Raw genomic sequence first — 72,089 nt, 5'->3', positions numbered from 1 at the left:
CGGGGGCTGCCACTGGACACACCATCCCCTCTACCACAGGGACACCAGAACCCACCTGGTTCAAACCCACCTGCTCTTTCTTTACAGATTTCTTTTACAAAATTTCTTTACAGATTAGAAGCACTTGCCAGTTTCCGTTAGTTGTGATTCTAATCGTCTGTTTTACATTATTTGTAGCAACACAGTGAGTTGAAGCCAACACAGGCTGGGGGGTCCCCGCAGTAGCCTCTGACAGCACCCCACATGCCTTCCAGATGGGGTCTCACAGCCTGTGTTTACGGGGCACCACCACGTGCCCAGCCCTGGGCTCAGAGCAGCCCCTCAACCGGCTCCAGCTGCCCCATTTTCCCAAGGAAGAAGCTGAGGCCAGAGAGGTGGAGAGGCGGCCAGGGAATGGTGGCATCGGCACGTGAAGGGGACCACGGTCCGTCAAGGGTCTCAAATAGACCATGGGCCGGGTGACCACGCAGGAGGCCTTGCCATTGCTGGGATTGTTTTGTAGATGGGGAAGGCAGGATGGTACCTCTGGGAAGACGCTGTGAGAGTCAGCCTGAGCTGGAGAGGTCGGGACCCTCCTGCGCTGCTGGTGGGAACCACAACGGGGCACCTGCTGGGGAAACCGGCCAGCAGCTCCTCAGAAGGTTACACCTAGGGGCGCCTGGGTGGCTCAGTCGTTAAGTGTTTGCCTCTGGCTCAGGTCATGATCCCAGGGTCCTGGGATCGAGTCCCGCATCGGGCTCCCTGCTCCGCGGGAAGCCTGCTTCTCCCTCTCCCACTCCCCCTGCTTGTGTTCCCTCTCTTGCTGTGTCTCTCTCTGTCAGATAAATTTAAAAAAAGAAGAAGAAGGTTAAACCTAGAGTTGCCACGAGATCCAGCAACCCCACCTCTGGGCTTGTACCCAAAAGGTTAAAAACAGGCACCTAAGCAGAGTCTTGTACACACATGTCCCTGGCCACACTATTCACAAGAGCCAAAGCTGCAGACAGCCTGAGTGTCCATCACCAGGTGACCAGAGAGACAGAGCATGGCCCCTCCACACGGCAGGACGTCGCTCAGCCGTGAAAGGGGGTGCGGCCACGCGCACGACGAGCAGCCCCTGGGCCAGGCCAGGTGGAGAGAAAGCAGCAAGCACACAGGATTGCATAGTGTAGCATTCTACGGACAGGCAGTGTCCGGAGTAGGCACATCATGAATGAGCCAGACAGCAGACGAGTGGTCGCCGGGCTGGTGTGAGGGTAACGGGGAGTGCCGACGGCCGGGTCGAGTATCTTTGGGGATGATGAAGATGTTCGGGAACTAGATAAGAGGTGGTGCTTGCCCAGCGTAGTGAATGTGCTCAATGCCATGGGTTTGTACCCTTTCCATGGCTCATTTTACATGTGCTGATTTCTCCTGCCTGCAAAGAATGTCAAGCCTGTGCAAGCAGAAGAGGAGACAACCAGGGCCCTGGGATTGCAGATCTTCCACGCGATACGCAGCTGGAGGGCTCAGCACTGCCCGCCAGACACACCGCGGTCCCCTCGTCCCTTCTTCTCAAGGCCCCGTGGCATTAGGGCGCGGGGATCCGTGGTGACAGGCAGCTTGGTCAGGCGCAGGGGCGCAGGCCAGGAAGCCACCACCGGCCTCACGAAAGGCCAACCCGCTGAAGCCAAGCGTCCAGCCCCCACCCCCCACCGCAGGCTCTATGGGTGCTGCAGGCTTACTCTCCAGGCTCCAGAAGGTTCTCAGCTGGGACCATTTGGTCTTTAAAAGGGGCAGGCTCCTTATCTCACGCTTCCTTCAGGCACAGGGGAGAGTTCGCAAGCCATTTTCCCCAACAACAATCTCAGGAGAAGGCTCTGAGCCCCTTCCTCCAGCTCCGGTTCCCGGTAGGCCTCTCCAGCAAATTCCCTGCAGGCAGGCAAGATTGATAGCTGCCCAGAGAGGTGGCCCCCGCCCCCACGCCTGAGCTCTGCAGCGGGAACTGGATGCTTTCACAGAGAGCTTCTCCATTTCCATAACACCCAGAGGGTGCTCTCCCTGTGTTCCAGCTACTGAGTTTAGAGCTCCCTTTGGAGACGGATTCAGGATGAAAGTGTTAGGAAGTGAAGTCGGGTATATCAGAACCCCATCCTTGCTCCTTAAATTAGCAAAACAAAACTAAACTAAAAAAAGTGAAAGGTCTTAATGCCCAGTGTTGACAAAGGCGTAGCAGGCGTTTGTGTGCACAGCCGATGGATGGCGAATGGATTTACAGCCTTTCCACGCAGCCATTTGTCAGCGTGTACACAGGAACTTAGAAGTGTGCACACCCTCTGAGCTGTAACTCCTCCAGCGGGAGCTTGCTGAAGGAAATACGCAGGCAGGCCCACACGATTTACGCCCAAGGATTCACATCCACATCCTTGTGCATGAAGGTGCATCTCCAGGAGCCGCCGACACGTGGGTCAGGAGGGGACTGGCTGGTGTTCCAGCAAGGCGCTGGCCTCACATCCGCACTGCGTCCTGCCTGGCTTTTCTGTTCACTGGCAGAAGCATCTTCCTCATCATCTGCTACAGGATTCGATTCTTCTAATTTAAAATTTACATGTTCCCAAATAATATTTAAAGAAATGGAAATATTTCATGATAAAATGGTAATGAGATGGACTCCTGGGTGGCTCAGTGGGTTAAGCATCTGCCTCCAGCTCAGGTCATGATCCCAGGGTCCTGGGATCGAGTCCCGCATCGGGCTCCCTGCTCTGCAGGGAGCCTGCTTCTCCCTCGGCCTGCTGCTCCCTCTGCTTGTGCTCTCACGCTCTCTCTCTCAAGTAAATAAATAAAATATCTTTTAAAAATGGTAATGAGAAAAACAAGATCTAAAATTATATAATAATTCTAACTATGTTTTATATAGAGAGATAAAATATAACTAAGTGCATAAACAGCTAATCCCCAATTGGCAGGGTTATGGATAATCAATAAATTATTTCTTAAATGTTTCTATTTCTTAATAAGCTTTCCATAAGAATGTTTTGTTTTATAATACACATAAGATACTTATTTTACAATAGGAAGAAACACACTGGTTTTCAAATCCCTGCCTGTTGTGAACTATAGAGGCATCTTGGATTATGGCACGTCGCATTGTTGCGGCTACAAGATCCCCGTGGAGCTTCGACATGGGGTGGGGGGGGCAGGTGTGGTTTGTGCCGAGCCCTGGGGGGGCCTCCCTCGTGAGGTGGAGGAAATGCCCACCATCCATGAATCTCAGCAGGGCTCCGGGGCAGAACAGTGGAGGGTGTTAAGCTGTTTATTATTCCAAGTGAGCAGAATTAGCAGACTTCACGCAGGTACTTGAGACACACATGCCACCCTCCACAACGACCGCCTCCTTCAAGTGAGCAAACCTCTGATTAGCGATGCTCTCACTGTTGAAGGATCACAGGCCCTGTCCAGGGCCTGACAAACCCCAGAGGACCCGGAGGACAGCAGCAAGACTTCCAGCATGGTCGGGGACACAGACTGGGGGGAAGGAGGAGTTTCCTGGGTGTGGGAGGACACACAGCTCAACCTCCCGAGCCGAGACCCCACCGACACCGCGGGCCAGACACACGACACATCTTACATGGCCTGGTCTCACCACACCCCGCTGGTCCAGAGCGTTCAGCCCATTTTACAGATTTTTATTAAGGGAGCTCAGAAAGTTTATCTGGCTCTCTGAGAAAACATCGTTCATGCACCCATCCATTAAAAAATATGTACTAAAGCCGCATGTGACAGGCACTCTTCTCGACACGGGGAAAGCAATAGCCAAGCAATCGACAAACCTCTGACCTCACGGAACTTGCATCTCTTGGGGGGTGGTGTAAACATCAGGTACACAAACGTCGGGTCGCGTTGAGTAAAAGGGAGGGTGAGGGGTACCGCATGGAGGGGACAGGGTCTAAGCAGACACCTAGCCCTCCTGGGAGCCCTGCTGCCATTTGGCTTTGCACAACTCCGTGGGTGTGTGATGTAATATCCTGGTTGTGACATCATGCTGCAGCTATGCAGGATATCACCATCGGAGGAAACCAGGCAGAAGGTACAGGGATCTTCCCAAATTATTCCTTACCAGTGCGTGTGCATCTACAGTGATCTCCAGATAAAACGTTTCTTAAGAAGCAAAAAATTATCAACCCCCCCAAATAATAATAATAATAATATCTCCCATTTATCAGGTGTATGGAGAGACTGCAGAGGCTGATCACCCTTCCGCCAGAACCCCTGGGTTCAAATGTCAGCTCCACTCTGTGCCTTAGTATTTGCATCGGAAAAATGCATCCAAGGTGGTCCCTACCTCCTTCTGTTGGTGCCCCGCTTGTGCTGTTTGTTTCTTATTGTTATGACTCTGTGGAAGGTTCTGGAAGGCTCTGGGCTGGCCTTTCAGGAGCATGGGTCATCGCCTTACATAATCCCCCCACGGCCATACTTCAGAGGCAGGACTAGACCCATTTGACAACCTGGGGGGGCGGGACCGGCGGGGCTCGGAGCGCGAGGGGGAGGCTCCTGGGCCCACAGAGAGGGGGCCCAGCTCCTGGGCTCAGAAGCTGTGGGAGTTTGGCTGGGGCTGGGGGGCCTGGCTCTGCAGAAACCACAGCCCCCCACCACCACCCAGAGCAGCACTGCGGCACCCTGTCCTCTGAGCACTGCTGCGATTTTGAGATGCCCACAACTTGGTGGAGTGAGGGGCGGCGAGCCGCTCACGCTCGCAGAGAGGCTGGAGCTGGGTCAGAGTGGCGGAGGGTCTGAGGCACCAGCCAGCGCTCCTGTTTGCTTCCCAAGCCTGCCCCAATTTCTGTCTCCAGCCCCAAGGTTTGTCTCGGCAAAGAGAGGTTTGGTATTTCCAGAAAGGGTTCCTCTCTTCCTGAGAACAAACAGACCCCAGCTCGTCACCAACCCAACGGGAGAAGAGATGGAGGAGGAAAGTGGCCAGGCGCTCCTGCCTCTGGACGGTGGGGGCTCCAGGTGGGCAACACATCTGTGGGACCACCCGCGCTGAGCCCCCCTTTGGGGGGCAGCAAACGGAGGCCCTCAGAAGCAGGAGCGCCCCACGGAGAGCAGCAGAGCTGGCTGGGCTGCTGTTTTGACACCGTCTAAGAGGTTGTCCAGGGAAACAGTGACATCTTCCAGCTCTCCAGTACCAGCCTCTCTTGCCAGGACAGCCGACGGGGGGAGTCGAGCCCCCCGGGGTCCCACCCCAGCTCTGGCACATACTCTGTGTGCTGCCAGGAAGTCACCCACACCTCACTTACCCCATCTGCAAAATGGGCACAAAAGGAACCCCTGCCCCCCGGGGTTGTTGCCAGAGCGACATGAATGAGGCCATGTGAAGCTCTCCAAGCAGTGCCTGGGTTTCTAGAGGCTCTCTATATGTTGGCTCTCCTTGACGCGTCTTGCATTTTACAAAGAAGCAAGGGGGCCAATGGGACGTCAGAATTACTTAGGACAGGTAACTGACACGCAGGCTCCCATTCATCAAGATTTGCATTTTTTTTCCGGAAAATTTTAAGATTTTATGGTTTTTGTTTTGTCTTATGCTACATTTACCAAGGAAGAGAAAAGGCCACATGGGGACATGAGGGAGCTCTGTGAAAGTCCCGTCCCGGGCTCAGAATCTCCTTGTTTTCCCAGTGTGGACGGTGAGGGCCCGGCAGGGAGTGGGGTACGCACGTTAGCGAGGGGAGCCCTCACTTTCCTGCAGACCCGCCCAACAAGGGGGCAGAGCAGAAGCAAGCATCTGGGAAATGATCCCCCTGCTGCGCGTGTCTCTGCTTCACCCAAACACACAGCCCGCGGTGCTCCAGGGATCCTTCTGGGTGCTGCAGCCCCTGAGCCCCACCCGCACAGGGTGTCTCCGGAGTGCAAATTACAGAAGCCTCACATGAGAAGTCTGCATCGGAAGTTTAGGGCCAGGGCAGTTGGTCCTGGGAGCTGGTAATAAGTACTAACGTCTCCCTAGTCTCCGGCATGGCACCAGGCATCTGTACTGTCAAAGCTTTCTAGGGGACCCTAAGGGACAGTCACCAGGCAGGGGGTTAGGAGGCTTAGGGCAGGAGCAGCAGGGGACACACTCGGGCCAGCTGATGGAGACGCCAAATGGTGAAGGGGGGGGTGATGCAGGGTCCGTCCTGCCCCTCCCCCAGCCTCTCCTCTGGGCTCCAGCCCGGCTGCTGGCAGGGCCCCCCTTCTCCTCACCATTCATCCCTAGCCCTAATGCGTTCTTCTCCCCTCCTGCCCAGCCCACCTGTCACCCCTCCCCTCAGTTCTCTGACCCGTGTCCCAGGAAGGACCCACACCCCCAGTCTTCTAGACCCTGCCTCTCCAGGCCTTCAGGGTTCCTTCACTGATGCTCAAGAGGTGTAGGGCTGCGGCAGCCATGCTGGCAAGGAAAGCTAGGCCTCCTAGTCGCTCTCATTGACCAACCGGAGCACCACGTGAGGCTTTTCTAAAGCAGCATTGCTCCAACTCTGGCCTCCGTCCCCTGGGCCACGGCCCGTCCACCCGGAGTTCAGACCACACTCTGAGCACCTCCCCGCCAACACATTTCCAGCTGTCCTGTCCCCTCTGGCCTGACAAGGGCCCAGAAAGCTCAGCATAGGCGTTGCTGTTGGGGGCTGCCTGCCTTCCTGCTGTGAGGCTCCATGGCCATCGCCAGGGCCACCGCATGCACGGGGGTCAGCAGTGTCTTCTAAGAAGGGGGCAATGACAGCTGTCCGGGAACGAAGGACAGCACCCAGGGCCACCACTCTGCACCCTGTCTCAGCGGCGCTTTCGCTCCCATACTGTGGCCCAAGGTGGCTGCCCAAGAAGGAATCAGGCCTTGCGTTTGAGCTGAAAAGCAACTGCTCGTCTGTCTACATTGTGGAAGGGAATAAAATTGCCCGAGCAAGGGCCCTGGGAGAGATTAGGTTTTACGAAGGGAATCTGCAGGGTCTTGCGTTGCCCGAGAGGACTTGTAACTACATTTCAGGCAGATAAATCAGACGGGCTGTGGGTGGTGGGTCCCGTGTCCGATCTGTGGGTCAAGTCAGTTGGCAATGAAAACAATTAAGTGAGTAAAAAGATCACTTTCAGGGTGAGGGAAGAAAGACGTGATAACTCACCCACCCAAGCGCACACGTACACTGTGGCACGGGAGGGACTCGACCAGCTCTCCTAGCTCTGGCTCCGAGCTGGTTCCCGGACGCCCGTTCCCATGGGCCAGGAAAGGTTAATGAGCCAGAGGGTGGTCGCTGAGACGTGCAAAGAATCTCCGCGCTGGGACAAGCCTCCGCACGTCACCAGCCCCCTCACTGTTTACAGCAGGAGAAAATGTGGCCCAGAAATAAAGATGCACCCGTGGCCCCACAGACAATGGGAACAGATGCCCCATCTCCCCCTCCCAACCCTCTGCAGAGACCCCAGGCCCGGGTCCGATTTGGCGTGCACACGCAGATGTGCAGCAACAGGGACGCATACATCTCTAATGAGCGAGCAAATGTGGGGACGGGGTGGGATTTTGTATCCAATGATTTTTTTTTTCATTTGAATGTAGACATCTGGCATCCTATAAATAAAATAGAAAATGTAAATATTGTAAAACCCATTAGAGAAGTGGTTTTAGGTTTGGTGAGAGCAGGGGTCAGCTGCTGCCCTACTGCACCATGCTGGGAAACCATCACCCCCCACCCGCGGGCCTCCTCGGCTTACCGCCCATCACCCTTGTCACCCAGCCGGCCAGGCTGCGCTCCGCCTGACGAATAAACGTGACAACATGGGCCAGTTGTCTCCTGCTGCTTATGTTGCGTTAACAGCATTCAAGAGCTACCTAAAAACTTCCCTGCTTTCATTTTATTCCATGGGGGGAAAGGCTTTCTGAAGGAGCAGAACATCTCTGTGGTAAGAGCGCAGATCCCACGCACACCAGTTAAGCCTCGAGATGTGCCCCCAGCCAGAGCTCCAGGACCACGTTTAAAACGCTCCTCAAAAGACATTTTCTGTTTGAGACATATTAAACAAGCTTTATTTAATAATGCTCGATTTGACTTATCCCGTTTAAATATTTGCTCCGATCAGCAACCATTTGATCCCGGCCTCGTTCCTGGCTGCAGACTAATTTCTCCGGGTTATTTTTCTTTGGTGCAAGGTTGATCCCAGAGGCAGAGAAACTGCTCTCGGGTTCCCTCCTTTTCTCTACTCCGCACTGTGGGGAAAAAGGAATAGAGTCATAAAAATCCTGAACTGGAGGCCACTTTTAGAAAGTTTATATTGCTTGTCCTCCCTTCTGTCTGGTGAAAGGCAGAAAACGTCATTTAAAAGACTCTCCTAATCAGATAATTATAAGGAGAAATTTCTCCTTTTTAAGGACAGCATCAGAATATAAAAAAGTTCCCAAGGACGTGATCTTTTTGAGGCGCATTCTGCCATCTGCCTTCCCCCATTCAGGGATTTTTGTAACAACTGCTTACACCAAATGCATGGTCACCCAGTAGGCGTGGAAGATTCTAGGACAGCACGGAGAGGGAGTCATTTAATATCTTAATTCACTATGTTTTCAAGGAGGGAATGACACTTTGATTTCTACCAACTTTGGGGACACTCCATATAGATCTTTTGGTTATTGTTACTGCTTATTGTGAAGATTTTACTATCAATGCTTAAAAAAATAAAGCCTTTTCTTTTCTTTTCTTTTTTCTTTTTAGGTTTTCTCTTTGCACAGCGCCTTCAAAAACAGCCACCTTGAAGCCAGCGGCCCCGGTCGCCTCTCTAGGTCTCACGAAGCCATTCATAATGACACAGGCCTCTGACAGCTACTCGGGATACCAGCCCAGGGTAAGCGGGACAGCGCTGAGGGCAGTCCGTTATCTGAGTGGCCTCGTCGAAGGGGCTCTGCTCCCAGCCGGGGAGGGGTCTTTCTCCGTGAGAGGGGTGTTTATGATGGCGGGCCAGTGCCTGGTTTATGGGCCCCGGTCGGGTGGGAGGGTGCTGCCCCGCCAGCCTGCAGCCTGCGCCGGCCTGAAGTGTTTACCGCTGTGGTGATTTACACCGTCCAGGTGTTCATTTGGGAAACATCTCGGCTCCGAGCTGACACGGTGATTGCCCGGGATTTGCAGACTTAGGCATTTTTTTCTGTTCCCAACGGTCCAGCACCCAGAGAGATGGTTAAAAAAAAAAAAAAAAAGTACTGGCCCAAAGTGGTTCGTGTGCTGTGATTTTCACAATGCCCCGCGTCCTGCCCCATGCAGAAAATCACCGGCACCAAGTCTGCCCTTCATCAGACCAACCCCTTCGGTCGGCTCGGCTCGCCCTTTAGGCTTTCAGAAGCTGCACGGATGCCGTGCCAGGCTTCCCCTCTGCTCCGTTAGCACCCTGGTGCTTTCCAAAGGGCCCCCAAAGCAGGGCTTTCCTTGGGCGTGACTCGGGGTCCTCAGGTATGGCAGACACGTCCTGGAGAGGGAGTCTGGGGTTGACGGGGATTTGTTCTCCGGGGACCAGCCTCTGCTGGGGCGCTGACACTTGGACGGACCCACTCGACAGAAGCTTCTCACACACCAGGACCACTTGCCTTTATTCTCGCTCACATTCTTCAGTGCAGGTGGTATTGTTGCTGTTTGTCACTGGTTTGTGCTGGGAGTTCCTAACACCTATCCTGGGGCAGCCTTGTGTCCTCTGAACACTGAATTAAAACATGCCCCAAGAAATCAAAATGGCTTTTTCATTTGCCAAAAAACACATATTTTAAATTGTGTTTAATCATATCTGTCCCATCCCCATTTGAAGGAGCTTGGACATTTATTACATACCCATTTTTACACTTATACTGATCTTTTCTCTAGCCACTTTTGATAACTCTGATGACAAAGAAACAACTATACTTTTGCCTCATAGACTATTCTATCATCTATCTATCTATCTATATATCGGGGTGAGGGTAGGTGAGGATATACTGGTTAGGAAATTGAGAATGATTCTTTATGTTTTAGTTTTTGCAAATACCTTTTTTACCCATCCAGAGACTATTGGGCTGCTTTTAAGAGTTCATTTCAATTTAGCTATTTCTCTCTCTTTGACAAAATGTCTCCAAAAACCATCGTTTGCCTCCTCTCACAATCTGCAGACATAAAGCACTTGGTCAAACACAGGCGGGTAAAGAGTAAGGACCATCAGACCCAGGTTTAGCAAATGATAAAACTCCTTCCGAGTCCTACGTTTAAAACAGTCTTTTCGGCCAGTGCTTTGAATACTAACAAATTCACTAAAAAAGCATTCAAACCTCCCCTGTTTGTGCTCTTTTCTCCCGGCTTATGAATACATAAACCTCCCACCATAGAAAAATATCACTGACTTGCCACACTTAAACAGGGACACGTTTTCACCAGCAATGCGACCGTTTGAAATTATCAGCCCCGGGGCAAGAAAAAAATTCCAGCAATAAAACAAAAACCTTAATTTCTAAACATCAGGCTGAAGTCCTTTCAAGTGATCATGGACTCTCGGGGAAAATCGTTTTTCTCTGTTCCTGTTCACAGCCTAATATCAAGAAGCACCATGGAAAATATGCTGCTGATTCGAAGAAAAAGATCTGACACTTAAAAGGACTACTTTTGCCTTTTCTATAGATTTCCTGACTGTGTGCATTTGTAAACCTCTATTCTGAATCTGAGTAGGAAACCTCCACAGACACATGAAAATACATGTGACCACGGTCTATTTTAAAGAATGGCCTGAGAGTGTTTAATTTTCAAACGCCTGACACAACACCAACGCCTCTCTGAGCACAATTTCACTAAACTCCCGGATTCATTTATTTTAACCTCTGCTGGAACTGCCCCAGAAAAGCAGGTGACTATTGAAAGATTTTGTTTTTCATTCTAAATAACAAGAGGGATAAAATGAATGTCGTTCTATGGAGTCTGAACATTAAAATGTAAGAGGGAGTTCGCCAGGATCTGGTAAATGGCTAAACAGATTAGTAGCCTTACTTTTTAACATATAAACATCTGAAACCCGTTTCCTGTTTAAGAAGAAGAAGGAAAAAAAAAAGTCTAGGTGGATGACCTCGGGCACTTTTTTTGATTAACAAATGTGAATTGTACATCATGGTGGAAAAAAAAATGGCGCACACTTGGTGGTCTTTCTACAGTCTGTATATGGGGGAGAGAGAAAAAAATACAAAAATAAACGTTACCTTCTCACTTCCAGGGTGGGCAATGCCATTTCTAGAGCGGCGTCCAGGGCTCTGGCAAATGTTAAGGCTGTCACCGCGGACAGAATCCCCACGGTCTGTGTGCCTCGATAGAGTCCGAAGAAAAACATTCCCTGCATTCCTGCTGGCTGGCCCTATCTCCAGGCCCCGGGCTCGGCCCTATAGACCCGTGTCACCCCGTCAAGCAGCGTAGGACACAGCTAATCTAAACCCACGCCTTCCCCAGTCGGCCCGGCAGCCGGGCGAAAACCGGGGCCAGTGTGCTGCCTATACCCAACACGCAAAGTCGATTCTCTACTTTCAGGATGAAGCACCAGCTGCAGTTTGTTCAGCCGGGAAGGGCTTAGAGGTTCTGGCACATTCTGACAAGATAGATTTTATAGGGTTTGTGCTAAAATTTGATATTGGAAGTTGGGATTCCAATTCCATGTCTCAAATGATAACAATAACAGCTGGGACCTTTAAGAAATGTGTGTATTCCTTCCATTTAAGAATTACATAATAAAAGCTATTTATGTCAAACACCTTATAAGGGAAAGATTTAGCCCTGATGTCAATATAACATATAATACTTTGTATATTCAGATAGGAAAAAAAAATCCATATCAGCGCCAAGTATTATTCTTGGTTTGGACTATCGGATATGTGGGGACTTTAAAAATTTAAAGTAAGCATCTCCTTGCTTTAACTTACAAAATCACCACGTGGCACTTTTTTGGGGGGGGTGGTGGATATTATTTCTATTTTTAAAAAAACCAAGTGCTGATGAATCATGATTTGTTTTTTCACGTCCTTCTGGTGAAAAGACACAAAAGAAGTGCACGACTTGATGTTGTTTGATGTGATTTTTACGATCTGCACGCATGCCATGCGAGCGCTCACCGGCCCCCCATGCGCTGATGCTTCCCTTGTTGCCTGAGAGCGGCCACGGCTTTGGGGAGTCCCTGAGGCCAGAACTTGTGCAGTTCTGATGAGCGAACAGGTCAGCCCCTCAGGAGGAAAATGTCTCTGGGTGAAGGAGCCAGACGTGGCAGCTCGAGGCAGCCTCCGCCGGTGAACCTCAGGGGGGCTCAGGATGGCCTCCCGCTTCCCAGCAACAGCGACCACTGCCGCAACCGCTCCCACTGCCAAACCAGCAGGACTGCTGCAGATGCCGGCCGCTCGGCAATGACCACGTGGCCCTGCCAGGCGGCTTGTTAGGAAGAGCCCAGCTTCCTCCTTATCTTGTCTGGGCTCAGACAAAGAGCAGAACCTAATCGAGAGGAGAAGAGAACCCCAATTAGCAAAGCCCAGAGACTCCCCCCCTCACCCCGCACCCACTTGTGGGGATTCAGCTCCGCCCTCGCTCCTCTCTGGCTTATCGGGCCGTGTGACCGGGTTAATGAGAAGAGCCCAGCTGGGTGGTGGCAGGAACGGTCATCTGGACAGAGGCCACAGGGACAAACGCAAATCACGGCTCCTCGGGCCCTGCTGGAACCCGCGGACACCGACTGAAACCCGGCAAAACACACGCTCCGTTTCTCCCGTTCTCAGGTCCCAACCTGAATGGAAGCGCTCCAGAGCAAACACGACTTCGAAAAGTGATTCTCTTGAAGCCTCTCTCTTCCCTTCCCTTCCCTTCCCTTCCCTTCCCTTCCCTTCCCTTCCCTTCCCTTCCCTCCCTCCCTGTCAGAAAGTTGCTGCAAGCTCGGGGAAGGCAGCTTCCTTTCTGCCTCCTTCCCAGCCAGCCCCTCTCCGTGCCCTCCCTGGTCTTCCCGCGAACAGCAGTGCAGAAGCCGGCGGGCACGCGCAGCTGGCTGCTGGCCGACCGTCCAGAGAACCAGGCGCCGGGCAGGGCCTGGGCAGGGCGTCCCGGCACGGCGGGCATGCTCGAGTACGGACGTGCCCGTGAAGAGGTTTCGGGAAACGCGCTCTCTTGCAATAGCAGCTTTGTCCAGACCATCTCCCCTGTCCCCAGTGACACCCACGTTAACGATCATCACCTCCAACACAAGGAAACAGCGGGAAAGGGAGAGGCGGCCACAGTCACAGGAGAGGCTGCTCGGTCCCCAGTGATATCCACGCGGCTAACTGCTGGCCTCATGGAGGCGACGCTGGACGCGCCTTGCATTGCTGCAGACGCTCACAGGAAAGGCTCATCCGACCCCCACGACCACCCAGGAGGCAGATTCTCATTGCCTTCATTTTGTGGAGGCAGAGAGAGGTCAGCCTCTGAAGACCAGATGGGGAGACAGTGGCAAAGTCACAGGGTCAGGAGCCAAAGCCGTGCCGTCTTCCAGCAGAGCTGGGATGCAGCCTCGGTGCTGTGCTATCAGGGATAAAGCCCAGGTCACACCGCCCGGGGTTGAGCCCTAGCCCATCTGCCGGGCACATCACTTGATCCTCTTGAGCCTCCGAATGCTCACCTGCAAAGTGGAGTGGTAATGGTCCCACCTCACAGAGTCGTTGCGGAATGCATAAGATAGGGCAGGAAAAGTGCACCTCATGTCCACAGGGCTCAGCCCTGCGAACAAGTTGCCCCTCCACTCATGGAGGGGGTCACAGACCGCAAGGCTGGCTTCAGGAATCCACCTGGGAATTGGGCCATGGTCTCAAACATGGGATAGCAAAGCTGTTGGGGGTGTAGAGTGTGGTCCCCCATGTCACGGGATAGCAAAGCTGTTGGGGGTGTAGAGTGTGGTCCCCCATGTCTGCCCCTGAAAGCCCCGACTGGCGGCGGATGGCTTTAGTGCCCACAGGGAGCGTGGGCACAGCACCCCAGGCCCCAGCCCTCACCAGGAGGGACCATGCGGAAGCCCCAGGCCTGGCCTTTGTGGTCACATGACATGTCATCACAAGATGGCCCAGGAGCCCAGGCAGGCTCGCCACCCACCCACCAGCCTTTCGGCCACCCTGGCCACCTTCTGGTTTCTGTTGCATCTGTTTGGACGGCAAACCCCCGTGGGAGCTCTCCTTCTCCACTCTCTTCAAAGTCCACCAGCCCTCACCCTTCAAACAATGTGTGGATCGTTGCACAGAGAGCCGCAGGAACAATAAACAGCCCCGCGTCCTGAAGCCTGTCTGCTCTGGCCTCAGGGGCCTTCCCACCTGCAGAGGCTGGGCAGCATGGTGGTTGGGGGCTCGGGCGTCAGGCAGACCAGGTTCCAGTCCCACTCCTGCCCCGTATGAGCTGTCTTTGCTCACGCAAGTAGCTTGCCCCCTGTGGATCCCAGTTTCCCTGGCCAGAAAAGGGGAGCAGAGATGGGCAAAGAGCTGTTTGGTGCTAAGTATCAATTATTGTATTGCTCCTTAAGTCAGACTATAAAAGGAAAACACCTGAATGTGTGGAGAGCAGGAACCCATTCTTAAAAAGCAGGATGCTGCCCCATCACCGGAAGTGGTCTGGCGTGGCAGTGCCCGAGGGGAGCTCTGCCTCAGGAAACCTGGTTTTGTTGCCATGTACCTGCTATGTGACCCTGGGCACACTGCTTCTCATGTCTGGATCCGTTTCCCCCTCTGTGCATGGCGATCCTCATGTTTTCTCCCTGCCTTCTCCCTCCAACTACCAAGTAAAACCTCCCAACAGTGAAACACGACTTCAACAAAAGCATGCTGTTCTCAGCCACACTGGACACTTAGAGTCCCACACCCGTGGCTAAAATGATGCTGATGTTTTGCAAATATAAAAAACCTGAAAGTGGTGGGATCTTGGGTGATTCTTCTCTCTAACGCATCTCTTTTTTTTTTTCATTTTTTTTAAGTTAAGTTTTTAATTTTACTTCCAGTATAGTTAACATGTGGTGTGATATTCGTGTCAGGTGTACAACATAGTGATTCAGCACCTCCATCCATCACCCGCTGCTCCTCATGACACGTGTGCACCTTCATCCCCATATCCCATTTCCCCCCAGCCCCCCACCACCTCCCCTCTGGTGACCAGCAGTGTGTTCTTCAGAGCTAAGGGTCTGCTTTTTGGTTTCTTTCTTTTTTTCTTTGTCCCTTTGTTTTGTTTCTTAAAATCCACATATGAGTGAGATCATATGGTATTTGTCTTTCTCTGACTGACTTATTTTGCTTAGCATATTACACTCAGGCTCCATCCACATCGTTGCAAATGGCAAGCTCTCGTTCTTTTTTCTGGCTGAGTAATATTCCATTGTGTGTATATAATACCATCTCTTCTTTATCAATTCATCTGTCAATGGACACTTGGGCTACTTGTAGATAATGTTGCTGTAAACACAGGGGTGCATGTATCCTTTTGAATTAGTGTTCTTATATTTTTTGATAAATACCCAGTAGCAAGATTGCTGGATCATAGGGTAGTCCTGTTTTTAATTTTCTGAGGAGCCTCTGTACTGTTTTCCAGAGTGACTGCACCAGTTCGCATTCCCGCCAACAGTGCTCAAGGGTTCTCCTTTCTCCGCATCCTTGCCAACACCTGCCATTTTCTGTGTTGTTGATTTTAGCCATTCTGACAGGTGTGAGGTGATACCTCACTGTGGTTTTGATTTGTATTTCCCTGATGATGAGTGATGTTGAGCATCTTTTCATGTGCCTGTTAGCCGTCTGGATGTCTTCTTTGGAGAAATATCTGGTCATATCTTCTGCCCACCCACCCCCCGCCATGGGGGCAGGTGGGGAGGGGCAGAGGGAGAGAGAGAGAGAGAGAGAGAGAATCTCAAGCAGACTCTGCAGTGAGCACTGGGCATGCAGCCTGACATGGGGGCTCAGTCCCACAACCCTGAGATCATGACCTGAGCTGAAATCAAGAGTCGGACCCGTAACCATTTGAGCCACCTGGGCACCCCTCTTCTGCCCATTTTAATTGGATTATTTGTTTTGGGGGTGTTGAGTTGTATCAGTTCTTTATAGATTTTGGATATTAGCCCTTTTATCAGATTTGTCATTTGCAAATATGTTCTCCCGTTCCATAGGTTGCCTTTTAGTTCTGTTGATTGTTTCCTTCACTGTGCAGAAGCTTTTTATTTTGATGTGTTCCATAACATATCTTTGTTTAAAGTCTTGTATCATCTCTTCCTAACCCCTTCTATGAATTTCTCCTGATAGGCACGGAGTGATGATGACAGGTGTAGCCACACGCTCCCGCACAGCCCTGCAGCCCGACATGTACCTCACCCCGTGTAGACAGCGTTCTAATGGGGGGCCACATCCCTCCCTGTTGTGGGTGTTTGCATGATTTCATGTTTGTGTTATGTGTTTGTCTCTGTAACAGGAATATTTTACCCAGAAAGCTCTCTACCATATTTCAGTTTATTTGGGGGTGGGGTGGGATGGGTAGATTTCCAGTAGTTATAAAACAGAGTGAAAGGCAACCAGCCTTTGATGATCTTTGATACATTTTAATGGCACTAAGGAGCCCCCCAGGGGAACATGAAGCACCTCTGCCCAAGTTGCCACCCCATAGGTCAAAGCTTGGTGGAAATGGCCCCACAGTCTTTGCCTTTGAATTAAAAGAACCTGCATGAACTCAGACTTTTACTGAGAGGCAGACATGGTGAGAAAGACATTTTTTTTTTTTTAATTGTCACAAATTCTGTGGGGGAGAATAATTTTATAGATGAGATTAGTATTAAGAGAATTATTTACAGAGACTGTGGAGAAACCATTTCTGCCGATTAAGGACATATCTAAATGAAATAGAGAAAAGTGAAAAACCTAAATCGCCATGCCAATATAAGAACAGACAGTCCCTGAAAGGTATCTTCTCTTAAAACCCACATCCATAAATGGAGGGAGGTGGGTGGAGCCAAACCACAGGAAATCAGGGCTGCAAGGCCCTTCTATGCAATATGCACACTATTCCCTGGGGCCTGGCTAAAGTGCAGGTTCAGGTTCAGCAGGTCTGGGTGGGGCTGAGATTGTCCATCTTTAACCAGCACCCGGGGATGCCTGAAGTCACTGGTGATTCAGGAATCACTCAGTGGCCATTGATTTTACCTACTTGGTGGGAGTGGCTTCCCAAGCACCTTGATCTGGAGCAAGAGTTCTCAACTTGGACTAGACTTTAGAATCACCAGGGGAGATTTTTAAAAACTCCAGTGCCTAGGCTGCCACCCCAGACTAATTAAACCAGAACCCTCATGCGTGGGGCCCTGGCTTGAGGATGTTTTCAAAGCTCCCAGGCTGTCTGATGTGCAGCTGATGTAGGTACTTCCTTCATCTGGGCTGGGTAGGAGAACGAGGAAGACTGATCCCCACTGTTTGGGGTCCTGGAAGTTCACAGGAAGGGTGCAGGCCATGGTGGATTGCCCAAAGTGGAGCATTAAGGAATTTGATGTTCTTCTGAACACACTGAGGGTAGAAGTCAGAACAAAGGCCATCCCCAGGGCAAATTATAGGCTGAGAAGGGGCAGGGCTAATGGGGGAACCCCAGGTACTGGGGATATTATATATCTCTACTGAGATGAACACATTTGTAAAACTCACCAAGCTATAAGTGTAAGATTTCTGCACTCTGTATACTTTCTGGATATAAGTTAAACTTGAAGAAAAAACGTTAAAAGCCAAGGAAGATAAACATATATAACAAGTGAGATGGCTGAAAAAGCATAGAAGCCCAGAAACAGAAAGAACCTCAGAAGATTAGCAAGAAAATGACAAGCCAATAGAAGGGAAAACGGGGAACTGTATGACCAAAAAATTGGAAAAATCAGAGGATCAGTTAACAAAAGATGAACCAATGAAGCAAATCACATTAAATATGCTTACTATAAAATATAATCACAACCGTCAGCTCTTTGCTGGATTTCCTTATATTTTTATCATGGTTTAGTACTGCTTTTATGTTGAATTTCATACAAGCGTAGGGGCAGCCTCATAATCTTTTCAGGGCTTATCTCATTCGGCCCTGGGCTGGATTAAATGTTGACATTGACCAGCTGATATCTGAGGACCCGGAGGGAATATTTCTTCTGATGACACAAACTCTCAGAGGTTTTAAGCAAGGAGAACCCATGAAGTAGCCAGGGATGGATTAAGCCGAAGCCCTAAACAAGGCTGACCAAGATAGAACTAAAAATAAAATCAAAACTAAACTGTAAAATCAAAATTACATCAAAGGTTTTCTTCCTCTCTTTGATGTATTGAAAATCAAATCCTTTTTTAAAAAAAAACTATTTTTTTTTTTTTTTTTGGAGGAGGGAATCCAGGGAGGGGCATGTTTTTCCAGGTGAGCTAAGCACAGGTGGTGACAGCGAAGCCGGTTTGAGGCGTGAAGGCGTCGCGCACTGCTTACCTCTACAGCGCCAGACCCTCCACAACGTGTGCCTGCCACGAAAGGGCTTGGAGGGAAGGTGGATGTTGGGTGCAGGACGGTAGGTCTCTAGGAACTCTCCCTGGAGAAGCAGGTGCAGCTCCAGGGGCCTGGCAGCCCAGAGAGCAGAAGGCAAAGAACCCACCGTGGCTCAGAGAAGGGCATCTTATGGCCCAGGGACACCTAGAAGGCCCCCCTGACCCTGCCTCTCCTCCCTGAATGTTGCCCCTGGGAACAAGTCTCATTCATTCGCCAAGAGATGTGATTTATGAAATGCCTTCCCCAGGAGGATGCAAAGGCAGGGACAGAAGTTTGTACCAAGGTGCAGGTGATTACCTGCAGGCCCCTTCCCAAAGCCGGAGCGGAAGCCGAGCTTTGGGACCCAGGAGCTCTGAGGCAGGGGAGGGGCGAGAAGGAGGCCCCTCCAGAGCAGGAACTGTGGGCCCCAAGCCAAATCACTGCCCACTTTGAATCTGTAGCCCTTAAAGCGAGCACAGAGTAAACTCTAGGTCAACCTTGCTGTCATTATTATCATAGAAGATGTCAGTGAAGTTGTGCATCCTTACACGTCTGGAGTCCCTTTTAGCTGGGTGCTGAGGGAGTGTCGGCCGATTCTGCCTGTCTCCGAAGGCCGTTGCAGCCAAAGCGGAGACACAAACAGTCAACACAGGTCCTGTGGAGGGTGAGCCCAGACCTGAGGAGAGACTGTGAAGGGGGAGGCAGCCCCTCATCCAGACAGTATGTACTCTCGAGCTGCCCGGGACTCCGAATGGCTGTCCCCTTAGCCAGGCCCCTTCCCCTCCCCCGTGCCCCCTCCCCTGGGGTGCTGCCGCGGCTGAGCCTGTGCACTCCACGTATACCCTCCAGGACTGGGGACATAACCACAGGTGCGTCTGGGGACCCACTGGACATACCTGAGCTGAAACCCCACTATTCCCCTGACCTCCCGGGACTGGTGGGCCCTCGTGACGTCATGGCCTCCCGGAATGTCAGTTCAGGGCCAGTGTCCAGGGATCTGCCAGAAGACCCGATGGCTTTCTTTCCCCAGTGCAGTCGCCTTGGTCAACAGCTGTGCTGTCCCCTGTCCACCCTGCCGCTCTGAGCCACTCTCATTCAGCAGCCAAGGTGACCTTTCACTCCCCAAGGTCAGCGTGTCATCCTTTTGCTTAAAAGGATGAAGAGATGGAAATGTCCTCTGCTCTTTCAAACCTGGACACTTTGAGCATAAGTGGGACAAGAGGCACCATGGGGGACGGACACAGTGGAGCGTGTGGCCACCCATCCCCATTGGAGTGCAGCCAGAACCATGTGCGTGACTGACAGCACTCCCGTTGTTGGGTCTTGGCCCCACCGCGGTCTGGTCTCCGTGGCCCCACAGGGTCGCGTCCTGTCTGCATGGCCCCACCGCGGTCTCATCTGGTCTCCGTGGCCCCACAGGGTCGCGTCCTGTCTGCATGGCCCCACCGCGGTCTCGCCCTATCTCCGTGGCCCCACAGGGTCGCGTCCTGTCTGCATGGCCCCACCGCGGTCTCGCCCTATCTCCGTGGCCCAGCCAAGCAGGCCTGCCTCAGTTCACCCTGTCTCTGAGCCACTGCACATGCTGGTCCCTCCTCACCTGCCTTCCCTTCTTGTCTGGCTGCCTCTGAATACTGAGCCCGAGAGTAGCTCGGGCCTCTCTACAGGGCTGTCCCCTTCCTGTCGCCCTTACCACACTTTGGTCAGTCGTTTCTGCCGGATGGTGAGGACAGGGCCACCCATAGCTTGTCCCCGCTGGAGCCCGCCATGGGCACCCAGCAGACGACCATAGATACTTGCTGAATGAGTGAAAGAAGCCAGCTGCATCCTACAGAAGAGGAATAGTAGCTACCGGTCCACCGGGAGTCTCGGCGAGCCGACGCAGCTCAAGGCTTTCCCGAGCTGACATTTCCTGATTTGAAAGACAGCCATCCAGTGGAGAAAAATGAAAAGTCTAGAACCAGGTGCACAGCTCAGAAGTTTTCCCAGATGTGAGCAGCCCCAGATTCCTTCCACACACAGTCCCACGGCCTCCACGAAAGGGGGGAGTGTGGAGAAGGAAAGACTGAGTCTGGGGCCAGGTCTCCGTGGGCAAAGCACAGAAGTGGGAATCAGCAAAAAGCACCTGGAGGAACAGCTGGGCCACCATAGCTCGTCTACATGGTGCCTTTGGGAGAATGATCAGGCTGACAGCACCCTTGGGGCAGACCAGGCCGGACTCAGGATGAGTGTGGAGGGTGGGACAGCCAGCCCCACTGATCCCCTTGGCCAAGGGCAGAGGCGCGCGGAGCAGACCGCACAGCTGCTCACGTCGGCCGTGGAAGGTGCAACAGAAAGCATCCGGCCCAGTGGAGCCCTTGCTCTGAGTCAGGGGTTGGCACGGAGCCCCCTTCTCCCCTTTCCTACCCTGAGCCCCAGTTTCTGGAACCCAACCACAGTGGTCCCCTGCGGAACGGCAGGCTTTGGGGCCACTGCTCTAACACTGGGAACAGTGGCTGCGCCTCACAGCCCTATGTCATACCAATGCTATTTCCTTTTATTATAAATAGGAATTTCACTCAAAGGGGTACAGCCTAATACCCCCTCGGCTGCTTTGTACTTTAATCAGAGCTTTCCTGCTGAAAATGTTTATCTTCCAGCAAAGAGGTGCTAATTTTATCTTGCAAAAGTGGATATCTGCTTACGTCCCTTCTACCTTGGAGAAAGATAACCAAAAGCGCATTATGTCATCTAAATACAGCATCCTTGGAGATCAAAAGGCATAATGTATACATCTGCCAAAGTTGATGGAGCGGCCATTGGTGGGCTCTTCCGGCCCGGTTGTATGCGCTTCATTGATAGGCACCCTGTGCATTTCTATGAAAGAAACTCCCAAGCGCTCTGTTTGTGCCAGTTGATTTCGGTGATATTGGGAGGTTTTGAAATGAGCATCCAAAATAGATGTGCCCTTCTCACCCTGTGTGTAAGCCCTCGCCACAGGAAATGGCACAGGTTCAAGTTTTCGTAATGGAAGCACCGTGGGACTAGATAAGGCGTATGTCCCTGACAGTGACATTTCAATGTTTAAAATACAGTCAGAATGATCCATAGCCAAATACCACCTGAGCGTATTTGTCTCTTGACGCGAGTCCTGCCTCTGGTTCTAGTTCAGTGTCCCTCACTTTCTTGGATCCCATTTTATTGTGAGCATGCACATGCCAACACACACACACACACACACACACACACACACACACACACACACACACGCTTGGAAATAAATGTCCACAAAAGTAGACGTACTCTTACGGTAGGCTTGGGACCCTGATGTTTTTTTTATCCCAGTCTCGCTGGACATCTTGTCCTTTGCTTCTCAAAGTGTGGTCCCTGGACCACCAGCATCAGCAGCAGCATCACCATGAAACAAGGGCCCTCCCGGGGCTGCACAGTGACAGTCTGTAGCATCGTCGAGAAGGACGAGCTCCTGGTCTGTGAGCTCCTGGTCTGTGAGCTCCCGGTCTGTGCGCACAGATTGTCAAGAAGCACTGGTCCTGTCTGTTTCCATTTTGAAGCTTTGTATCTTTCTGTAATTTGCTTGCTACTCTCTAAATGGGCTAACCACTCATCTGTGATCCATGAGCCAGGGTTTGCCTAACCTACTTGGGGACCTAGAGCCAGGATTCTTAGGGCTTCAGGTGGCCCTGTTGGGAGAAGAAATTGCTGTCTACCTACAACTCTGCCCTTGGGAGATGCCCCAGATAGGTCTTCAATATGCTCAGAAAGATGAAGGCATATGGTTACCACTTGACATAATGGTGCTGCATGATAACCAGCCACAAAACCTCAGTGTCCTAAGGACGGTAAATGTATGTTGCTCATGTATCTGGGGTGAGCTGGGGGTCAGCTCTGCGGATCTCGGCTGGGTTTGCTCACATTTCTGGGATTGGTGGGCTGTGGCTGATCTGGGCTGGCCATAGCCAGGACAAATGGGAGGTCAACTCAGCAGCATCGTTTCTGACGTCTAGCAGGCCCTCTCAGGCATGTCGTCATGGCATGGCAAAGGCGCAGGAGCACACATCCCCGAGCAGGAGCCCGTATGGAGCGCCTACCTTCCTCATGCTGGCTAATGCCCCACTGGCCAAAGCAAGTCATGTGGATGAGGCTCCAGGGGTGGAGCATGCCGCCCAGCCCACCGTGGGAGAGCCCTTCCTAGTCGCATCCAAAGGCATGGGCATAGGGAGGCGTGAACAACTGGGACCACAGTCTACCGCCTTAGGCATGTGACCCTCTTGGAGACTCACTTGGCCCCCCCATGGTTGGAAGACCGTTCTCTACCTCATAGGACTGGTGAGAGGCTGGAGCAGACCGTGTAATGCCTGCACGAAGGACGTGCTCCAAAAATGGCAGCCCTTACTTTAAGGATAGTAGCAACCCATGATGATGATGGCAGGTCTCGTATTCCAGCCCCAGGGGCCTGACTCTCCCTATTCTTCGTCTCCACAGAGAACAGATAAATCTATATTCTATATTTGGGGGTGGAGGGAGTTGGGGGGTGTGTCTGCGTGTGTGTGTAGCCAGATTACCCAGCTCTTGCTTTGGTGAAGCTCGTAATGAGGTTGAGGCTCGAGCAAACCCTGATTGCATTATGCAGACACATTTTCCCAATAATAACCACATTCAGAGCTCTTGCCCAACACCCAGCTATGATACTGCAGCCGCCCTGGAAAGATCTCAACTCTCCTACACCTCCCACAAAGATTAAAATGCAGCCATTATTTTAAGAGCCCGGTAGACATTTCCATTAGCCTGAGGGTAACATGAATACACATTTTTCTGCTTTGGGACAGATTTTTTGAAATCAGTCTTACTGAGGCAAAATTTATTTACAATAAAATGCATCCATTTCAAATTCTGACGAATGTATACACAATGCAACCATAACCCCAATGAAGATATAGTTTATTTCGTTCATTTATAGCACCACAGAAATTCCCATTGCCCCCCCAATCAATCCTCCTACTCCAGGCAGCCACTCATCTGATGTCTACAGCTATAGGTTAGTTCAGCCTGTTCTAGAATTTCATTTAAATGGAATTGTGCCATATGTACTCTTCTGTGTCTCACTTCCTCCACACATAGTAATATTTTGAGCTTCATCAGTATTGTTTCATGTATCAGAAACTTGCTCGTTTTAATTGCTGAGCATTGCTCAGCATATGGATTTATCACAATCTGTCCATTAACCTGTTGACGGACTTTAGGGTTTTATGCAGCTTTGGACCCTGTCGGTTAAAACTGCTCTGATCATTTGCATGCTAACCCTTTTGTGAGCATGTGTTTTAATTTCTCTCACTTTATTAGAAATTGCCAGGCTGCCTTTCCAAGTGGCTGTCCATTTTATACACCCACCAACAATATGTGAGAGTTCCAGTTGTTCCTTATCCTCACCAACACTTGGTAGTGTTAGTCTTTTTAATTTTAGCCATTCTGGTGAGCATGTAATGTTGCCACACTACAGTTTTAAGTGGTATTTTTCCTAAAAACTAAGGAATGTTGAGCATTTTGTGAGTCCATTAGACATTCTCCTTCTTTGTGAAGGGTCTTGGTCATTTGTAAAATTGGGTTGATTGTAGAGTTCTTATGTATTCTGGATACAAGCCAATATCTAAGTATATGTATTATAACTATTTTCTTCTTTCCTGATGCTTCTTTTTCATTTTTAATAGTGTTTTTTAGTTTTGAATTTCAATTTATCAATTTTTTTATTAGTTTGTTTTCTCTCCTGTCTAAGAAATCTTCGCCTGTCCCAAGTTTGTGAAGGTTAGAAGCTTCATAGTTTTAGCTCTTGCATTTAGATCTTTGATACATTTTGAGTAGATGTTTGTATATGCTGTGAGGTAGGAATTGGGGTTCTTTTTTTTTCCCCACTTGGCTTTCCAGTTGCTTTTCACCAGGTCGAGAAAATTCTCTCCTGAATCTTAAGTTCTGTCAAATGCTGACATAATTGGCTGAGTCTTGAATTGTGTCAAATGCTTTTTCTGCACCATATCATACACTGAAATACTAACAAACATGAACTGCAGAAATAGGTAATAATTACCAGGACTACGTAATTGGGAATGGAAAGAGGACTCATTCCTTTGGGTGGCTTTATTGCCCTAACAGCTAAAGGTATGTGACAGAGAGTGTCAGTTGGTGGTCCAGCAGCCGTTTGCAAATCTCTTTTCCTCATCTCCCCAGACAACCACTTTTTCAGCCTGTCTTATAGCTAGCAGTGAACAGATGACCCAGTTTGACCAATGAGCCATAAAAGAAAGTATAAGACTCCTAGAAAAGAGTTTTTCTCCCTGAGAAAAGGTGTGAGGTTGCGTCTCCATCTACCTGCCTTTGGAAGCAGTCGTACAATGATATGATGCCTAAATAAATATCTGCCACCTGTGACTATGCTAGAAGGTCAGGAGAACTTCAGAGATGCTAGCCGGAGTCCTGAGATCACTAAGAAATTCATTCCACCATAGGATGGAGAACCCCAGGCTTCTTATTTGGGGAGATAATTTATTTCTTTATTAGGTGTGCCATATCAGTTGGATTTTAATATTTATAAACCATATAGGCTTCTCCCTCAACCCTAAGCCTCAGTCCGGTCCAGAATGAACCTTCTCTAGAGCAAATAAGCTAAGCATTTTCATTACCAATTCTTTCCAAATGTGAGAATCAGAGAAGAGACTGGTTCTGCAAGGTACAAGCAGGGCCTGTAGCATAGTGGAAAGACTGCTCAGCCAGGAAGCTATAAGCCTGTTATGCTGCCAGCCTCCTCAGCATTTCTAGGCTTCCTTAATTTTCTTAGTTACCCATGCTCCTCTTGTCAGAGACTTCCCTCTGCCTGAAATGGTCCCTTCTACCTCCACCCTTTCCTTTGTCTGGCTGGTACTACTCATTCTTCAGGTCTCAGCTTAAAGATTACTTCCTTAGAGAGTACTTCCAGATCCCCCAGGATCCTCTCTCCTAGAATCCTGAATTTTTCCTCATAACAACGATCCCAGTTGAAATTAAGTACATGATTTGCTATAACCCATCTCCTCCACTGAAACATAAGCTCCCTGAGGCTGTGGATCTGATCTGCTTGTTGGTGCCCTGGTATGGTGCCTAGCACATCAGAAATCTTAAACATGTATCTTTAATTGGTTGAATGATAGATTGATGGAGGGGTGGATGGATGGATTAATGGATGGATGGATGGATGGATGGATTGAATTGCATTACCACCACCTTGCTGCATGAACTTAGGCAAATCACTTCCCTTCTACGCTGTAGTTTTCTCAACTGTCATATAAGGAGTTCGAACTCAGTGGATTGTAACGGTCCACCCACTGCCAACTCTTTGTCAAATTCAATCCAGATGCTCAAATGTGGCTTTGCTTTTAAAATTGGCCCTCCCCCCATCTATCCATTTACTTTCTACCACTGCCGGTGACCCTGCAGTTGTTCCAGATGCTCATTCCAAAGAAGCATCCCATGGAGGACAGCTGGAGCTGGTCGTCTTGTCTACTCCAAGATGCCGGGTGCAGTGGTTTACAGACATGGGAAGGCTGCAGTGTCTGGTGGTTTCTCCATGATGCCAAGTCCCTAGTCCCCTTGTTCTGTGATGGGAAGGCAGAATTTTTGGTGGGTTGGTAGTAATTGTCAGAGGAGGCCGTACCTATTTGCCTGCATTCCAGAACATCTGTTCATCATCACTCACATAGTGGATAAGAAAAGCCCTCTTTGCAGATTAAAGATCTCAACCAGTGCAATTTCCTGCAATGCCTATAATGGGCTTTTACATCTGCATAGCGGGTGCTGCAGTTTAATCCTGAGCACCTGGCTGCACATGGAAAGCTGTTCTAGAATCCATAGCATGCACATTGTGTATTAAACCCACAGCATACACACTCATCATAACCCCCAGTGGGAGCAAAAGCTAAGACAAGTTACATCACATTGACTTTCTCCTTTTTGTCCATGTCCTCAGGGGAGAATCACTGGCTCCTTTGCCACCCCCTCCCCTGCAAGAATCATGACAAGAGGTGACCAATTACTGAGCCTGCTGTACCAGGAGCAGTACTGGGGACATTTCATACTTTCCCTCTATGCCTCACAATTCTTGATAATGCATCCTCATCTCCACTTGATAGATGGATAAACTGAGGCTCAGAGGCATGCTCAGCCTTGCCCCAGGTCACACAGGCCAAAGTAGTGGATCTGAGAGTCAAACCCAGATCTGAGCATCCAAGGCAGAGCCTCTGTTCTACTCCTGGCCACCTGTCCAATGATAACTTGTGGCAGGGTCTAGAGAAGGTGTCAGAACATGGAATCAGAACCAAGCAAGCCTGCTGCTCGGCAGCTTCCCTTGCCTGGGGGAGAGGCAGGAGCGAGCAACGAGACACACGTGGGGACCTCCTCTGGGTTCACAGCCATCCACTCCAGCCACCCTCAAGTTGAAGCCAGTGCTACCAATCCCCGAGATTGCCATATAGTTCTGTGAAACGGGGATGAAGCAATTTTTTAATAAGTGAAAAGAGGATGTTTAGTAGAAAGGAATTGGGGAGGGCGAGAAATGGATTGCTCAGAGCAGCTGCAACATCTTGGGGTAGAAGCTAAGAAAATCTCCAAGATGCCACCTCAGAGCGTTGATGTTGCTTAGCTGGCTGCTACCTCCAACCTTATTGGCCTGGGAGAAAAATGACCTCCCATGTTTACTATTAGTTTCCTATTAGTCTTGAATGAGTTACTTGCAGCTGACAGCATTCCTCTCTGATACACAATTTAAGCACCAAAGCACCTGAAACACACCCCATCCCTTCAATGGCTGTTGGTGGAGGAAGGGAGGGAGATCTAGCTCCTTGGCTCACATTCAGAGCCCCCAGTACCCAAATTTCTGAACTTTGCCCCCAGGTTATCTTAGGCTAGCCAACCAATATCCTTTGCTTCTCTCCTACAAAACCCCACCGCAAATTCCAACGCATGCATTGTCAAGGGATCCTATCCAGTGGGAATAATAGCCACTGTCTGTTCTCTCGCTGCATTCCCAAATTAAAAACAACCAAAAAAAAAAAAAAAAAAGTCAGAGAGAGTTAGCCTCCCCACATTCCCAGCTCAATAAATACAATCAAATGATGGGAGTTGAAAATCAAACAGCCAAGCATTCCATCTGAATCGGGAATCTGCAACCCAGATCCTCCTGGGTAAAGCATGCCCCATCACCACATCATTACCCAACCCTGCCATTAGGGAAGGCAAACCCATACTTACAATCACAATGAACGTAATCTGTAACCAGGAGGCAGCTCGCTTCCAGGAAAGGCGGCAGAGCCTGCCGCACCCCCCAGCTGGCCCTGCCAGCCTCCTTCCATCACCAGCTCTGGGTTCTGGGCTCAGCAGAGGTCCCCATGACATCAGAGACCTAAGGTCTCTCTGTCCCTTCTGTGTTGTTCTCCTGCTTCCTGCTGTGAGAGAAGCTGTCTTTCTCTGGGCATTGTCCTCTTCTCTGATGCTAATGTTTGCCTTTCTGGGTAAGGCTCACCCTGCCTTCAATGGGACTGCAAGTCAGCAAGTCAAGATCTTAGGATTTTATATTTCACCATGAAATGCACCTTGTTGGGCACAGTGAAGGGCAAAGAGGAAACAAACATCTTCTATATGGCTTAAAGGAATATGAATCAGTGCAGCCAGCCTGGAGGGACAGTTGGCAGCATGCAGCCAGGTCCTCCACCATGTGTGTGCCCGTTGGTCCACCTCCAATAATGCCGTCTAAGGAAAACTTGGAGATCACACATAAGCGTATGTAAATGGATGCAAAATGAAGTGTTGTTTTTATAGCAAAGCACTTGGAAGCAACCTAGATGTTCAATAATATAGAATTGATAAACCGGCAAAATAAAAAGTGTGCAGCCCTTAAGAAGCATCTTTGTGAAGAACAGTTAATGCCAAGAAAAATTAATAATAATTCATATACACGAATAAAACATGCTGCATGAAACAAGTGATAGAATGAGACACGTAACTGGATACTACTCACATCCTCTAAGTATCCATGTTTGATGAATGAGGTGTATCTTTTGCAAGAACGCACTGGATCACCAACCCTCTGTAGTGCACGTATAGGATAGTGTTCTAAGTCCGCTAATCCCTACATACTTCTATGTGCCGCGCACACATCCTTCATCTCAGCTACCATGGCAATCCTCAAAGGCAGGGACCATTTTTTATACACTGATGCTCCCAGCCACATAGCTAATCAGTATCAGATCTGGGACTCAAAACCAGGAAGTCCAGCTTTTCGATTCCACACGGCAAGAAACATGTTTGCACCGAATCCATCAGAATGATGGTCAGCAGAAAATGGGAAGGGGTTGGAAGACAAAAGGAAATAAGCAAACAAGTAAGACAGGGTCTTGCATGGTCCCATAATGCAGCCCTGTCCACATGAGGTCCAAGGAAGGGAGGGAAGAAGGAAGACATACACAGGTGTAGGTCTGGATACAGGTAGAGGCATCTGTATAGATGTACGTGCATCTGTGAACTTTCTGCTTTCTAGGAAGATACGCCATCCCGGGGATCCCGCAGCCCCCCACCCACCGGCTTCTTACCCTGGTCACAGCTGACTTTCTCGGGGCTTAGCACTTAACCCATAGGAAAAATAATTCAAAAGCTGGCCAGAAATCTCTAACCTCAAAAATGTTCACAAAGGTCATTTGATTCACTCAGGGTCCAGAGAATTTGAACTTAAAAACGTGGAAGGAATGTGCCAGTGAACGTGGTGGTGGGAGGGACAGAGGGCAGTGTGGAGGGGCCGCCCGTGGAGTGGTCTGGGGGACGAGGCGTGTGCCTTCCACGGATGCTGTGAGGTGGATGGGCTGGGTGCAGAGAACAGGGTCGTGGGGCTGTGCAGGAGATGGAAGAATAAAACCCTCCAGGACCTGGATTTCCCCCAGAAGGTGACCTGGACTTCTCACTGCATGGCAGCAGGCTTCCCAGAGAGAACATTCTGAGCATGAAAGCAGCAGCTTCAGATAGATGTCTTAAGACCTAGCCCCCAAAACCACACAGGGCACATGTCCCCCGTTCTGTCCTCCCATTTCTCTATAGGACCCCCCCCGCATTTGTAACTCCAGACATCAGCGCACTGTCTTCACTGAACTCCCACATCCTGTGGTCTCCGCTCCTGCTTGGCAGACACCTTCCCCTTGGCTGTGGGGCCTCAGGCAGGGTTTACCTGGACCAGCCACCCCCCCTGTGAGCAGGCACAGAGCCATCCCAAGGCCCCCTCAGCTGTGCCTTTGGTGGGCCACTTACCGCCCTCCCACTACCCCCGCTGGCATGCCGCCTAAACGGTTAGTTATGTGCGCTTTGTACTCAGAGAGGCCAATTCCATATGCCTATTTCTCTCCTTTTTCTCCTCTTGGGGGGAAAATACTAAGCTTGACCTTGAAAACACAAAACGCTTGCCCAGTATTAACAATTTGTCTTCATCAACCAGTTGGCAACTGGGCTGGCGTTCCCAAGGGAATGCAGAACTCAGTGCATGAAGCGGTTGAGCTAGAGTGCAAGCCTGGGAGCCGGCGCTCTGGGCCGCCTCATTGCCGCGTGGATCTGTGTGGTCTGGGGGCCACTCATTGGTGACCTCGATGCCTCTGTTTCCCAGCAGAAGTATAAATATCAATGTCCTTTCCTGCTTGAGATTTTTCTCCCCCCAGATACTCAAATGTTGGACTAAAAATATTTGTCCAAATGTGAAAATGAAACCATTGAAAGCCCCATGCATATAGGATAACTGGATTATCTTTTCCAGTGTGTGTGTGTGTTGTAGAGTCCAAGAAGCAGTGACTAATCGCTGGAAGATCAGGGTTCTAATCCAGCCTGCGGATGAACTAATACGTGGCTTTACACAAGCCACTTGACCTCCCCAGGCCCCAATTTTCCACGTGTACGAAGAAGAATGCTGGCCCAGATTAGTGGTCGTCAACCTTGGTGGTACATTAGAGTCATCTGGGAAGATTTTTTTCAATGCTGATGCCCACACACCACCATGGGCCCATTAAATCTGAATTTCTGGGTATAGCGCATGGGCCTTGGAATTTTTTTAAATTCCTTAAATGATTCCCAGTGTGCTGCCAGGATTGAGAGCCTCTGAACTGGGTTCATGGTTTTAAAACTATTTTTAATCAGAGATTCATTTCTTTAAACAAACACACTAGAGGCCCTGAGTGTAGAACAAATCACACACCGTTGTTCTGTGTGAAGCCAAAGAGGGGCCCAAAGTTCTGCCCACTCAGCCTCTCCTCCCTCTACCTTCCAACCCTGAAACCAGCCCCTGGGAGCCCTTGCAGCCCTGAAGGCCCTTCCAGGTCCTGGAACCTGAGCGTTCTGCTGAGCACAGTTTAAAAACTGCTGGAGACGAGACAATTTCCAAGATTGTTTCAAGATCTAAACTTCTGAAATCATGGGAGAACAGTCAACATCTGGAGCATTATCTGGATCATAAATATCCTCACAAATCTATCTGCTCGATGAAACCTAGTTTCCGCCCTATATCGTGTCTGGTTATAGAACCAGGAGCCAACTTGGCCACAGCAGGGAAACTCAGCCAGCTGTTGACTTCCCTGGGTGCTCTTGCCGGCCTTGGGGCCGCCCAGGGCCCATTCCTCTCAGAGACCAAGGGGAAGGAGTCAGCCATGCTTTAGTCCACATGACAGTTGACAAGGAATAGGGTCATCAGAAATGCCCCTGGAACCATGCAGCTGAGGCGTGGAGGGAAATTCGTTTGTGTTGCACAGGAAATATAGGGAGTCCATTTTCCATACTCAATGAGGAGCTTGTGTCAGAAGTCGGACCCCAATCAGGAACTCTCTGTTCTAGCCCTGAAGTATTGAAAATAAACTTCCCTTTGCTGTGCAAGGTCAGAAACACAAAGGTGCCAAATACAGCCCTGCGGGAACAGGACCAGAGTCCCCAGAAGAGGGTCATGCAGCATGCAGAGGAACGGCAACATGGAGCCATGACAACATGGACAACAAGAAATGTCAGCATGGCTGTCAGAGCCCAGGGCCAGATTCAGGGAGGAGCTATTGAGGCACTTGCCCCACCTGCACCATTTAAGGAGCCACCAAAGAACTCAGTACTCAAATAAGAAATATTTTAATGCCAGATTTCAAAAAGTTAAAAGTAATGCAAACAATTCAATAATAAAAAAATAGGAACATTTTAAACAGAAGATCAGTATTCTTGATTTTTCTCATTGCCACAGACTCCAATATGGCTCAGGTTAGTAAAGACAGAATCCTTTGGATAGAAACAAAGAAAGCCTCATTTGGCCTATTTCTAATGACGAATTCAGGAAAGAAAACCAAAACTATGTCATCTCCATCACCATCACCAACATCACCATCATTACCATCACCATCACCAACATCACCATCATTACCATCACCATCATCACTATCACCATCATCATCGCCATCATCACCATCACCATAATCATCATCACCATCATCACCACCACATCATTATCACTGGCACCCCCACCATCACCATCATCACCATCACCATCATCACCATCTCACTTTCACCATCTCACTATCACCATCATCACCACCACCACCATCATCACTGTCACAGTCATCATCATGACCACCACCATCACCATCATCACCATCACCATCATCACCATCACCACCATCATCACCGTCATCATCAGCACCATCACCACCATCACCATCACCATCATCACCATCATCACCATCACCACCATCATCACCATCATCATCAGCACCATCACCACCATCACCATCACCATCATCACCATCATCACCATCACCACCATCATCACTATCACCATCATTGTCATGACCATCACCATCACCACCATCATCACCATCAGCAGCAGCAGCAGCACCATCACCACCAGCACCATCACCATTTACTTTTCACAGACATTCTGAGAAGAAATTACCATTTGACAGGTGAAGAAACTAAGGCCTCAGTGGATAGGAATTTAGCCCAAGTGTGACAACAGGAAGTGTGGGACCCCCCAGAAAACTGTCTGCAGAACCAGTGGCAGAAGAGGCCTGCAGGCAAGAACACAGTCATCCTGGCTGAGGTTTCCCCCAGTTCCCTCACCAGGAGTAAGTAGACACTAATACCACCAAGGCCCACTGGGTGGCATTGATAGTGGCCATGTTTAATTGTGATTATGGTAATTTTATAGGAAATAGGATACACGTTTATGTTCTGTTATGCACTTGGGCAAGCTGCTTTTGCTTTACAAGTCAGTTGGCTCAGCTCTAAAACAGGAGGAGGGTCTGACTGATGTCCAAGCATCTGAGAACACTAGAGTCTGTTCCCCAGCTGCCCATCTCCTCTACAACTGCTCCCAGCCTTGTGGGCTGGCTCTCTCCCTCTGACTGTGAGGTTGCAGCTGGGTATTACCTGGACCTTTCCCTGGGAAGCGAAGTAATTGCCCCAAGGCTGAGGAGGAAACGCCTCAGTTTCTCCTTTCGGCTTTTATAACTTACCAGGCAACCTTTATAAAGCTTCATGATAGAGCAGCCCCCCCGCCTTGACCAGCCTGGACTCCGGTGGGCATATTAGGCAGGCAGCCGCCTTGCTGAATGTTGATTCGAGAAGGCAAGTTTCTGACTCCAGCCCTGAGGACACATTTGTTTTGAGCACAGCCGCAAAACAGCACACGCCACGTCCCCTCCTGTTCATTCCTCTAGCAGAAACCCAGTGACATGGAAGGTACGGGAATGACAGAGAAAATGACAGAGGAACAGAGGACTGTGCTTAGTTGAAGGGCCCCTCACCATCAAGAAGACAAAGGGGTGAGGACAAGGAGAGAGCAGGAGTCGCCTGAGGCGGGGAGAGTGGGATCCTACCCAAACCCACTTTATTTTATTGTTTGAGGAATTTCCAGGAATCTGGTTAACAGGCCTGACACCTAGGGCTTGGATACATATAACAGCAGATGGCCTTAAAATGAATAGAAACAGTGAATGCCACTTAGTTCAGAGCCCAGGCCTTGGGTAGCTGAGTTCTGTGCTTGCTGAGACTGTTTTAGGCGTAAGTATCAGATGCAGTCCGGACAGTGGAGGCGAGAGTGATGGAGTGTAGACAGCAGTTCTCCCCTCCCCCCTGGGCACAAGGCTGAGCCACATTTTCTAGAATCCCTTGCAGTTAGATGTGGTTGATGGCATTTGAGTAGAAGTGATGCGTTCCCCTTCCACATTTGGCTTACCAACACCTCCAGGTGCTGCCCTTCTGTGCAGGGACCCAGAAGGGCACACGGCCGCAGATGCATTCAGCCTGGTCCCTGAACACTGGCATGGAGGAAAGCATCCTGCAGATGTGGTGAGGAAGAAACAGACCATATCGGGTGAAGGCCCTGAGATGTTGGGGTCATGAGTTACGGCACTTGATTGGCTCTAATACAGGCATCAAGGGGCATTGATTTGAAGGGGTCCACTTGTTGCAACAACCAAACATCAGGAAAGGAAGAATGAGGGCATCTGAGGCCCTGCGCCATAGGAGCTCATGGATTCCCTCTCTGGAATGTTCCATCAATGTGGCTCTGCTCAATACTTTCAGATTCTGCTTCTCTCAGTTCCAAGTTTCGAATTCCCAGGAAAAAGATTTTTATTGGCTCAGCCAGAGTCAGCTGACCTCCTCTGGATGGCCAGTGACGGGGCTTGCAGGTCCAGTGGGCCTGCTGGGGCCCAGACCTGGGTACCAAGGGCTTTTCTTCGGGAAGGGGGATTGTAAACTATCAGCCACCCTGTCCCCCGCAGCTTCACCTGGGGATGAAGGGATGTTCAACTGACTCTTTTTCTTCCCCCCAAACTTATTCTTTCTCCCAAACCTATTCTTCTTTCTGTGCTTTTTCTCTGTCTCCTGAGATTTTATCACCGCCTAACCTACCAGTGAGACAATGCTTGGAGCCCACCTCGACTCTCTCCCTCAATCCCTGTAGCCACGTAGTCACCAAGAACAACTACCCAAACCCCTGCCTGATTCACTGCATCTCCAAGGTCTCTGTCATTCAGCAATGCTCTCTTAATCTCCTTCTTCCCTCCTTTCTTGAGCCCATCTTCAACCATGATCCAGTATAGCCCCACTACACCAGGAACTGCTCCCATCAGGATAGGGTAGCAAGCAATCAGAACAGACGCCATCCGTATGGGCTTATCGGGGATTCCCAGCCCTAATGATGCTACTTTAAAATGTCCCCCAGATACCTACCAAAGCTGACTACATGACTATCCTAGGGCCCAACGCTTCCACTCCTACGTACATACCGAGAGAAGTGAAAGCAGATGTTCACCAAAAGATATATACAAGAATGTTCATGGCATCTTTGTTCATGAGAGCCCAAACTAGAAACCTCCACCAACGGGTGAATGCATAGATATACCATCACGTGCCATATACTAGAATACTATTCTGGGAAGAGGAAGAATAAGGTCCTAATACTTGTAATAACATGGCTGAATGTTGAGTGAAAGAAGCCAAGCACACAAGAGATACTATATGATTCAGTGTATATAGTTCAAGAACAGCCAAAATGAATCTAGGATTTTGATGAAAGTCAGAGTAGTGGTCGCCCCTGGGGAGTTGAGTATTGGCTGAAGAGGGGCCCCACGGAGCCTTGGCCTGGGTGTATGCATATTTCAGAATTCATTGAGCTGTACCCTTCAGAACCGGTCACTTCATTATATGCATGTAAACGTTCAGTTAAAAATGATAAATAACGCGTCTTCCCCATTCTACCAGCATCAGGGGTTCCCGTTGCCTCCAGGAGAAGGACCACTTTCTTTAGCAAGCCACAAAGGCTCTTCATGACTTCACCTCCTCTTGGCCATGTTCAGCACCTACTTTCCATCAGTCTTCCAGATAAGCTGTGCTCATCGGTGTCTCTGTGTGCTTTCGTGGGCTGTTCTTCTTCCTGGAATCCATCTCTCCTCCCTGTCTGCACAGCAAATTCTTTGTCATCGTCAGGGCTTACTTTGACTGTCACCTCCTCCTTGAAGCATGCCCTGATCCTGCAGGAAGGAGAAGACACGCCTCCCCCTCTGCGCCCACTGGTCTTCATGCACCCATATTCATTTCCTATGGCCACCTTAACAAATTACCACACATTGGGTGTCTTAAAACAAAGTAAGTTTATTCCCTCATGGTTGGAGAGGCCAGAAGTCTGAAATCAAAGTGTCAGCAGGGCCGTGCTCTCCCTGAAGGCTCAAGGGGAGCACTGGTTCTGAGCCTTTCTCTTAGCTTCTGGTATTTGTGACCGTCCTTGGCTTGCACGTGTATCATTCCTATCTCTGCCACCCCATCCCATGGCCTTGCCCCCATGTCTGTCTGTGTGTCCTTGTCGGTCCCTTGCAAAGATGCTTTCATGGAATTAGGGCCCCCTCCCATCCAGCGTGATCTCATCCCCATCCTCACCTGATACACATTTGCAAAGACACTGTTTCCAAAGGAGTCACATTTGGAGGTTCTGGATGGACATGAGTGGAGGTGGGGGAGACTATTCAACCCTTCGCACACCCTTCCTATCACAGTTGCCGTTTGCGATTATCCCGTGTCTGTGTCAGGTGACGGTCACCTTCCTGAGAGTGAGGCCATCTTCATTCTGGACCATCAGCCACTTGCACTGAGCTCCTCGGGGAAAAGCTCTAAGCAAATGTCCACTAAGTAAGTAAGGAACGAACCATCAGAACGTGCTTCTCTGTCCGTGTTTTAAGCCCTTCAAACTGTGGCTTTCCTGGACTCATATCCTGCCCATTTGCTTGACTGAGTTCTCCCATCTGGAGGAGTCCACCAGGAACCAAGAGCAAGAGAAAAAACTCAGTGGCTTTAAGTGCCCTCCGGCTTCCTTTTGTTCCAGAAACTCTCAAAGCCAACAACCAAATGATTTAGTAAGTCTCAGGAACTCCAAGGCTCTGCCACAGAGGAGCTTGATGGGAAAGATCAGATCTGTGCTGTTGGTGTGGGTGGAGGGCTGTGAACATTTTCCAGGAAGCAGATGGAGGGCAGAAGTTGGGGGACTTTTTATGAGTGTTTGCTCCAGCTGTTGGTTGGCGATTTGGTTCCTGGAGCTGCTGGAACCAGGGTGTTTGGCCTCCGAATTCCAACCTGCTTGGCGATCACCAAGAAATGGCACGACCTGTAAATTGGGTAATCCCTGACCACCGCCCCCAGGACCACTGGCAAGCTCTTGAGGGTGAATACTCGGGCTCACTGACCTGTGGAGCCACCTGCATTCCCAAGGACCCCGAGGGCCATGGGTTCTTTCTGAGGGTCTGCGGGACATGCCTAATATGGAATTGCCAACCAGGCCTCTCTGTCCCACTCCGGCCCGTCACTAGGCCCATCTCCAGGCCCGTCTCCTGACACTCCCAAAGCTGAGCAGCCCTGAGAGGAGCAGCCTTGTGATCTGCACTGTGCTGTCCTCTGTGCAGAAATGGGGAGGCTTCTTCCTCTGGCCTCCTGTGTCCTCTGGGGACCCAGGTTCCATCTATCTTGTTGGGACACCCGAGTATGGTCTCTGTCTCCTGGTTGTTGGAAAAAGAGAGGAAGTGTCAGGAAGGCAATTTCCTTAGAAGAAATGAAGACACTGCATGGTTATTTCCACTCATGTCCTGAAGGTGCGAACGTGGTCACATGGCCGCATCTAGCTGGCTTCAAGGGAGGCTGTCGACGGGTGGCCAGGGGCCCGATTAAAACCCAGGGGCTTTCCTGAAGCCAAGGAAACATTGTGTTCAATCAAAGAAACACACTAGGGCTTTATTAATAAAGGAAGAGAGGGAGACAGATAGTGGGGGGCAGTTAGCATCATCCGCAGCAGAGCTGCCTGCCCAGCAGGGGCCTCATGGAGAGTGCGCACAGGGCAGCTGCAGCGTGCACGAGGACTGACGGCAGTCAGCGCACACTACAGTCTTCAACTCACTTCTCTCTGGTTCCGGGATACGGAGAAGACCTCGGCATGCTATGTGCTTTGGGGAGTCACCAAAAAACGCCTGAAGTTAGGTTGGAGTAAGTGATCTTATACACTGTTGGAGTATTATAGTTTGCAACAAACTACAATTTGGAGATTCCTGTCAAAATTGTAAATGTACAGATTATTTGATCTAGCAATTAAATTTCTAAGAGTTTCTTCTGCAGCTATAGTCACATAAGAGTCAAAGACGTATGTTAAAAATGTTCATTGCAGCATGATTTGTTATAATAAGACTAAAAATTACCCCATGTGTCCATCCGTAGGGGGCTGGTTCAATAAATTATGCCACATCCATATAGTAAAATACTATGCATCCATCAAAAAGACTAAAGCATATCTGTATGGACCAACATAGAACAATCTTCAAGATATATGTATACATTTTTAATTTTAATATATATTTATTTAGTACATATTTGTATATTACTACATATATTTAATATACATATAGGTAACATATATTATATATTTAATACACAAATGTGTGATATGTATTATTTACATACTATTACATATTAATATGTTTAACGTATATTCTATATTTTAATATATTTATATGTTATATTTATATATTACAATATATTTAATATACATATTTAGTATATACCACAGGCATATATTACATATACATATATACATACATGTATGTATTACATATATATGTAATGTATATTTTATATATATAAATTAAAAAGCCAGGTAGAGAGGAGACAAATAGTGTATTTCTGTGTGTGTGGTGGGGTGTCAGGGGAGAGGCAAGCATATAGGATGTGTGCTTGCATGTGCGTGACCCATTGTAACTTCACACAAGGCAGTGGCAATGCTGGTGGGCTCCAGGTGGAGATACAGAGTCTGGGAGAGGAGGAAGAATTTCCTCTATCTGCTGCTCTTTGAACATGCTGATCTTTGTAAACTTGTGCACAAATCACCTCGTTTAACTTAAAAAGCCAGGGAGATAAATGAATAGGTTGGTAGTGGGGTTTAAAAATTCTCAAGGGCAAAACCTTCTGTTTTGGTGGCCCCCTCCCTGCTGGGCTGACCTGAACCATCACCCTGCAGGTTCCCTAGCAGAGCTCATCCGCGGCCCGGCCAGGGACCCCACTGCCAGGACAAATGCTCAGCTCTGGAAACCATCGCAGCGACTCTACTGTTTATGAAACCTGAATGCGGCAGCCACCTGATGGAAACTTCCCAGATCCCTGGGCAGGCTTCTGTCCCCGCCATGGTTTCACTGCTACGCGGCTTGTAACTGCAGTGTTCATGGGGTTTCCACAGCCTCATTAGAGCTGCTCTGTCCAGAAAACAGATATTCCAAAGACTTTTTTTTTTAAGATTTTATTTATTCATTTGACAGAGAGAGACACAGCGAGAGCAGGAACACAAGCGGGGGAGTGGGAGAGGGAGAAGCAGGCTTCCCGCAGAGCAGGGAGCCCAATGCGGGGCTCGATCCCAGGATCCTGGGATCATGACCTGAGCCAAAGGCAGACGCTTAACGACTGAGCCACCCAGGCACCCTATTCCAAAGACTTTTTAGGACACAAAACACTCTCTACACGGTGATTCCACACATTATAAACCAGCAGCATCAACAACAAAAACAAACAAGAAAACAAAGCGACAGAAATAAAATCCTAAAGCTGGCGTGTTTGGGATAACATGAGCCAAGGTGCCCATGTGGCTTATTTTTAGACTGTAGATGGTGTTTTCTGTTTTCTTCTTTTTGATGACCTGTAGTTTTTCATTTTTCTGGAGTGAACAGAGAGCAGTATGAAAAGCAGGAAAATATACTTTCCCCAGCTGTGTCGAGATACCACCTCAGCACACACAGTTCACAATATTGAAGTGTGCAGCTCAGTGACTTTCAGTCTCCTCAGTGATACATGCAGCCATCACCACACTCAGTAGTGGAATGTTTTCTTTACCCCAGAAGGAAGTCTCGTGTGCTCGCAGTGCTCGTGTACCTGTTTCCCTACAGCCCTGGGCAACCGCGAGTCTGCTTCCTACATCTGGGCATCTGCCTCTTGTGGACATTTCATGTGGAGGGAATCACACTCGGTGGTCCTTTGTGTCTGGCTTCTTCCACTTAGCAAGATGCTTTCAAGGTCCATGCTGTTGTGTGCGTCCATGCCTTGTTCCTTTTTGCCTGCCATATAATACTCCCCTGAGTGAACCATTCCGCTTCTTTAAATCTCAGAATTTGCACAGCAGCCGTGAAAATAGCAATCATAATGTATTTGTCCAACACCTCTCGCTTCCCTAGATTCTCAGTCTGCTTGTCTGGGTCACCAGCCAGGACCTCCCCACCAATTCTCCCCTCAGTATAAGCTTTCCAGACGTGGCCGCTCACATTTCACCTTTGGCTGTGGCTTCGAGTCCAGGCAAGTTGAGGGACCAGATGGGAAAGGAATTCCATGGGGAGGGGGAGGCGATATTAATGATCAGACATTTGGGGTCTTGCTCTCCATTGAACGTGCCCGCCCTATGCTGCAGCCATCAGCCTTTGGGAGGGAAACAGGATGAGGAACACAGAACACGGGGGTCAGAGAAACAGCTGCAGCCAAGAGAAGGCAGGGTGGTCAGGCAAGGGTGATACCTGGGGAGATGCGTGCCACCTCCTTCGAGAAGCCTTTCCTGACTGTCCTTGCCCATGGTGATCTGGGAAAAGGGAGGGAGGACAGAAACTGAGACTCAAATAACTGAGTCATCTGCATGCCTTGGGCAATTTACTTCCCTTCTCTGTACCCCCGTTTCCCGATTTGTCATCCACACCGCATTTTCCAGAGATGACCACAGCAGTATCCATCCATCCCTCATGCACGTCTACAGTGGGGAGACAGGGGTCCACGCGCCCTCCCTCTGAGTCTGGGCAGGCTTGTGACTCACTGACAGCCATGGGAATGCGGCAGGGGCTAGTCAGACAGTGCCGCTCCCACCTTCTCTGGAACGCGCATGCGTGGGGCACTAGACTACCATGCTGTGAGGAAGCCCAAGCCCTGTGAGGAGGTTTTGAGACTCGGGGTCGTCCCAGCCCAGGAAGGAGCCTTCAGATGATTCAACCTCCCATACCCCTCCCCAGCCCCAGAGTCTTCCCAGCTGAAGCCCCAGCCACAGCAGAGCACAGACAAGTCATGTCTGTTCTGTCCAAACTCCTGACCCACAGCGGCCATGAGCCAGGTAAACTCACTGTTTCAGGCCGCTGAGGATGGGGGAGATCGGCTCCACATAATAGAATTGCAGCAGGAGGGTCAGGGGCCAAACCACAGACTTCAGCCGAAGAGCCTGATACAGGAGGAGCCACGGGGTCTCAGCCCACCTTCCCTGTCTCCTTCCAACTCCTATGCTGTCTGTTCTCCACGTAACAGCCTGGAGCTCAAGACTCACGAACATTAATGAAAATTCTACCAAAACATCATGTCCTCAGCTGGGTCATGGGCATCTTAAAGGCAAGAACCATGCCTGGCTTGCCTCTGTAGAGCAGACCTGGCACACTCGGTCACACCTAGAAGGCACAGACCTGACCGGGCTCATCTTTGTAACCCCAATGCCCTGCACATAGTAGGTGTTCAATTAATTCTAGTCTGTGACTTGTACATAAACAATGATCACTTCTCTTAAAGAGCTTTGAACTTTTTCCCTCTTTGTTGGATTTTTTTCCCTAAAATTCTGTACTTCTTAAAGGATAATGTGGTAATACAAGCCAACCCTGGACTATCTGTTTAATCTTCTTTCCCCTAAATATTAGCTCAGTGGGAAAAGGAGCCTAACCTCTCTGTATATTTTTCTCTGTGTATACTTTTGGCCAGAAGGCTGGAAAACCCAGGACTAAAGCAAGATGCTTCGAGATTCTGGGAAAAGATGGAGAGAAACCTCCTGTCAAGGAAGGAAGAGGGGTGTTCGTGGGGGTAGGACAGGGACAGATGTGACACATCTCCTGTAGAAGGACTCTGCCCGAGGATTTGCCTGTCTTACGCATGAGTGATTCTCAGTGACAAGCGTGTGCACCTCCATGACCCCGAGGGGAGGACAGTTTGCAGCTGGGGCCACTGCTCGGACCGACCTGAGCCAGGCTGGGGGCACAGACCCCTTAGCTCTGATTTCCTTCTCCAAAGACACACGGGGCTGAACTGTGTTGACGGCCGAGTGACCCAACCAATTTACTAAAGGCCAATGAATGTTACACTCAAACTGGGTGCACTTTATGGTATGCAAATGCTACTTCAATAAGGCTGTTTAAAAAAACGATTGGAAAAATTACATAAACAGATATGCACATACATATATGTACATATGGATATATAAATTCATGTGTGTATATGGTACACACACATGTACATATCTGTGTCTACATATACACACCCATGTGTGTATTGTGTGTGCACATATGCGCACATATGTACAGGCGCATGTCTATATACACTGCATGCATGTATGCACATACACGTACGTGTATATGTACATATATAATTTAATGTGTAAAGAAGCAAGGCCCTTTCTAATGGGAAGAGTCCCAGACTGAGAGGCAGGAGGCCCGACCTAGCCCCAGCTCGGCCACTCACATGCAGAGTGGCCCTATGCAGGACATTGGCTCTCTCTGGACCACGTCCATCAGTCTCTCCCTCTTCTCTCTAGAACTGTTTCTCACCCGGCAGCCAGAGGGACGCTTTGAAAATGTCAGTCCTCTGGTCAAACCCTCCAACAGTTTCCCAAGCCTGTCAGAGTAGAAGCTGCAGTTCTTTTGATGATCTCCCTGGGTCCTTACGAGGCCCTAGAGTAGCCCTAGCCAGTAGATGGAATGTTCTAGATCTGTGCCATTCACGATGGTAGCCACCAGCCACGGGTGCCCGTTTAGCAACTTGAAATGCGTCTCCTGTGGCCGAGGAGTTGATTTTATTGTAATTAATGTAAATAGAAATGTAAGGAGCCACACATGAAATAGTGACTTCTGTCATCCCCTGACCCTCCCCAACCTGAATCCCTTCAGCCTCATCCCCCGACTTTCCCCTCATTCTCTCCATTCCAGCCACATGGGACTTCTCACTGCTCTGCCACCTCTTCTGCCCCAGGGCCTTGGCACCAGCATTTCCCTTAGGAATAAGGAAGCAGTGCTACTTCCCTATTAATTATGTTTCCCGCTCACTGGAAGGTTGGCCCCGTGAAAACAGGGACCCCTGCCTGTTCTGTACATTCGTGTTTCTCAAGCTTTTAGGATCGTGCTTGGCAGGTAGCAGATGCTTAGCAAATATTTGTTGAATAAAAAAAAACTGAAAGAAGACTCCTGCTCTGGAGTCTAGAGAAGGGCGGTCTGACCCTTCAGTGTGCCACATGCAGCCTGCCCTGGGTCTTTCTAGCTCACAGGATCCCAGATGCCCTGACCCTCCCGTGTCCGAGCAGATAGAAGGCTTCGGTCTGAGATAGAAAGCCACCCGTTCCCAAGCATCCTGGCTTTACATGGCTCACAAAGACGTTTGCGCTGTTAAGCCAGCTGTGATAGACTGGCAGGTGGGAGGGGCTTGGCCTGGAGAGTCCCCACCAACCCCCCACAAACCCCCTCTCCCCGGCGTTTCCCGGACACCACGGCCTTCTGCGTCAAGTGGAGAGCTGGGAATGGTGAACTCATGTTATTGTACAATCTATCAGCCCACGCCGCTCACCCACCCTCCTTCTTCGCATCTGGGAGGGAAGGCTGGCTTCTCAGTAAGAAGCCAAGGCTTTGGATTCCCACAAACACACTCAGCAAAGGGCAACAGGAAGTTAGGTCCCCTCCCAGACCAACCCCCATCGCCCGAACTTTCTGGTCTATACATTGGGTCTAGCTTCTCCCCTGAAGTAATTCACCCTTGGAGAGTCTCTAGGAAACTGGATGCTCCCAAAATATGGACACCTCCCAAACTTTGTCCCCTCTAGACATTTCATTTGGCCTTCCTTTGTCCCAGAAACTTTGTCCCTGTAACAATACCCAGGTGTCCCAACATATCGGGAAGGCGGTTTGTGCCCTGGCTGATAGATGCTGTCCCCCGGCCTCCCTGCAGCCCCAGCGCTGCTTACAAAGGCAGGCTGCTCTGCGCCCTCACTCCGACAGAGCCTTACTGTCCTGGCCAAACCAAACCTTTAAATGGTAGAGAGGCATTTAGATTTCTCTTCTGCCCAGCTGACAGTAGGTTTACAGTTTATAATCTGGCCTTTGTAAAAGCATTTGTCAGCCTGGATATTTCATTTTAAGCTCGACCACCCATGCAGAGGGACAGGCAGGAAGCGGCCCTTCATTTGCACCAACAGTCAACTTGGAGGTTGGCTGCAGAATCACAGAATTCAGTCGCAAAGGGGGACTTTTTTGGCATTATCTACTTCGCATCTCCCGGCGAAAGCAGCCCTTGTTTATAAGAAGCAATTCCTGAATGCTAAATTTGGAAATTCTACGTATTCCTCTAATCCACTGGCCCCGAGCAGGACCTGGGCCTCCTCTAAGAAGATTCTCCACTTCCCCAGAGTCCCTTGGGTCTCCAGCTGAACCTCCCGGCGTGACAGGGAAGGCCCGAGCGCGGCGGGCCGGGCAGCCAGGGGCCCACTCAACCTAAGCACTTCTCCTGTCAGCCAAGAAGGCGCTCCCTGGCCGGCGGCGGGTTTATTTTTAAGTGCTTGTGTACCAGTGTATATAACACGGCTCCCTCCCGGCCGGCCCAGCCGACCTTCGGCAGCATCTCCGGGCTCTGGCCTGTGGGAGTGGACTCAAGAGGAGGGGGAGGCCGGTACAAGGCAGCATTAACTGATACGGAGTCTCAGTAGCTCGAGCCGGCGTGATAGTGGGTAAGGAATGTAATATAGTAAAAGTAACACTCACGTTTTAGCTGCATTTTGCTTGAAGACATTTTCAAGGGAGGAAATAACACCGTCTCGGGCAACAGATGAAGGAGGCAGAGTCTTGGAGGGTTCATTTGCACAGGCCCCTCCCACACCTTCCACCTGAGCCAGAACGCTGGAATTCAGCTTTGAGCTCTCCTGCCGCCTCCCCGCCCGCTGCCAGGCCTTTCTGCCTCAGAGCTCACAGCTCTGTGCTCTAAGCTGTGCACACATGACCTCCTTCAGGGGACCCAAAGGGAGCTGGCTGGTAGGGACCCAGATGCGTAAAACCAAGGCGCTTCCCCACTGTGTCTTCACATCTTTTCTTGCCCTGCATCTGGGGTGACTTTTCTTGGCACCCGCAAGCAAGGCACAGCCCGGACTCCTGGACCTACTCAGAGACAGAAGGAAGAAATTGGTCACGTGTTTGGAGCGTAGACTCCATGCCAGCAACTTACTCCTGTGGAGTCACTTTATCCTGGGTCAGGCTGGGTGTCCCTCAAGCAGAGCCTGAGTCAAGGATTCACGCACAAGTACATGATCCGGGAGGCAATCCCGAAAACACCAACAGGGGAGTGATGATGTGAGGCAGGGAAGGGAAAGAGGCCACCAGGCTCCTTGTCAAACAAGTCACTCCCTGGGGGCCCTGCAGAGTAATCCCTCTGGGGAGTTCCATAGAGCAGTGTAGAACATGCATCCCAGAGCTTCCCGTTCTGAGGGGACTGGGACTTGGGGATTGCCCATCAAATCACCAGCTCCCATCATCATTGGCTGAGGGATACCCCACATGGCCTTTTGTACACACGGACCGAACTGGCTCTGAGAACTGGACAAAGCCTTCGGGCAAAGAAACACAGTGCAGGCAGTTGGAACCCTGAGGGGGAGGGGTGTGGATGGGCACAGAGAACCTAAGGTCACTTAAGTAGAAAGGAATGGAGACAGACCCAAACCTAGGTGGCCTTACACATTCTTAACCCTTACCCCCACTGCCTCACTTATCAAACACGAAACCTGGTTTGTTTGGCATAGCCCTCTCTCCAAACCACGCTTTGGTTTCTGTTCATGCATTATCAATTCAAATGAATGTCCATGAAAGCTTCCTGGTTTCTTACAAGAGACACATATTTTGTTTGGAGAGATTTCTCATATGCTACATTGCAAATACTCCAACCCCAAAGACTAATGTTACCCTTAAAGTGGCTATAACCAAATTCCATTGGGAATATCCAAGCCATACCCAATTTCACTAGAAGTCTATGCCAAAACATATTTTACCCTCTAAAAATTAAGACTTCAGTGTAAAAGAGAGCTGTGGAGACTAGTTTTTAACTGAATGACTACATGGATATTGGGTTGGGCTGAACACTTACTCATATAGATGTGCATGGAGTAGCTCCAGATCTCCTAAAATACTGATGACTTAAAGCAATTTCTTCTCTAAGAGTAGACAACCTGACCTAGAATTGAGAGAGAATCAACCAGTGTCAGCAATAAAGATATTACAAATCTAGCGGTGAGGGGTGGATACAAAAATGGTTCAAACTCATTTATCCAAGGAAGTTAGCATAGTGTTACCCTGCTGTTTGTTTTTACAGTGAGATTATTTTACATTTTTCAAATGACATAACATTTCTCTTATTCAAAGGATCAGTTTAGCTCATAGAAGAACTTACCCTCACACTTTTTTGTTATTAAAAAGCTCAAAAGGGCTGCCTGCATCCTCAAAGTCATATAGACCAACACACTGATTTTGCTGATGTCACATGTAACCCCACGTATATTTATATAGTGGTTTCCCATATTTTTCATTTAACAGTGATTCTCCCTGTGAAGCCCTACAGAGAACTTCAGTCTGTGAAGCAGATAGATATGAAGCCATTTTGATAGAAATTGGGTAAGGAGTTCTGGTTGAAACTTCTATTTCCCCTTTCCCCTACATAGCGTTTGCTCATATACCTCCATGCAACTCCAAGTACTAAATAAACCAGCATGAAAACCACTAATCCAGACCAAACTCTACACCTGACACATGAGAACAGTAAGACCAAGTGATTTTAGGTCATTTGGGTAACATAGCAGAGCAAGTCTACAGGCTGACCCAAATCAGAATCCAACTCTCTTAACTCTGGGCTGCCCTCTGGAGCCATAGGTAAACCAGAATACTCAGCAGAGATTCCAGAAGGGCCATGCCTTAGCAGTAGGGCTAAAGGGACCCCAGAGGCAAAGCTACTCTAGACCTTCCCTAACAAAGATTAAAACAAGCCTCAAAAGGATCAAGCTGACTTTCAAGTAACTTAACTCTTGCCAAAATAAATTTCAACCCTCTTTAAAGGAAGACAACCAAATCCAACAACTCAGTAACAAGCATTTGTAATGTTTGGCATCCAATCAAAAATTACTAGACATGTGAAAAGCAGTAAAATGTGACCTCTAACCAGAATAAAAATCAGTAAAAAGAAACAGAGCCTAAGAGTGACAGCAATGTTAGAATTAGCATGGAAGGACTTTAAGCTGCTTTCATAAATATGCTCAAGGATTTAAAGAAAAACGTGAACATAATGGAGAAAGAATTGGAAGGCATGAAAAAGAACAGAATAGGAAGTTTAGAGCAGAGAACACTGTTTGTAAGATGAGATTTCCACTGGGTGGGCTTTACAGAAGACTACCTGCCACAGAAGAAGAGATCAGGGAACTTGTGGGCATAGCAAGGTAGACCATATAAACCAAAACAGTTCCATGGGACAACATCAAACAGAATGATATGCATGTAATTGAAGTCCCATAGGGAGAGGATAGAGAGAGAGAAAGAAATTTTTTGAAGAAATAATGGCCAAAATTTTTCCAAATTTGATGAAAACTATAAACCCACTCATCCAAGAAGATTAATGAAACCCAAGTAGGATAAACACAAAGAAAACCACACAAAGGCTCGTCGTGATGAAATTGGTGAAAACCAGCAATAAAGTATAAAATTTAAAACCCAGAGGGAAGAAAACACATCGAGTTCAGAGGAACTAAACGTCAGGATCCTCACAGACTTCTCAGGAGAGGGAGCAGTCATGGCTGCAGGAAGCTGGTGAACGAAGAATCCCAACTAGATTAGGAAGCCATGGTTAAGCTTTGGAAGGAAAGGCATGCCACCCTACAACGATCTGTGCCAGCAAAGTGTGTGCCTCACGTGCTGCCACTCAACTCGTGAGATTCATGCCCTGTGGTAGATCAGATCATTGTTCAACACACATTCATTTCTTCCCGAGCCCCAGCCTCCATGGGAGCTTGACTTTAAGCTTGGCCATGCGGCTTGCTCCAGCTTAGAGATTAAGCAAGCATTACACAAGCGAAGGCATGATATGTGCTCACACAGTTGGGTTTTCCTTCTTGCAACCCTGTCTTTGACCATGAGTAGAACGTGACCTGGCCAGAGCCTCGCAGAGCTGAGCCCACCCTGTATCAGCCCAACCTAGTCCAGTCTCAGCCAAGCTCAGAGATGCCTGAGCAAGAAATAAATGCTCATTCTTATATGCCGTCGTTCAGTCTCCTTTCCTTTGAAACTCATTCTGAAATATGTTTGAGTATTCATCCTGTCGTCCAGATGCGTAACGTAAAGCAAACCGCTTAGCCTCTCTGGGTCTCGCTTCTCCTCTTCTGTAAAACAGGGATGTCGGATTGAATAAGGGGGTTCCAGTATTTGCCTTAAAGAGAAAAGCTGTCTTTCGCTATTTTCCCACCCAAAGCACATTTGGGAAAGGTCTCCTTTACATGGGAAAACTAACTTTGTTAAATTATAATTGGTTAATACAAATTAGAAAATCAAATAAAGCATATATGACTAGGGGTAAAATGGGCTCTAAGACATGAAATATCATCCCACTGAGGGATGTTTAGTTATTAGCACAGGGGAAAAAAAAATCACAAGGGCAGTTTCCATAGGATCTTGTCAAGTAAAGAAATGAGCCCTAGGACCCCTCAAGACCATCTCCCAAGGATGGATGTAGGAGATTCTCTCTGACATTTATGTCTGCAAGCTCCACTCAGCCTGTGTTTGGAGAGGGGTTCCTTCCTTCTCCAGAAACAGGGAGCAGCTCGGCAGGAAGAAAGGCAATGACAAAGCAACCTCACCACCTCTTCTGGGTCTCACTCCCCTGAAATATTGGCCAACCTCCGAGTCCATGAATTTGTGTTTTCTTTGCTGCCATTAGTTTGTTTTTAAAATGTTGTCCATTACTCTCTGAATTCTTCTGATTGTCGTTTCTCTGCCCAACATTTGATTCACTGCTTCCACATAGTACCTGTCTCCGTGTGGGTCCCCCTGAAGGCAGAGCCTGAGACAAGGACTTGAGATTGTTTGGGAGGTGACCCCAGGAAGCATAAGTCAGCTAGTGGGGAAGTAAGTCAGGGGAGGGGGGTGAAACAATAAAATACATCCTCTGATGAGCCGGGCTGGGTGCAACACGCTTCAGAGTTGTCCTGTGGAAGGTTGGGCAATCTGGGGTAGTTAACCACCAAATCCCACCCCTTGCCGATCAACGGTTCCTCCTGGACAGATTACATCTTGGCATTTCTGGGCCGCCCTTCATGTGCGCCGACAGAGTTCCCAAAGTGCTGGAGAAAGCGGTAAGGGGGAGGTGAGAAGGGGTACAGAGGGCCGAGGGGGAAGGCGTTCAGGGTGCCCGGGAGCCGTGCAGCATGGCTGGGGGTGGATGGTGTGCCGGCAGCACCTGCTGCCAAGTACTAACCACGCTAGGGATTGATGCGAGCCAGACACTGCACTGTGCTGCTCGTAGGCATGATGTCATTGATCTTCTCACTAATTCTGTGCAACAGGCATTATTGTTCTCCTCATTTCTCAGATGACGAAAGTAAGGCTAAGAGAGGTTGCATACCCTGCCCAAAGTCACCTAACTTGGGACTGACGTAGTCAGCCTGACTCCAGCCTCATGAGCACCAGGCTTCTCCTCCTTCCTTTTGGCCATGACTCTGGAGGGTCTGTCAGCTCTGGCCTCTTTTTTTTTTTTTTCTTTTTAAGATTTTATTTATTCATTTGACAGAGGGAGAGCCACAGCGAGAGAGGCAACACAAGCAGGGGGAGTGGGAGAGGGAGAAGCAGGCTTCCCGCCGAGCAGGGAGCCCGATGTGGGGCTCGATCCCAGGACCCTGGGATCATGACCTGAGCTGAAGGCAGATGCTTAACAACTAAGCCACCCAGGCGCCCCTCAGCTCTGACCGCTGACCTCAGGCACACCTCAGCTTCATTTAAAGCGCCACCTGCTCTCGGTGGTCTGTGAGCATGCACCAGTGCTCGGGACCTTAATCTCAGAGCCGTGGAGAATTCGGGCTCCGTGCTGCCCGACCCCGCTCTGCCCGACCCCGCGCTGCCCCTGTTCACAGAGGCCCTGCAGATGTGTGCAATTAGAGGGTGGGGAGGGCCCGCGTCGGAAAACATAATTCTGCAAAGGATGCCACAAGGACTTTGTCAAGAATACCAGCCTCATGTGACCGGTGCCCAGGGAACAGGGAAGGCAACCGTCATGCCTCCTGGGACAACGCTAAATCCTTCTCCAACCGCATTTAAGAAGAGGCTTTCAGGAAGAACAAAGGGTTAGCGGGCTGGACGACCAGCATGATCCTGGCTTGGCTGGGGAGAGTAATTCCAGGACAGACCATGATTAAACTGCTTATGGTTTTGACTTTGAACCCACAGAGCTCAAGGCAAAAGGAGAATGATCTAAGAGCCAGGCCCATGTGGAACTTTCAAAAAGGGACCCGAGGGATGTGGCAAAGCCCACCCGTCCCCCAAGCTGTCTGTCCTAACTGCCCGCAGGGGCCTCATAGCGGAGGGAGAAGGGGGGACCCGGGAGCCAGTGAGACCTGAGTTCCAGTCACTAACTAACTAGTTGTTTTCCCAAGGCTTCCATAGCAAGGACCCCAAATTGGGCAGGGAGAAGGCACTTGAAAGAATAGAAATTTATTCTCCTACAGTCTGGAGGCCACAAGTCCACAGTCCAGGTGTGGACAGGGCCATGCTCCCTCCTTCCTGCCTCTTCCAGCCTCTGGTGTTGCTGGCCACCCTCGGTGTCCCTGGTTTGTGGACACACGCCTCTCTGCCTCTGTCTGCACCCAGCCTTCCTATTCTGTGCCCGATTTCCCTCTTCTCATAATAGTGCCAGTCCCTGGGTCAGGGCCCACCCCAATCCAGTATGACCTCACCTTAACTGAATTACTTCTGCTAACACCCTGTGTCCAAACGAAGTGACACACTGGTACCAGGGGTTAGGAGTGGAATACCTCCTTATGGAGGACACAATCCAACTTAGTGCTGTCCTCTTAACTTCTCTAGACAGAGGTTACACGGTCAACATCTAGGTCATCAGCGCTGGTCTCCTTAGAAACGTTTACAGCTATCTGACCTGCCCATGCCATCTGACGTTCCCAAACTATCTTTGGTAAAGGATCAGATCTTTTTATTTCCAATTCCTCGTGGGTGGATCCAGAGCCCTACTGCCCAAGCCTAGGTACTCGGCATTCGCTGCCTGCAACCTACCTCGTGCTCGATGCTCAGTGAGATGAGCCCACTGAGTGGGCTGCCCTAGAGCTCAGGCAGGCAAAGACATGCATACATGCACACACACGTGTGTGTGTACCCATATGTACATGCTGTGTCTTCCCCCACACCAGAGCTGCCGACCCCAGGGAACTTCACCCCGAGCACCCCTTCCCCTAGGCAGCCAGGCCTTTGCACCCTCGGCTGGCCATAATTCATCTGAGCTCTGCTTCCCACTCCCCATCTTTCCTCTGGAAAGTAACTCAAACTTGTCAGGGACTTTCAAAGTCAGGAAACTTTAGTTTTTTGTTTTTTTTTTTTTTGGTCAGGAAACTTTAGTTTCAGAAACAGGTTAGAAAAGCCTACAAACTGGGCTGCAACTAGACCTGAGGATAGATTTTGTGGCCCAAATCTCTCATCAAGAAGCATCAATAAACAGAAACTAAACCTCTCTTCAAGGAGCCAGCTGCTTCCCACACCATCATGTCCTCTTTAATCACACCATCATTCAGGCCTGCACAAAAGTGCAGGTAGGAGCTGAGCACGCGTCCACGGGATGGTCAGGGAAGAGCCAGTCGAAGGGAAGATGCTAGGGGTCACAGGCCCCAGAGGAGATGACCCAGCAAGCTGGAAGTTTGGCTATAGCCACCACCGCAGGTGCCGGAACAGACGAGTCGCAGCCGGTCAGCCCAGCACAGCCAGCAACAAGAGCATCACCATGCTCGTGCTGTTTCCCCTGAGCCCAAGTCCCGCGGGGTGAGGTGATGAGCCCAGGTGGTGGCTACACATACAGTGTGTTGTCCCCACCCCGGGGAACCCCAGACCAGGGGCTCAGCACCCCTTATAACAAGTAGGAAACAAGGTGTGGTCACCTGGACCTTCTTAACCATCTATATGACCAGCCACAGAAACAGCTCCATGTCAGAGGATGGTAGGCCTGGCGTTCTGTCCTAACCCCAGCAGGACAGGCAGTGAGACTCAGGGCCCATAGCAGACTGGCCCCTCCAGTGAAGCCCACCACCCCACAGCTTGGAGAGAAAGTTTTACAGATACAACTGGAGCCCTGGGGTGGGCCTCCCCCTTGACCTGTACTGATGTCTCATTTTACTACATATACGAGTATCTACTGATAATACAGAGTTGAGTTGACACGTTTCTCAACATCCTATAAGTAGTGTTATTCTGGGTGTCTCCTTCTGTTAGGGGAATTCACCCATGTTAATGTGTGTCGCTAAAATTCATTCACTTTTCACCGCTGTGCGATATTCTGTGGTGTGACCATATGACTGTGTATTTCTCCACCTGCTGAGGGACATTTGGGCTGTGACCGCTACACATTGTCCTACTGTAAACATTCTTGAGCTGGTTTCCTTGTACACATTTGGGGGATTTTCTCTAGGAAGTGCTTCTCAAAGTGGGATCCTCAAGCCAGCAACTCAGCATCACCTGGGAACTTAGTAGAAATACAAATTCTTTGGCTCTACACCAGACCCACTGAATCACTGCAGGCGTGAACAGGGGTGAATGAAGGAAAAGTGACAGGTAAAGGAGCCCCACGGGCCTCCTCAGCACACAGTGGGGAGGACAGCAACGGAAAGTCACAAACAGCCCAACTCTTAACTGCAGGAAGCAAACTGAGGGTTACAGGAGAGGAGGTGGGTGTGGGGATGGGGTAACCGGGTGACGGGCATTGAGGAGGGCACTTGAAGTAATGAGCACTGGGTGTTGTATGCAACTGATGAATCACTGACCTCTACCTCTGAAACTAATAATATACTATATGTTAATTAATTGAATTTAAATAAAATTTAAAAATAACCCCCCAAAAAAACAAAACAAAAAATGGGCAAATGATCTGCCTAGACATCTCTCCAGAGAAGATATACAAATGGCCGATTGGCACATGAGAAGATGTTCTCCAACATTAGTCATTAGGGAAACCACAAATCAAAAGCATAGTGAAGTCACTAACACCTGATCCCCACTAGAATGGCTGGAATCAAAAAGACAGATAATAACAGGGGTTGGAGAAGACTGGGAGAAGTCAGAACCCTCACACACTGTTGGTGAGAATGCAAAAAAGTGTAGCCAGTCTGGAAAACAATCCGGCAGCTCTTCGAAAGGTTAAACACAGCGTTCCCATGTGACTCGGCAATCCTACCCTCAAGTGTATCTACCAAAGAGAAATGAAAATACATGTTCACACAAGAACTTGTGCACAGATGTTCATAGCAGCGTTATTTATGCCTTTTATAGCTTATATTTATAGCCCAAAGTGGAAACACCCCAAATGTCTGTCAACTGATGGACAAACAAACCGAATGCCACACATCCACACCTTGGAATATCACTCAGCCATAAAAAGGATACTTGCTACAGTATAGATGAACTTTGAAAACACTATATGTTGAGTCAAAGGAGCCAGTCACAAAAGGCCATGTGTCATAGGGTTCCACGTATAGGGAATGCTCGGACCAGGCAAACCCATGGAGATGGAAAGCGGATTCGTGGTGACGCAGGGGACTGAGGAAGGCGAAGAAGGGAGGGTGACTGTTCGTGGGTACGGGGCTTCTTTTGGGGTGCTGGAAAAATGCTAAAGTGAATGGTGGTGATGACTGCAGAATTCTGTGAATATACTAAAAACCACTGAGTTATATACTTTAAATGAACGAATCATACAGTATGTGAATTATACCTCAATAAAGATGTTCCCGCAGCTACACACACGCGGCAATCACATTGGAAATGTTCATGGACCACTTTCCCTGTTCTTCCAGCAGACTAGAGAGCAGGGTTGGTCAGAAGAACTTAGTGACAAGCGTTGAACACAGTCCCCGACTCAGACACACCTGGACCTTAATCCGTCCTCCATGTATGAGTCAAAACAACCTACATGAGCATCTCTGCTTCTCTGCTCTTCCCTCCCCCTCCTTTATAAAACAGGCACTAACAGTGCCTAGCTCCTACGGCTGCTGGGTGGGTCAAAGGCGATCACGTGTGGGCACTGGCCACAGGGCCTTGACACGTGCTAGGGCTACCTCAGTGTCCCCAGGTGACTTCTGATGCTGCCAACCACAGGCCAAGGACCACTCAGGATCTAGAGAGAAGTGTATCCTGAAGGTTATAGCCTGGAAAGTCAGGAGTAGGGGTGGAGGGGACACCTCAGTCCTACAGTATTGGGGAGGAGGTTGAAAGAAGCTCCAGTCTCTATGTTTTTCCCTGACACAGAGATGGACCCCATTCCCCAAATTAGAGAGGGTGAGAGAGAGCCTTCTGAGCTCAAGGACTTCCACAGAGAGAAATGACAAAAGACAGGGGCCATTTCACTCCAACTTCAAAAGGCCGCCTCTGAGTAGGGCCTGGTGCTACCAGGGTCTCCCACCCAACCCCCACCTCTGCTTGGAGGGAAAAAAACCCTTGGACAGGATCCATCTTTAACTCACTTGCTGTGTCTGAGGCCCAGACACACGCTGTTTAGACAGCCTGTTTCAGTGGGTGGTCAGGCCGGGAGACCCGCGTGCAGAGTTTACAGAAGGTCCTGGCACAAATGAACTGTTGACGACCAATTGGAAGGGCTCAGTGAAATCACAACATGTAAAATATGAAAAGGGGGCCCTTTTCCGTGCGGGGGGGTGGGGGTGGGGTGGGATGGGGGAAAAAAGGAAAGAAAGGCCCATTTGGAAAGAATTCAAGCAGCCACAATAAGGCAACGCACAGAAGTCTGGCCGTCAGACACATACTCCCTCCCTCCCCGCTAACACACACAGGCTTTTTTTTTTTTTTTTTAAGTTTCATAGATTTAAATAGTTTTTCTGCATCAAATACAAGAAACAGACCGACATTTTCTCATCCCCTGTTATGTGGCAGGCTAATATTTGGCTATTTACGCTCCATTGGAGACCATTTCTGGGAGAACACAGCCCCTTTCCAGGTTGGTGGCCACCGGCCCGGCCACCCGCACCCACCTTGACCGCCAGGGCTTGGCACGAGGTCTGAGCGAGGAGGGGCCACCCCGGCACCAGTTTGGGCACAAAAGCCTGGTCAGGGCCGTGGAGCAGCTTCCATCCAGACCGTGGATACGCACTGCAGCACCGCCCACAGGGGAAAAATGAGGGAGGGTCCTCTTCGTGGGCCTGAGCTCTGAGCGCCCATCTGCACGATCTGTGGACGCTACATCCTACAGTGTGGGTCCTACAAAGTTTCAGATTCTGCTCCCCCCACGAAAGTCCCACCGTCGTTCCCGGAAGCTCTTTTGTTTTTCAATGTTTGCACCTCACTGTTCCTCTCACGGGCATCCAAGAACAACTTAGAGCTTTATTTTGTATTTTTAAAAAGGCGTTAAGAGCATCCGACTGACGTTTCCTTTTGGAACTTTTACATTTTACTCCAAAGTCTGTTTTGGGGGTTTGTGGGTACGGGTGCGAAGTCTTCTGTGGATAAGCCGTTCTGCATTCCAGGAGGCGGGCAGGGTGAGAAGCTCTCCAGGGCGCAGGTGGCTGGCGGTTCCGACAGGTGGACCGTAGCCGTGAACGTTCTCCCACGCACCCTCACACACGAAATGTGCATTTGCAAGTATCTCCCCAGGAACGAAAAGTGTGTCCTGGGGCTACTTATCTTCAGTTTTACTACGTCTGGCCAAATCGCATGTCGCGAGAGTGCTCTGAGGAACAGTCTCGCCACGGTGTTGTCCCACTGCAGATGAGCCTGAGGAGAGACTCGTGGCTCACGTTACTACTCTCCCATCTACCGGTGAGAACGCGCACCTTTCCGCGGTATGTTAACACCTGGTTTCATCTTCTGCGAACCGCCCGTGCATGCCCTCGCCGACTTTCCTGTTAGGTCCTCCTCCTATTTATGGATTTGTTTTAAAGGATTTTACAAACTTGTAGGATCACAATACCGACAAATGCCAGCACCCATAAGGCGTGAGGGGCTGCGGTCCACGCACTGCTGCTGTCACTTGGAGGCTGACTGGGGGAGCGCTTGTGGGCAGGGCAGCCCGCTGGAGGTGGCCGTGTGACCGGAGCCCAGGAGCCATCGGGGAGGATGGAAACCCCTCCTTCGAGTCGAGTCGGTGGCTCCACAGACGCCCCCTGCCTTCTTCTCAAGGGTGCATTTGTCAGGGAGAAGAGAATTATTTTGTGTTTTAGTTGTAACGCGCCAAACCCCTTTAAGGTGCATGGTGTCGGTGCGGGATCTGCCCTGACTCCAAGGTCAGGAAGACATGATGGGGTAGTTCCCTCTTGGAGTGCCAGCAGTCCGCTTTCCACGTCTGGATGCACAGCGTACTTCCTTTCCACAGACCCCTGATTTTATCCTACTGTATCAGGTAAAGGCCAACCGTTTCTCTGGGGCGGCGACTGATGGATGCGGCATGGCCAGCACAGTTGTGTGACAGACACACACTCCAGCTGGGGCCTGGGGGCTGTGTGGGACCTGCCCAAACTGGCCTGAGTGGGTGTCTGCTCGTAAAACAACACCGAGAACCCTTGATCTGCAGCCCAAGTTTACTGCCTTGGAGATTATTTGGAGGAGAGAGGGTTACAATTCCATAAAATTCTGTTAGGTCTCCTTTGGCCCCATCCTGACCAGCCCTGCCAACAGCTCCGTGACAGGAGTTGTCCTCGGGATGGCCAGGTCGCACCGTTCTTGGGTCCAGGCCGATGACTGAGACTAGGACTCTGCCGGGAGCTCCACCCCCCACCCCTACACCCCCATGCTGAGAGCTGTCGAGTCTCTTCCATTCACTCCCTGCCCCCCCACCGTCTCCCCTGTCTCCGCAGTGGACAGTGTCCCCATTTACAGATGCTGACACCCTGGGGCTCAGGAGGTGACAAGTCTTTGCCGACGTCCCACAGTTGGAATTCAAACATAAAATAGATGGCAAAGCAAGTGCTCTCTCTCTGTCCCAGAATTTCCCAGACGTGGAGGTGTCTTCTCCTGGTAGCATGCCAGGGATTTAGGTGGTGCGTAGAGAGCACCTCCCTGTGTCCATGGTTGCAGGTTTCTTATAATGTGGGTTGGGGAGGCATAAGCCATGCATGAGCTTATCACAGTGCTTAGGTGGGGCTAACAGGGCCCTGCGGCCTGGACGTGGTCGGTCACATGCATGCACCCGGAGCCGCCCACCTGGCTCGCACCCAGCCCTGCCCTGGTGGCCCCATGGCCTCGGGCCACCTGCCCCACTGGCCCCCGCGCCCCCAGTGACAGGACTTATTTCAGGGGCTGCTGCTGAGTCTCAGCGCCGGTGCTGAGAACGGTGCCTGCTGTAGGAACCACGCTGTGTGAGTCAGTGAAGGTGTGCAGTGGATCTGCTTGAGGGTAATACTATTTTAGCTTAAATGTTGCTATTTAAAGTATTTTCTATTTAAAGAAAAATGGGAGTAGCATTTTGTAGGTGTGGAAATAATGGCCCAGTTGTACCCGACATCCTTATGGACACTCGCAGATTCCAGAGCGTGGTTCTCCTTCCTGGGCGTGCTCCGGCCCCACAGTGGGGGAGCTTTCAGGACGCTCAGTGCCTGGGCCCCACCTCCCACCACTTGAAACAGAATCTCTGGGGGCGCAGCCTGGGTCAGGAGGACACGGGGTCCCAAGTGACCCGCGCACAGTGTGTCTCCTACGTGCATGTGCAGAGTGAGCACTCGGTGTGGCGGGAGGGCCACGTGGCTCTGGATGGTTTGTTGGGAAGGTGAATTTGACCATAAAGGTGGTGGAGGGCTGGCGTCTCGGGCAGCAGCGGGGACTCCGGGGGCTCAGATGGGGCAGTGGAGACGGCGTGAGCCTGAGGGGTGACCGGAAGCCATATTGTGTAATTGAGGTAAAATGTGCGTCACCGAAAATTAATCGTTTTAAAGTGAACAATTCAGAGGCATTGAGTGTTGCATAACTGTCACAAGTGTCTGATTCTAGAACATTTCCATCACCCCAAAGGGAAACCTGTCCCCACTGGCAATGAATCCCCATCGCTGTCCTCCCGGCCCCCAGCACCCGCTAGCCTCCTTCCTGACTCTACACATGTACCTATTCTGGACTTTTCTGTGGATGGAAGACATGGCACGTTGTCGTCTATGACTGCCTTGTGTCACTTGGCGTGATGTTTCCCAGGTTCTCTCATGTCTAGCAGGTGTCAGAGTTTCGTTCCTCTTCATGGCTACGTAATATTCCACTGCGTGTATAGACCACATGTTCCTTATCCGCTCGTGAGTTGACGGACATGTGAGTTGTTTCCACCCTCAGGCTGTTGTGATGTTGTGAACGTTTGTGTACAAGTGTTTGTGTGGACATGGGTTTGCATTTCTCTTGGGCAGATACCAGGAGTAGCCTCATGACCCAGAGTTCTACTCGCATAGACCAAACTTACCTTCTTTAAATAGCAACGCTCACAGCTAACATTTGTTTTTGAGGAGGTACTATGTATGGGGCAGTTTCTAGATCCTTTCTTGTTTCCCCCTGATTTAATCCTGAGCAGCCCCAGGAAGCGAGCTCAGGGGTACTCCCAGCTTGCCCCATGACAGAGCACATGAGGCACAGGGCGGGGAGGGCCCCTGTGGACACTCGGCACCTCACACTCTGCCCTCAGGCTGACTTCTCGCCTAGCCTCCGTCCACAGGGGCAGGGTTGCTATTGATGCAGGGGGGAGAGGTCAGCGTCCATGGGCCCACGCCAGGTGGGAGAAGGGAGGGGAGCAGACGTGCAAGCAGACGGACGACCAGCATGGTAGAATGGAGGTGGGAGAACCTTCTGGAAACATGGCCCCAGCTGAGTCAGTTTGGACGGGGCCTGAAGCCTTGGGTAGTCCGGGGAGCGGAGAAGAGGGGCAGAAGCCGCGTGCCAGGCACAGAAGACCAAGGCCCCGCCGGGCCCCCGTACGTCCTCGGCTCTCCCATCCAAAACATCATCCGGGGTCCCCTCGGGGCTCGTGGCCTGGGAGGATCTGCCACTATTGGCAGGAAGCTTCTCTTCTGCTTCTCCCTGTCAGGCCCTGGGGATTGTCCCCATCCAGCCTCGTCTTGTAGAAGAGGGGTCAGAGGCCGGGAACGCATGGTGGGCTGTGCCCGGACGACGTGTCATTGGTGAGAGGCCTCCACCGGGGCCTCAGCACAAGCTTGTCCACTCCAGCACCTCTGACGGTCACCCGGAGGACGAGGGAAGAGGGGAAAGCTGGCTGCCAGGCCTGGGAGAGCACAGTGAGAGACAAGGGCCCAGGCAGGGAAGGTGGCCAGGGAGGTGTGGCTGTGGAGCAAAGACTCAGACGGGGTCAGGGAACCCGGCGTGGCCCCCACTCTGCCGCCTGTTGGTCCTTGGCAGGCCTCGCAGACCCCAGCCTTATCACCTGTCACGGGAGGTGGTCGGCCAGGAGGCTGTCTGAGGACACCACCAGCTCTGAAGGACACTGCGTGGGGACATGCTCACCTCGCCTCCCCCTGGTGCCCCACAAGTGTCAGTTCTGGGGTCCAAGGTCACCTCTGAGCTGCATGACTTCCTGACCTGAGGATTCTCCTTTCCCTTATTTGCAAAACACAGATACTAAGTGCATCCAGGCCTACAGGAGCAGTGAGTCTTCCGTGCACCGGGCATCGCGGGCTTGACCGGTGCCAGCTTTTGTCACTGCTGTTTGGCCACCAAAAGAAAGCCTGAACCTGAGCCAGTCCCCCAGCTCTCCAAATCTAAGTGGAGGAGGAGGAGGAGGAGGTGGAGAAGAGGGACGGGAGGAAGGGCAGGAGGAAGGAGCCGGGAAGGAAGAAGCTGGTTCGAGCGCGTGAGAAAGTGGCCCTAGGGTCTCCAGTACTCATTTCGAATGCGGGCTTTAATTACACATATGGGGCTGGCAAAGAAAAATATGAACCCCCAAGAGGGTCATGACCTCAGAATATGTTTTTAAATACACAGAGGAAATTCCCAATTTGATGCTGCTGGATGGGTAGTGTTTTTATTCTTTCCTCTCGCTAAAATCTGGTGCGTGACCTTCAGCCAAAAAGCCATGCTACCTTGACACTCTGTGTTTAACATTAGAGAAGGGGCCCGGCTGGTATTTTCTGCTTTGGTGAGAGCCTGGCTGGGGTGGACACAGTCATGCTCGACGCACCTTTGTTTCAGACCAGAACGACAGCACCACCTTAGGGAGGAGGCCAAAACAAGAGCTAAGCGCATCAGCGATTTCCAGCACGAACAATGAGGATGCTTCGTGGTGTTTTCTATCAGAAAACACATGCCAGATTCGGCGTCTGACTTACGAGCAGGGTGTAACCTGGGCCACCGAGCCTGGTGGTCGGTTTCCCGGGCAACAAAACTGTCTGTGACCGCACTGCACTCAGTGAGCCACTTAATCAGGTCCCCACATTATTTGTGCCGCTTTAATCAACAAAACTTTTTTTGTTGCAACCATTTTTATGGAAATTTTTTTTTTTCCAAAATGACTTGCACATTTCTCGGAGGGTTTGGGACATATTTTGAATTTCTCCAGATGCCACGGGCTGTGAGCGTAGGTCAGTGCACCGTGGCGTCCACGGCGGCTCGTCACTCATCCCACCAGGAGCAAAACAGACAAGATCCCTGCCCACAGGGCACAGACACTCTGGAAAAGAAGGCCAGCAGGAAAACAAAAAATCCCGTGGTGCTGGTGTTAGGAGGAGCAGGTGCGGAACCACCGCGAGGTCAGCCACTTTCCTCCAAGTCTCTGGGTCTTTGCCTCTGTACGAAATTGTCCAACCTGCTGTTCCCTTGAGGATCCCTGGATTCGTGGTGGTAATAGTTTTCCTTCTCCTGTAGTCATCCTTGAATAGGAATTTCTGAGCAAACCAAAGGAAAGGCCCGCATGACTGCGGACTGCTAGCTCGCCCCCAGGCCCTCACTGAGGGCTGCGGGCCTCTCCGGCTGCCCATCCGTCCGTCCGTCCGTCTGTGTCAGTGCCTCCCAGAAGCTGGAAGCACAGGGCTGCTGGAGCAGGGCTGACAGCCAGCATTAAGTGGCACAGGTTGGGTTTTTAACCCATCGTGACGGCTTCAAAGCTTTTTCAATTTACTTTTAGATACTTGGTTAGATTCTGGAAGAGAAGTTCCTGCCTCTTCGGGTGTAGCTCTATTTCTTCAGGATTCAGGTCTCTCTACGGGGTCCATGGGATTCGGCTTCGTTAGGGTCTGTGGGATTCGGGCTTTGATGAGGTCTGCTGCATTAACGAGGAACCTCAAAAATTCAGTGAATGGCAGCGCCCGAGGAATGCTGTCGTGATGAAATTAGCATGGCTCTGCGAATCTGTCCTGCCCCTCTTCGAACCACTGGCTGCCCAGCCTCGGCCCTAAGGGGACAGGGCAGCACTGACAGCAGGTCCCGAGGCCCCACTGTGCGCTGGACCCCCGAGCCGGCTGTCCTGCTGCAGCTCCCAGGGGAGCCCCTCACCCCAGGCCTGGAGCAGGACAGCGCGCGAGGGGGTCACTGTCACTGCCTGACCTCGGCAAGCCACTTCACCTCTCTTTCCACCTGAGTGTCCCCGTCTCTAAAGCAGGAATAACTATACCCTCGGCTTCGTGGGAGCACGGAGAGGGGTGAATGAGCTGTCCATATCCGATCAGCGGCACCCAGGCTTAAGTGTAGAGTAACTGTTAGCTCTCCTCGTTATCACTCACGTCCAGTGTGGGAAGACCCAGTGCAAGCGCCTGCCGATCAGAACACACGTATGAGGAATGAATCTTCCACGGTCATGCTCCGTCATGCATTAGAATCACCTCGTGACCTTGAATATTCCCAGTGCCCCAGCCAATACACACCAACTGCCAATGAGATGCCAGGGTGCAGAATCCAGGCAGCGGTAAATGGTAAAGCTCCCGGGTGATTCCTGTGTGTGGCCCATTCAGGGAGCCCGGGTAAATCTAGCACAGAGGCTCCCAGGGTCAGGTCCCCGGTTTGGCAGTATCAGCATCACCTGGGAGCTTGCTAGAAATGCAGACTCCGAATCAGAAACTCTTGAGAGTGGGGCCCAGCCATCTGCACATTAACATGACCCCCGCCCCCCTGTGATTCTAATAGTGTAAGAGTTTGAGAACTGCTGATCTAGAAGTTTCTAAGAAGAAGAAAACACAGGCTTTTTCAGGTTCAACTAAAAATTGGTTTCACAACATGTGTTTTGAAGCAGGGCAAGGTGTCAAGGAGCACCCCATCATCGCCCCCACCCCGTGGGGCCCGGGAAGAACATGAGGTCAGCTGACCATGGGATGCGGGGCTGGGTCTCCCTCCCGCCCTGAACCAGCGCTAATTCCACCACCGACACACAGGCGCACCTCCCCTCCCCGCAGGAAGCAGAGCATATCCCAGCCGTTTCTCTCCCGTCTGGGTTCTGCCCTGGGGATGATAAAGGCAGCCCTCGGCTCACGGAGGCTCCGCTGCTAATTAGATCCAGATGCAGCCTAATGAGCCCGCAGGCCGCCCGGCCTGGACCTGGCAGGCACTTGAGCCCCCGACTGCCCAGGAGGGGTGCGTCTGCACAGGGAGGAGGGCGCGGGCGCCCCAGGCCTCCCTGTCCACAGGCGCGGATGGTGACTGTAGTGTGTGGAGGGCCACCACGGGGAGGGGACAGGAGCACCTGCTGAGAGAGGGCACAGCTTAAAGCCACTGTGTGTGCTAGAGCCATAGCAGGGGTGCAGGAGGACGCGTGGGGGCCACCGAGGGTCCCCTGGGAGGCCCTTCTCCTGTGAGCCCTTCTCCGAGCCCGTCACCTCTGCTAGCCTCTGAACCCTCCCGAAGGGGCCTGTCCCGCGGGCTCCCAGGCCCAGCTGCTTCCCAGGAAACCATCAGGCGGAGAGGGGCCCACGCTGGGCTGTATGGCCTGCTTGGGTCTCCGCAAGGCCTGTCCCTCCCCTGAGACTTGCTCAGGGATGAAAGAAGTGTGTTTTCCCCTGCTCCTGAGAAACTTCTAGACCAGTAGTTCTCAAACCGTGCCTCCATCAGAATCACCCGGAAGGCCTGTTAATGTGCAGATGGCTGGGCCCCACTCCCAGAGTTTCTAAATCAGAATCTGCATTTCTAGCAAGCTCCCAGGTGATGCTGTTGCTGCCGGTCCAGGGACCCAGCTCTGAGGGCCTCTACTCTGGATTAACCTGGGCTTCCCAACTGGGCCACACACAGAAATCAACAGAGAAGGCCTCAGTGTTCCCCTACCTCCCACCCTCCTTCCCAGAAATTAGGAAAGCGTGGACTTTGGGGTGGCCACCCATATTGCAGATGAGTAAACTGAGGTTCAGAAAGCTCAAGGACACACTTGGGGTCGCTCCTAGTCAGGCACCACGTGGTTTCAAACAGCTGCTGTTCCCATTAAGTCCTGTGGCCTGCTTTGACCCTGACGAGTCCAGTGGCCCTCATCCAAACTGCGCTCAGACACCCACGTCCCTCGTATGTCGTGGCTCTGTCTCTTCCATCACTGACTTCCGTGGTCAACACGTGCACCTGAGCCAGGCTGGCAGAAGGGCAAAGGGCAAAGGGCATGGAGCACAGTGGGGAGGTTTGGCCTGGACGTGGCATCCCTCATTTCTGCTCACGTTCCATGGATACAGCCTGGCTCGTGGCCTCGCCGGACTGCAAGAGCCACTGGGAAACATGGTCAGGCCTGAAATCGGTTGTGAACAGCTAGCTGATCTCCACCACAACGCAGCTTGAGCCAGGTGGATTCCACCCCCCAAAAGGAATGAAAACATTTGCACAGAAGACTTGCCACGAACGTTCACAACGGCCTCAATCCTGAGAGCCCCAAACTGGAGACCCCCCTGATGTCCATCTGCAGGAGGAGGAAGGGGCAAGCAGGGGCTCTCCGCCCTGAGGAGTACTACTGAGCACTCAACACGCAGGCAGTGCTGGTGTGCGAGAGCTCGGATGAACCTCAGAGACATCCCAGTGAGTGAAGGAAACCAGAAGCGGACGAGGACATTCATATGATGCCATCGTATGAAAATCTAGAACAGGCGAAACCACTTTCCAAGTGAGGAAAAGCAGACTGTGGCTGCCTGTGGCCAGGGTGGAGCAGGGCTGCCGAGGGCGGGAGGGGCTTTCCAGGAGGCTGGACATGCGTCATGTCTTCTCGGGGAGCGGGTGGGGGACATGGGTGGATGCGTTCGTCAGAAGTCATCAGGCTGCGCCCTAGAAATGGACGCGCTGTACTGTAGGCAAATATTCCTCAGTAAAGTTGATTGATAAAGAAAAACGTGTAGGTATGTGTGTAGCTACCCTGCTTCAGGGGTAACTGTGTCCACGTTTTCTGCCCCACCCCACGGGAAGCTCCCCAGTGAACCTTCTCTGCCCCCCCAATGCCACAGCCCACGTACCACAGCTCGCTCAGCGTGTCTTTCTGGAACGAGATCAATGTGATTTAGTCTCCTAGCCCTTCCTAACCGCCCGAGCTGGTGGCGTCCCAGAGCCCGTACACCTCCCAGATAGCTCTGAAGTGACGCGGGGCGGGAGTTTGCCGGCGGCTGGCCCACACTTGTTCCTTCAACCAGCTGGGCCCACCCCTGAGTCTCCAGTGCTGGCCAAGGGCACGTCCGCTGCACCCACACCCGTGCCCCCAAGTTCCCTGGCCTCGGACTGCTGTTCTTCCCCTCGCGACCTTTGGCTTCACCCCTTAGTTTCCTTTAATCCTAGCCCCCCAGACAGCAGGCCTTGCAGGTCCCCGCGACTGCTCACCTCAGCCCTGGCCTCTTTGCAGGGCTGGCCAGGTTTCAACCATGGGATGGATCGTGTCCCCAGGCAGAAATCCAGAGTCATGGGGGGCCTAAGACATATCTCACCTGGACAGAGAAAAGGTTCACAGGACCAACTGGATGGGTCTGAGGTCAGACCTGGGATCTGTGGAGATGCGCAGAAGATCCAGGATAGGCGGGGATCACCTTGCTTTGCCTGCCCACCTCCCCTTCCCAGGACTAGGAACCTCCTCCTTCCGTCAGAGCCCCATGCTTCTGGCAGGAGTCACCGCATCCCTCGTGACAGCTCCCCTTGGCCGGAGATGGTTGGGCTGAGGATGGGGACCTGCCCCACGCGGGCCGGTCAAACAACACTTGGCACCCAGCCAGCACCACGGGTCTTAAGAGCCAGCCGCAAGCCACGCGGAGCCAGCAGACCCTCCCTGGGTCTTTTCTGGGCCAGAAATGAGCGCAAGGCGCCCCGCGTCACTTCAGAGCTATCTGGGAGGTTGTACAGGTTCTGGGACGCCACCACCCAGACACGGCTTCTGGGCACAGGTGAGGACGGGAAGGTGACCAGTTATCCTGCTGGGACAGGAGAGCAGTCTGTGGTGGGAAGGACCCCTGGAGAGACCACAGAGAGAGCCACGGAGAGAGCCACAGAGGTGGGTGTGATGGCCTCCTCGTCGTGGTCTAGTCATGCCTTGGGGAGCTTCTCCGCCCTTCCCTTGCTTCCTACGGTTTCACCCTTCCATAGCCAGAGACATTTCAGGGTGACATGGTCAGGGTGGCTGCTCAGGGCCACCTGCAGAATGAAGCAGAAGTCAGGAACCAGGCAAGGACGCCCCTCCTCCCAGAAGGGAGAAGGGGGTCTACATCCCAAGAAGACGAGAAGCCGTGAGCACAGTAGAGAGAGATCAGCAAACAGGCATCCCCTGGCGCAGGCCCAGCTCCCCTTGTCTGGCTCCCCTCCTCTGCTGTCTTTCCCTCTGTGTTGCTCCACAAGGACATCTGTCATCAGATTTGGGACCCGCCTGGGTCACCCAGGACCAGCTCCTCCTCCCAATAGTCTTCACTTCATTGCCTGTTTTTGCCGTACAAGGTAATAGTCACCCCTTCGTCACGTCAAGTCACAGTCACACATTCCACGGATTAGGATGTGTCATATCTTTTGGGGGCCACCTTTGAACCTACGACACAGCCTTCAAGTGTTGGAACTGGGTGAGACCTTGGAGGGGCTTCTGCCAACCCCCTTCCCACTTGCAAATTGGAAACAAGGGCACAAAACAAGTCATTTATACAAGAAGTTGGGGCGCGGGTGCACGAGATACAGGGTGGGGACAAGTGCCCCAGTCGGAGCATCCCCGGAGAGGAAAAGATTGTTCAAAATACTGATAACAACCATAGTGGGAGTCGGGATAACCCGTCAGATATTTACTGAGCATTTATGTCGTGGCAGCACTGCCTGAGGGCCCTGGGTTCGGAACCGAGAACAGAACTTGTCTTCCTGATGGAACTTACCTTCTCACCAGAGAAACAGACCACGAAATATCCTGCGTGTTCGATAGCAAAGTGTCGAGGAAGGAGAGCCATCAGAATCGGGGGGACAGGAGGGTCGGGGGAGGTCATAAACCCTGAGCTTGGGAGGCCAGGGGAGCCTCCCTGACAAGGGGTCATGATTGAGTAAACCCAGGAGGGGAGGGAGGAGACCTGGGGAGAACATTGCAGAGGGTACAGAACGTGCGCCACCCTGAAGCCGACGTGAGCCTGGCACACTGGAGGGTCAGCCAGGCCACACAGCCAGAGCAGCGAGGCGTCTGGGCTGTAACGGGCAGGAGCGGGAAGGAGCCGGGCACCGGGGGCCTGGCAGTCGTGGTAAGCTTGTTGGCTTCATGGCAGCGTGTTTTGAGTGGATGTGTTCTGGCTTTTCGTGTGAGCGTTCTGGCTAACGTGGGAATAGAGCGTAGGGCAAGGGTAGAAGCAGGGAGAAACTGGCAGGTATCGGGGTGAGGAGGAGGGGGGCTTAGACCGCCCGAGGTAACAGGGTGGGAGGCAGAGGGGGCTGGGGCTGGGGCCAGCGGAATCTGCACCAGGACTGAACGTGGCATGTGAAGGACGGAAGAACAAGGCCGACCCCAGGGCTTTTGGCCTGAGCAGCTGGAAGGAGAATAGTCATGTATTCTCTTTGATATCCAGCTGTGGACAAAACAGTAAAGGCGCTTGCCTTCTGGACTGTACAGGCCAATGCGGGGGAAGCTCTCAAAAAAAAAAAAGACAATAAAAAAATGCATGTAAATTATAATAAGTGCTTTTAAAGCAAATGAGGAAAATGCATTCCATACAAATGTTAGCTCTTGGTGGGCAGGAGTGCCTTGCTAACCTCACCCCCACTGCCATGGCCCAGCGCCTAGAAGGTGCCCAGCAATGCGGCATCTGGTGGTCAGTAAATATCTGCTGAAAAACAAATGAAAAAGGAAAGGGCAAAGGCCACGGTCACTGAGCCTACATGTGTGTCGGGGACTGCGCACAGGGCTTTTGTATGCAGCGTCTCCGGCCATCTCCACAACAGCTTTTGAGAACAATACTGGCGGTATCCACATTTTATTGATCAGAAAATGGAGTCCCAACGAGGCTAAAAATTTCCTCGAGATCAGCTAACCAGCAAATGGAATGTAAACCCAGGCAGTCTGGCTTCAAGGACCCTACTTTTAATAGTCACATGATTCTGCCCCAGTTAACCTTCCATCCAGCCATCTGTCCTCTCAACCATCCATCCATCCATCCATCCATCCAGCTACCCAACCACCCACCCAACCATCTACCCAACCACCCACCCAACCATCCATCCACCCACCTACCCAAACACCCACCCAACCATCTACCCAACCATCTACCCAACCATCCACCCACCCACCTCCCGTCCATCCATCCACCTACCCAACCACCCCCCCATCCACCCAGCTACCTACCCACCTACCCAACCACCCCCCAGCTAGCCACCCACCCATCCATCCGCCCACCCAGCTACCCACCCACACAGCCATCCGCCCAGCTACCTACCTACCCAACCATCCATCCACCCACCCAACCACTCACCCAGCTCCCTACACCCTATCCACCCATCCACTGAGCCATTCAATCAAACATCTACTCAACCATCCAGCCATCATCCATCCAAGCACTCATTGAGCACCAGCTGTGTGCCAGGCACTGGAGATATGATAATGAACAAACCACACATGCTCCTCATGTTCTTGGAAATTCCAGCCTATAGGAGGAGACCAACATGAAAGTTGAACCTAGGAGGATTAGTGGTGTGAGCCAACGAGTATAAACAGAGACACATCTGTTGGTTGTGGAATTGGCTCCACCTGGAATGAGCTGTCATTGCACATGGAAGCCAGAGCTCAGCCTGGAATGGCTGAGAATCTGCTCAAAAGTCCTGCCGTGACAGGGCTGACCCAGGAGCAAAATTGTGAAATCATGCAGCTTGTCCATAAACCTCTCTCTCTGTTTGGAAACTTCCAGCACCCACACCAGGGGTTCTCACGCTATCCTCTGAATGCCAGAGCCTCCCACTCAGGCTTCCTGAGCTCCAGAATTCTCTCTTCCTCCTAGCTTACTTGTCCCCTACTCCAGGACCTTAAGTCCCCGCAAGTGTTGAACCCCAGTCCCTGTTAATATGCTAATGATGATCCCCCATCCGAGGAGCAGAAGGGTTGGGACACAGGAAACAGACCCTGGTCTTCAGAAGGTCTTGAAGGGAATGTCTCACGCGGTGGCCTTTCTGGCCCTGCATGGGGTAGTCCAATTTGACCACCCAACCTCCATGACTCCTGCTTCAGGGATGAACCTCTCGGTTTCCTCTGGGATCTGTCCCTTCCCTCCTCTCACTCCACGAGATTCAAGTGTGGGTAACACCACCCCCCAGTTCCAGGGGTGAACACAGGACCCAGACCCAGACAACCTGAGTCACAGTGATTGGTTCAGAGATGTCACAGGATCTGGCCTGTAAGTGTCATCCCTACGGTGTTGCTGGAACAGCAGAGAACCGGTCACATTCTTCACCCTGACCTGACCAAACTGGTGCGTGTAAGTCCAGAGTTGCCAGAGGCCAGTACACAGCGAAAATGAAACCAACCAAAGCAGAGTAGAATCAAGGGAAGGGAGAGGGGCAGACTGTCACATGATCCAAGTGCCTGGATCCAACTGTGCCTGAACTCCTGCGTTGGGGGACCTTCTATTATATGAGTCACAGAGTCTGTTGTTTTTATTACTTAAACGTGAAATGAGTCTCAGTCACTGAAAACTGAAAGAATCTTGACTCCCATGACATGGGTGGAGTCATAGAGGCACACATCGGGTCAACCCCATCAGAATGCCATGAGCAGATTGGAGTCCTGACATCACTTCCTCCGAGATGGTTCTGTGGCTTCATCCTCTCCTTGCGCCAGCAGGAGATGCCGCTTTGTTTCGGGTAGCTGCATGGCTGGGGGCCAGACACTCTCCCTCCCTCCAGCTCCCATTTCCTCGTCCACACAAGGGTGAGGCCAGGACTGTGCTGTCCTCTCCTGAGGCTTCTCAAAGATCCTGGGGCCCTTCCTTTTCTCAATAAAGCCATGAGCCTCTCCTCGTATTTATTTAAATGAATGAAGTGAGGTGACGCGCTGTGCACTGGTCAGCATCCTCTCCCCACATCAAGGAGAGAAACGGGACCAGAAAGGATAAAACCAGTGTTAACAAGGAATTACTTCTGGGAGGTGGGATTTCAGAGAATTTTAATTGCATTCCTCACGCCTTCTTTGTTTAGCATTTCACCAGTTTTCAGTCGTGAAGGTATACCCCTTTTCTAATCAGACCAAAGATGAATTTTATTTTAAAGGAGAGAAGGAATTAAAAACAGAAGTGACCGGGCCGTGGAAGCTGGCAGGAGGTAGGAAGATGGAGGGGATGTTCCTCGTGGGGAAAACGCTACAGTGTTGCCACCCTCTTTGTCCTTTGGAATTTCATGCTCGTGGGGTTTCCTTCTGGGACATTGAAGAAGCTGCCAAACTCCAGAACGGCCCAGGAGACAGAAATAGATGAGGCACCCCAACTACGATTGTCAGAGTTTCCCAGTGATAAAGGCTTCTGGAAACGCACATCGCAGACCCTGAGTGGGCGGCTCCAAGGCTGTCCACAACAGACACTGCGCACTGATGCACCCTCCTCCCGCCGAGCCCAGGCAAAGCTGCGCGCTGCTTCTCAGAAGCCACCCCGGTGAGCTGAGCTGGAACAGCGGATGAGACCTGGATGCCCCCAGAGCCTCAGGGAGGGCCCCAGACTTGAGGGGCCTGTGCCCATCTGGGATGAAGTGAGGAGCCCCAGCGCCAAGAGCAAGCAGACCTGTTTCATGGACTAGAGCAGAGTTCTCAGACTGGAATGAGAATCACCGATGTGGACCCAGTTCCCAATGCCGCCAGTCCAGGGGGCCTGAGAAGCTGCATTTCTAACAAGTTCCCAGGGGATGTGGATGCTGCTAGCTCCGGGACCCCACTTTGAGAATGACCAGATTAGAGCAAGAAAAACCCAGAATCTGTCACTGAGGTTGATTAGAAGCCAGAGGTTCTCGACATTAACTGCATCTGACCTGACCCCCCACCCCCATCCCCACCCCTGAGATTTTGACCTGGTTGGTTTGGGGTGGGGTCAATATGGATATTTCTTTGAAACCTCCTCAAGCATTCGGATGTGCAACTAGAGCTGAAAACCAGTGCTATAGACCTTCCCAAATGTTAGATTTCTGTGCCCGTTACTTCTTGCTCCTTAAAGTGTCCATTTCCTTTCTGTTTATTTACTTATTTATTTGGGAGGGTGGTATAAATTAGTTATAATTGTTCATGGCTATAACTTTAGCTCCAAAGATAGAGCTTGGTGGTTGGCATTTAATTACTTACTGAATGACCCATTTCTCTCATGAGTGACACAGGAGTCCTAAAGTGGATCTAATAGGATCTGCTGGATCTCGTGAGGACTGCTGAGCTCACAGCCATGAAGTCTGAAGAAGGAGTGCAATCTTGTAAATCTAGAATATGCTGTTTGTTCCAAGAATAAGGTGGATAAACCAGCCATATCGAAACCCTGATTATAACAAATGTAATGATGGGGGCGGGGAGGGAGGGAGGGAGGGAGGGAGGAAGGAAGGAAGGAAGGAAGGAAGGAAGGAAGGAAGGAAGGACGGACGGACTTTGATTCTGAAGCCCAGGTACTCTCCAGAAAACCAGGCCAAAGGGAGCCCTGCCTCTGAGTAGAGCCCGAGCTCCGGGAGCCAGAGCCCCTGGTCCAAGGGTGGAGCCGGCACAGGAGGTCCCCAGGACATCATTCCTGGCTTGGGGGAAATGGATGGGGGCTTTGGGCAGCACCCTGGGAACCTGCGGCCGCTGCAGGCACCCAAAGTCACAGTGTGTGGCCTCGGAGCCGCAGGGCTTCTTGTTATTTTTTTGCGGACCCCGGGGATCCAGGGGGCTGTGGTTGCTGGGTGAGGGGCTCTGGGCCCCAAGAGATGCTGCTGTGCTTCTTCATTCTCGCCCTGTAAACTACCTGCGTCCCAGGACTGCTGTGCACCCCAAACCCCAGGGGGCCAAGATCCTCCTCGAGGAAGTGTGCCCAGGTCAGGGGGGCAGGCGGAGGGGGTTGGCAAGATCCACAGACCAGCCCCAAGGCCACACCGGATTGCAGGGCTGTTTTTTAAAAGATACCAAGCTTTGCACGAGGGCCTTGGCATGAGGCCCCTCCTCCCATGGGGCATCTCTGCAAGCGGGGATGGGGGCGGGAACTGCTCCATCCCAATCAGTTTCTGGGATTGAGTCGTCTTTCTCTAAATAAGTAAATTAGCTCTAATACCCTTATTTGCTATCAACCTTATAAACCTAACGCAAACCAGATGGGCCTGGCTTCCCGAGCCCCCCCACGCTGCACAGCCCAGCCTCCTCGGGTCGGCCCTTGGCTGACTGGCTTCCTTAGCCCCTGCACCCCCTCCTCATCCCTACGTAAACAGCCCCTCCGAAAGGAGAGCGTGTTTGGATTGCTGCCCATGCCAGAGGCTTCCTGGGGTCCTCCCAGATCTTCCTGGGGAGCAAGCTCAGGAGCCACACAGAGATGACTCATTTTCAAGGTCAGCCCCAACCACACCTTTGGTTCCCCATTTCATAATTTATTATTTTGTAATAAGAAAGCATGGATGCTCTTTCTTCCTCGTTGTCAAAAGTGACGTTTTCATTTCTGGAACTTTAGAAAAGACAAATATTTTTTTAAAAATGTAAAATCGCCTATAACCTGTCTGCAGGGATGGTTAATGCACTGGGAACCAGCCTCCCAGACTTTTATCTGGAACAGAGGTCGACACACTTTTCCTGTAAAAGGACAGTTAGTGAACATTGGGAGTTTTGTGGGTGATACAGTGTCTGAGGTCTGCTGCCATAGCATAAGAAGAGCCATAGACAACATGTCCACGAGTGGATGGGCTATGTACCAATAAAACTTTACCAACAAAACAAAACAGAAACAGGTGGCTGGGCCACATTCAGCCCACGCACCGT

Source organism: Eumetopias jubatus, unplaced genomic scaffold, assembly GCF_037043125.1.
Source record: "Eumetopias jubatus isolate StellerSeaLion01/CBP00866 unplaced genomic scaffold, mEumJub1_p1.0 scaffold_10, whole genome shotgun sequence".
Classification (NCBI taxonomy): Eukaryota; Metazoa; Chordata; class Mammalia; order Carnivora; family Otariidae; genus Eumetopias; species Eumetopias jubatus.
This window is presented reverse-complemented; position numbering follows the sequence as displayed.